Source organism: Bufo bufo, chromosome 3, assembly GCF_905171765.1.
Source record: "Bufo bufo chromosome 3, aBufBuf1.1, whole genome shotgun sequence".
In the NCBI taxonomy this organism is placed as follows: domain Eukaryota; kingdom Metazoa; phylum Chordata; class Amphibia; order Anura; family Bufonidae; genus Bufo; species Bufo bufo.
This window is the reverse complement of record NC_053391.1, coordinates 7,052,279-7,124,367: the sequence shown is the minus strand read 5'-3', so window position 1 is coordinate 7,124,367 and position 72,089 is coordinate 7,052,279. Positions and strand designations below refer to the sequence as shown.

At 48.8% G+C, this 72,089-nt stretch overlaps 1 protein-coding gene and 1 long non-coding RNA gene across 4 annotated transcripts; both read left to right on the top strand.

The window, feature by feature from the left end:
* The first annotated feature begins 31,934 nt into the window (after positions 1-31,934).
* Positions 31,935-66,141, top strand: LOC120994352. Of its 3 annotated transcripts, XM_040422844.1 has the most exons (9): positions 31,935-31,940; positions 32,204-32,208; positions 36,408-36,418; positions 37,275-37,378; positions 39,835-40,161; positions 40,323-40,409; positions 47,370-47,452; positions 47,964-48,060; positions 65,717-66,141. In XM_040422844.1, exons 4-9 carry the CDS (start codon positions 37,351-37,353, stop codon positions 65,842-65,844), a joined length of 750 nt encoding a protein of 249 aa, XP_040278778.1. In that variant the 5' UTR covers positions 31,935-31,940; positions 32,204-32,208; positions 36,408-36,418; positions 37,275-37,350; the 3' UTR covers positions 65,845-66,141. The 3 variants fall into 3 exon arrangements, with proteins under 3 accessions (XP_040278778.1, XP_040278777.1, XP_040278779.1); XM_040422843.1 differs by lacking the exons at positions 31,935-31,940; positions 32,204-32,208; positions 36,408-36,418 and having other exon boundaries at positions 36,665-37,378; XM_040422845.1 differs by lacking the exons at positions 31,935-31,940; positions 32,204-32,208; positions 36,408-36,418; positions 40,323-40,409 and having other exon boundaries at positions 36,669-37,378.
* Positions 66,142-67,315: 1,174 nt separating this feature from the next.
* On the top strand, positions 67,316-71,492 carry LOC120994355. Its single transcript, XR_005777401.1, has 3 exons — positions 67,316-67,634; positions 68,106-68,109; positions 71,481-71,492. It is a non-coding gene; the product is annotated as an uncharacterized LOC120994355 (long non-coding RNA).
* The last annotated feature ends 597 nt before the right edge of the window (positions 71,493-72,089 follow it).

Below are 72,089 nucleotides of genomic sequence, written 5' to 3'. Positions count from 1 at the left end.
TTACTGGCACATGATGGGGGGGGGCTCTTGTTACTGGCACATGATGGGAGGGCTCTTGCTCCTGGCACATGATGGGGGGGCTCTTGTTCCTGGCACATGATTGGGGGGGCTCTTGTTACTGGCACATGATGGGGGGGGCTCTTGTTACTGGCACATGAAGGGGGGGCTCTTGTTCCTGGCACATGATTGGGGGGGCTCTTGTCACTGGCACATGATGGGGGGGGCTCTTGTTACTGGCACATGATGGGGGGGGGCTCTTGTTACTGGCACATGATGGGGGGCTCTTGTTCCTGGCACATGATGGGGGGGCTCTTGTTCCTGGCACATGATGGGAGGGCTCTTGCTCCTGGCACATGATGGGGGGGCTCTTGTTCCTGGCACATGATTGGGGGGGCTCTTGTTACTGGCACATGATGGGGGGGCTCTTGTTACTGGCACATGATGGGGGGACTCTTGTTACTGGCACATGATGGGGGGGGCTCTTGTTACTGGCACATGATGGGGAGGTTCTTGTTCTTGGCACATGATTGGGGGGGCTCTTGTTACTGGCACATGATGGGGGGGCTCTTGTTACTGGCACATGATGGGGGGCTCTTGTTACTGGCACATGATGGGGGGGCTCTTGTTACTGGCACATGATGGGGGGGGGGCTCTTGTTACTGGCACATGATTGGGGAGGTTCTTGTTCCTGGCACATGATGGGGGGCTCTTGTAACTGGCACATGATGGGGGGGCTCTTGTTACTGGCACATGATGGGGGGCTCTTGTTACTGGCACATGATGGGGGGGCTCTTGTTACTGGCACATGATGGGGGGGCTCTTGTTCCTGGCACATGATGGGGGGGCTCTTGTTCCTGGCACATGATTGGGGGGGCTCTTGTTACTGGCACATGATTGGGGGGTGCTCTTGTTCTTGGCACATGATTGGGGGGGCTCTTATTACTGGCACATGATGGGGGGGTGTTCTTGTTACTGGCACATGATGGGGGTGCTCTTGTTCCTGGCACATGATGGGGGGGGGCTCTTGTTCCTGGCACATGATTGGGGGGTGCTCTTATTACTGGCACATGATTGGGGGGTGCTCTTGTTCCTGGCACATGATTGGGGGGGTGTTCTTGTTACTGGCACATGATGGGGGGCTCGTTACTGGCACTTTATTGGGGGCAATTTTTACTGACACATTATTGGGTGGCACTATAGGGACATCTACTGAGGCCACAAAGAAGGGGTGTTTTATATGGGGGGCTCTGTACAGTAGCATTTTATACTGGGACACATTATGGTGGGTACTGTGGGGGAGAGGAGAACTATGGGGTCAACTACGGGGGGCACTAAGAAGGGGTACTCCACACTGGGGGCACTTCTTACTGGCACATTAATGGTGAGCACTATAGGGGCATCTACTGAGGCCACAAAGAACGGTTATTTTATATGGGGGCTCTGTATAGGGGCATTTTATACTGGGACACATTATGGTGGGTACTATGGGGACATCTACGGGGGCACTGACCAGGGGTATTTTATACTTACAAATTATGGGGGACACTGAGGGCATCTACTGGGGCACTATATATGGTGCATTTTATACTGGTACATTATAGGGGGCACTAGGAGGAAGGGGGAGAGGAGCACTCTAGGGGCATTTACTGGGGGCACTATATAGGGGTATTTTATACTGGTACATTATGGGGGCACTAGCAGGGAGGGGGAGAGGAGCACTATGGGGGCATTTACTGGGGGCACTATATAGGGGTATTTTATACTGGCACATTATGGGGGCACTATGGGGACATTAGCTCAACTGGGGGCATTACAAGGGGGTATGTTTTGCACATTATAAGGAGAATTATTACTACTGGGGGGGGCATTATGGTGGGCTTTATTACTCCCCCATGGTAAGAGCCCCTAGTAGCAGCACCAGCTGCTCTGCTATCCCTCTGCCCCTTCTCCATGCACACAAATTCATGTATTTTACGGTCCGCAAAACATGGATCCGCAAAAAATATAGATGACGTCTGTGTGACCTCCGTATTGCATCCAATGTAATAATGCCTGTCCTTGTCTGCAACTGGGACACAAGACTAGGACACAGCTGCGCTAAAGCTGCCTTCCTTGTGATTCTAAGTGGAATCATAATAATCCTAATCCTAGTATAATTCACTCCTCAAAAAGTGGGCGCCATCGATTAGACTCATGATCTTATCCTATGCAGTCAGCCGAGCACTAGGCTCTCACTGTCACAGCGCCATCTAGTGGATCCTGTGTGAGCTGCTGGAAATGTGGAGAAGCACAGCGCCCTCTAGTGGACACACAGAGTCACTGCTCAGTCCGGAATTACAGAACAGCATTTTGCATGCCGCACCGCGCCCACTGCTGCTCATTGAAATGAATCTGAATGTTAGGACAACGTTAAAATGAAAATTCCAATGGACTTTCTTTTTTATTTGACTTTTGGCAGGGAAAATGCTGCAAGAGATGAAATGGAAATCTCAATCCACCATTTTCAGCTTCTACTTGGTGTTTTCATTTGATTTATGATTTTGACATGAAAACCCCAATACAGGAAGAGGAGAATTAATTGGCAAAGTGGAAATTTAAAATGAAAAAGGCGATTTACTTTTACATTTATTTTTGATACTTATGAACCACACTGGACTTGGAAAAGAAAATTCAAGTGGAGGAAATGAATTTTCTTTTTACCTTTGGCATGGATTTTGCAGACACTAGATGAAATCAAAATGTTAAAAGGTTATTTTAATTATAACTTTAGGTTTTTCAATTTGATTTTAATTTTGGCAGGTTTTACCTCCCATACACACCGTCTATACCCCGTGTACTATAGATTACAGGGAACAGGAGTATTACTGGGGTATTATACACTCCTCACACCTTTCATACTCCATGTACTGGATATTAGAGGTAGGTGGGGTATTACTGGGGTATATTTTATATAACATGGACGTGTTTGTCTCCTTACAGTCTCCCGATCCTCTGATGAGATTTTACTTGCTTCGGTGCTTCCTGTGTTCGGGGTTAAGCTCGTTTTGGTCCTGTCTCTGGTCAGTGATTTTCTTCCTTTTTGACTTGTTTTCAAAGTGGCTCCTTTCTCCACAGATCTGCTCCTTGCTGTTGGTTTCCTCACTCCGAGGTCTTCTTCTTCTGATTGTCCACTGTCTGATGTTCATGTATCTACCCTGTGCCAGTCACTACTCCGATATCTGCACCATGTGCCAGTCACTACTCCGATATCTGCACCCTGTGCCAGTCACTACTCCGATATCTGCACCCTGTGTAGTATACGGGAGTTGTAATACCCGTTACTACCAAAGGTCACTTGGTGTGCTGTCGTCCCTCCTTAATTATGGGGAGTTGTTGTATGTCAGTTTTATAAAATGTAATGTAATGCATGTATTTTCCTGTTACTGAGATTTGCATGGACAGGCCTGCTAGGGGTGTCATTACCGCTTCTAGTCCATAGAGGGAGCTAGGGAGCCCTAGTTTATATAAGGCCAGACAGGGAAGTGCAAAGCAGACGGAGTCTAGTGTCTGTAATCTACAGTTGGAGATTAGATAATGTCTGAGACAAGTCCAGGCCTGAAGCCTGCTGTTCAGGAGAAGATTCCCTCCTGAATACCCATATGCAGAAGCAGGAACATCTTAGCCTAAGGGCCTGAGGAACCATTCAGAAGCTAAGAGAGACAGAGGCAAAGATCAGAGGAGCCAGAGGTACTGAGAGAAACAGAGGAGGTACTTATTTAAGCCATAATCAAGGATATAAAGCCAGTATTAGGTTAATGGGCCTTGGTGAAGAATTGCTACATTCCAGGAACAGACAGAGTTAGAGTGCTAGCTCCTTTGCTGTGAATCCTGTGTTTAACACTCTGTAATTACCCTGCTGTACTGAATTGCCTGCATCGACCGAATTGCAAAATCGACTGTATGCTGAGGAACTGCGTTTCCAATATTGTCTCTGCCTGCAAACTACTAAAGTTGAAGTTCTGTTTTAACACCACGTTTCCTCAAATTATTCCTGCATCCGCAAACGGCGTGCCACCGTTTACTTGGCACTGGCGTCACGAACTATTCCTACCTATACCTGCCCTTGCAGAGAGTCAGCTGTACCAGGTTAGTGTACATTGCACTACTACACCCAGAAACACCTACTACGCACAACTTGAGTACACTGCACCTCTCTTTTGGCGTCACGAACAGGATACGCACGCTTTATAGTGCAAGAAGCGTGAACTTTGTGCCTTATACAAGTGCCCTGTGACCAAAGTGACAATTTTCCTGTTTAATGAAAGTGGACTTTGTGGACTGAAAATCGTACCCAAAGTGTTCCAAAAACCTCTAAAAAGCGCTGTGCAAGGTTGCGCTACACAGAGGAAGAAAATCGCCGCATTGGAGTGTGGTTTTGTGGACTTTAAACATTCCTGCTTGCTGTCAGTGAATAGACAGCGTTTGTACCTAAAGATGGCCGCTGAGCTGGCTGAATTTACTGCTGCGTCACCTTCATCCCGAAAAGGCGGGAAAAATTGGCGCCTTTCTGAGGAAAAAGCGGGAAGAAGGTCAAGGGCAGGCGCCACGGCTTATCTGGACATTTGCATGTCTGCCAGCATGGACACCGCCCTCCATATACTGGAATACCTGGGGGGCGGCTCCCCAGTGCAATGGGAGGAGCTGGCTACTTTAATTGACGCGACCCTATCGCTCTCCTCAGAAGGATCGAGCATGTTGGATTGTGAGCAGAGTGTTGCTGCAGCGTCCGCACCTGTAATTGACATGATGACTGACACCGGTGTAGAGCCAGAGGAGGCTCCACCGGCCTACGCTCCGGGACCGGAGCAACCCGCCTGCCGCACCAGGGATAAAGAACCTGAGCCCTACTATGGCTCATGGAGGGACTTTTTTCAGCCAACGTTCCAATGGTCTTCCCTGATGGCGGAGATCCGAGAGGCCGCTATCAAGCGGAACACAAAGACTAAGATCGTGTATGAAGAGCTAACCAAGACCATACATGAAAGACACACGCACACTCAACCCCGCCTGGAAAGGAGAAAGGGAGTGGTGCTGTCGTTTGACAAATCCCGTGGCTACGGGTTTATTCAGGACTATCTTACTGGCAGAGACCTCTATGTTAACCGAAGGTCTGTCAAGAGAGACTACCTCCCTTCGTACCAGCACAGCCTCCGCGAGGGAGAGGAAGTGGAGTACACCCCTGCCGAGAGCCTGCGAGGCCCCTATGCGACTGCTGTGACCCGTCCGAAGCGAGGACCTGAGGATTGGGAGGCAGAAGGAGGAGAAGACTACTCTGGCTGCGAGCGAGAACCGGAACGCTCTCCAGAGCCGGCCCATCACGCCTTTCAGGAGCGGAGCTCCTTCATTGGGCCGAATGTCTTCTGGCAGCCAACCGTGTTGGAGAAATGGGTGAGTCCCTATCCTTCCCCCGAGCTGCCGCGTCGGGAGAAGACAATATCGGAGCTGGAGCAGTTAAAAGGACTTAGCGCTACCTTTGAGAACATCCGGATGGGACGGAGACCAGATGCAAGTCCAGAACCTGAAGAGGCCGAGTCCGCGTCATCGGTGACTATACCTGCGCCGGCGGCGCCAGCAGAGAACAGCGACTCCGACACAGAGAGCATCGGTGAGCAGATCGTCCGGCTGGAGGAGAAGTTGCGGGAACTGCGTAAGACCTACACCGCCAGGATCCAGACACCGCCGAGGAAGGATGAGGTAAGGGTGCCTGTCACCACCCGCCGACCGCCTTCTGTTGCCACCGCTCCGTCAGTGCCCCAGACCGGACCCGCGATTGCCGTAAACTGCTGCACCCAGAGCACCGGACCGCTTGCTGCGGCGGTGCCAAGCACGTCACATCCTGCAGTGATCATGCCGGGGCCGGCACGGTCCACCAGAGGGTTCACCCCTAGGCCTATGGGGCCAATACCTATTAGGGGCCCCTTTACCCTACAGCTGCCCCCTGATACTGTTATGTGGGCCCATCCTCCTGTAGAAGAATACTACAGACGATACTTGCCAGCGGAGCCAAGTGGATATGATATGCCACAGTGAATCAGCCTGCTAGGCCTGTGATTTATTTCCTAAGAAGTTAATGTTAACCCTTCCAGGACAGGAGTCCTATGTTGCTGGTCCTTTGTTGCGGCTGCCAGTTTGTCCACGGCTCAGTGGTAGGTGTTGACCACTGAAATTACAAAGTCAGCAGGGCCAGGCTTGTTTCCAGGATCTCCTGCCTGCTGTTGCTACCCCACGCCAAGTTGTGCCTGTTCCTTTGTTGCACCTTCTACCCTTCACCCCCTTTTCAGGTTGATCTGGGGTTTTACAGCACTTTTCCTGCTGTCATTTTATTGTGCAACCTGATACTAAGGAACCGTGCCCGGAGACAGACTCAAAAGTACCTGAGCCTCTGAGATTCTTACTGTTTTAAAAGTATTGTGCCCAGAGATGGACTCCACCGCATGAGAGCCTCTGTGATTTAATAAGAAATAACCTGGGTACGGACTCATGTTTGTTATTTGAGCCTCCAAGAACTTTTATACCGTTTTCTACTGTTTTATCATGGACTTATTCATTGTCATGGACTATCCTGGTTATAATGTTACGCTGTGCCAGGTCAGCGCCCCCGTTCCATTCACTATCCTGAGAGAAGAGAACGACGCCCCTTGTCACTACCCTGCACCTTTGCCAATTGGACCTGATGTAAATGCAGTTGAATTGCATATATGTATGCCTGCATGTCTCTTTTTCTATTTCAGGTAGAGATTCCAGTTGGGCGACCCATGATGGAGTACGAGGGCGTACTCAGCTTAAAGCAGTGGGGTATGTAGTATACGGGAGTTGTAATACCCGTTACTACCAAAGGTCACTTGGTGTGCTGTCGTCCCTCCTTAATTATGGGGAGTTGTTGTATGTCAGTTTTATAAAATGTAATGTAATGTGTGTATTTCCCTGTCATTGAAACTTGCATGTACAGGCCTGCTAGGGGTGTCATTACCGCTTCTAGTCCATAGAGGGAGCTAGGGAGCCCTAGTTTATATAAGGCCAGACAGGGAAGTGCAAGGCAGACGGAGTCTAGTGTCTGTAATCTACAGTGGGAGATTAGATAATGTCTGAGACAAGTCCAGGCCTGAAGCCTGCTGTCCAGGAGAAGATTCCCTCCTGAATACCCATATGCAGAAGCAGGAACATCTTAGCCTAAGGGCCTGAGGAACCATTCAGAAGCTAGGAGAGACTGAGGCAAAGATCAGAGGAGCCAGAGGTACTGAGAGAAACAGAGGAGGTACTTATGAAAGCCATAATCAAGGATATAAAGCCAGACTTAGGTTAATGGGCCTTGGTGAAGAATTGCTACATTCCAGGATCAGACAGAGTTAGAGTGCAAGCTCCTTTGCTGTGAATCCTGTGTTTAACACTCTGTAATTACCCTGCTGTACTGAATTGCCTGCATCGACCGAATTGCAAAATCGACTGTATGCTGAGGAACTGCGTTTCCAATATTGTCTCTGCCTGCAAACTACTAAAGTTGAAGTTCTGTTTTAACACCACGTTTCCTCAAATTATTCCTGCATCCGCAAACGGCGTGCCACCGTTTACTTGGCACTGGCGTCACGAACTATTCCTACCTATACCTGCCCTTGCAGAGAGTCAGCTGTACCAGGTTAGTGTACATTGCACTACTACACCCAGAAACACCTACTACGCACAACTTGAGTACACTGCACCTCTGCCAGTCACTACTCCGATATCTGCACCCTGTGCCAGTCACTACTCTGATGTCTGCACCCTGTGCCAGTCACTACTCCGATGTCTGCACCCTGTGCCAGTCCCTACTCCGATGTCTGCACCCTGTGCCAGTCACTGCTCTGATGTCTGCACCCTGTGACAGTCACTACTCCGATGTCTGCACCCTGTGCCAGTCACTACTCCGATGTCTGCACCCTGTGCCAGTCACTACTCCGATGTCTGCACCCTGTGCCAGTCCCTACTCCGATGTCTGCACCCTGTGCCAGTCACTACTCTGATGTCTGCACCCTGTGCCAGTCACTACTCCGATGTCTGCACCCTGTGCCAGTCCCTACTCCGATGTCTGCACCCTGTGCCAGTCACTGCTCTGATGTCTGCACCCTGTGCCAGTCACTACTCCGATGTCTGCACCCTGTGCCCAGGGCCGGACTGGGGATAAAAACCAGCCCTGGAAAAAGTTGCACACCAGCCCCACAGCATTGCGTCATTATTTACTTGTTTATAATAGGAGAAAGCATTCATTTTAAAACACGTGTGTAAACACGAATATGAACTTTGCCCCACGATAGCTCTTTTGTAGAACCCCCATAAAAACTTACAGTTACTTGACTTGGCCCTTGGGGATCTCGGACACCACTTCCACACTTGGTCGGGGGCTCGGCGGAGCTGATGTTGTGCTTTATCCTAATGAGAAAGATTTCATAATAAGGATTTGGAGAAGGGGCAGAGGAATAGCAGAGCAGGGGGAGGCTGGTGCTGCTACTAGGGGGTCATACCATGGGGGAGTAATAAAGCCCACCATAATGCCCCCCCAGTAGTAATAATTCTCCTTATAATATGCAAAACATACCCCTTTGTAATGCCCCCAGTTGAGCTAATGTTCCCATAATGTGCCAACATAAAATACCCCTTCTCAGTGCCCCCGTAGATGACCCCCATAGTGCTCCCCCCTTCCCCATAGTACCCACCATAATGTGTCCCAGTATAAAATGCCCCTATACAGAGCCCCCCATATAAAATATCTTCTTTTTAGCCTCAGTAGATGCCCCTATAGTGCCCCCCAATAATCTGCAGTAAGATGTGCCCCCATAGATGCCCCCAATCATGTGCCAGTAATAAGAGCCCCCCCACCATCATGTGCCAGTAGCCAGAGCCCCCCATATCATGTGCCAGTAGCCAGAGCCCCCCATATCATGTGCCAGTAGCCAGAGCCCCTCCCCATATCATGTGCCAGTAGCCAGAGCCCCCCCCCATATCATGTGCCAGTAGCCAGAGTGCCCCCATATCATGTGCCAGTAGCCAGAGTGCCCCCATATCATGTGCCAGTAGCCAGAGTGCCCCCATATCATGTGCCAGTAGCCCCCCTTATTGCCAATAGCCCCCTTATGGGCCAGTAGCCCCCCTTATGTGCCAATAGCCCCCCTTATGTGCCAGTAGTCCCCCTTATGTGCCAGTAGCCCCCCTTATCATGTGTCAGTAGCCCCCCTTATCATGTGCCAGTAGCCCCCCTTATCATGTGCCAGTAGCCCCCCTTATCATGTGCCAGCCCAGTAGTCCCCCCTTATCATGTGCCAGCCCAGTAGCCCCCCTTATGTGCCAGCCCAGCCCAGTAGTCCCCCCTTATGTGCCAGCCCAGTAGCCCCCCTTATCATGTGCCAGCCCAGCCCAGCCCAGTATTGTACCTATATAAATAAATAAAATAAAAAACAAACAAAAAAAAACAACTTATACTTACCTCCAGCAATGTGATGCGATGCAGGCCGCCTCTTCCGTCTGTGTCCCTCGCTATACGGCAGTCAGGCGACGCGATGACGTCATCGCGCCGCCTGCACCGGCCTCTGATAGGCTGCCAGCACTAGGCCGGCAGCCTATCAGAGGAACAGGAGGGGACACACCTCTCCCTCCTCTGCCGCAGCACAGGCATCTGTATTGCCGTCCTGAGGACGGCAATACAGATGACTATGGAGATGAGCGCTTCCGCAATGGAAGCGCTCATCTCCTGCTCTGCCCTGCCGCCGGCCGCGGCCGCCCCCACTTGTCACCAGGGCCGCGGCCTTGCGGCACTCAGGCTTGCCGGCCCACCGGGAAATTTCCCGGTATCCCGGCAGGCCAGTCCGGCCCTGCCTGTGCCAGTCACTACTCCGATGTCTGCACCCTGTGCCAGTCACTACTCCGATGTCTCCACCCTGTGCCAGTAACTGCTCCGATGTCTGCACCCTGTGCCAGTCACTGCTCTGATGTCTGCACCCTGTGCCAGTCACTACTCCGATGTCTGCACCCTGTGCCAGTCACTACTCCGATGTCTGCACCCTGTGCCAGTCACTGCTCCGATGTCTGCACCCTGTGCCAGTCACTGCTCTGATGTCTCCACCCTGTGCCAGTCACTACTCCGATGTCTGCACCCTGTGCCAGTCACTACTCCGATGTCTGCACCCTGTGCCAGTCACTACTCCGATGTCTCCACCCTGTGCCAGTAACTGCTCCGATGTCTGCACCCTGTGCCAGTCACTGCTCTGATGTCTGCACCCTGTGCCAGTCACTACTCCGATGTCTGCACCCTGTGCCAGTCACTACTCCGATGTCTGCACCCTGTGCCAGTCACTGCTCCGATGTCTGCACCCTGTGCCAGTCACTGCTCTGATGTCTGCACCCTGTGCCAGTCACTACTCCGATGTCTGCACCCTGTGCCAGTCACTACTCCGATGTCTGCACCCTGTGCCAGTCACTGCTCCGATGTCTGCACCCTGTGCCAGTCACTGCTCTGATGTCTGCACCCTGTGCCAGTCACTACTCCGATGTCTGCACCCTGTGCCAGTCACTACTCCGATGTCTGCACCCTGTGCCAGTCACTACTCCGATGTCTGCACCCTGTGCCAGTCACTACTCCGATATCTGCACCCTGTGCCAGTCACTACTCCGATGTCTGCACCCTGTGCCAGTCACTGCTCTGATGTCTGCACCCTGTGCCAGTCACTGCTCTGATGTCTGCACCCTGTGCCAGTCACTACTCCGATGTCTGCACCCTGTGCCAGTCACTACTCCGATATCTGCACCCTGTGCCAGTCACTACTCCGATGTCTCCACCCTGTGCCAGTCACTGCTCTGATGTCTGCACCCTGTGCCAGTAACTGCTCCGATGTCTGCACCCTGTGCCAGTCACTGCTCTGATGTCTGCACCCTGTGCCAGTCACTACTCCGATGTCTGCACCCTGTGCCAGTCACTGCTCTGATGTCTGCACCCTGTGCCAGTCACTGCTCTGATGTCTGCACCCTGTGCCAGTTACTACTCCGATGTCTGCACCCTGTGCCAGTCACTACTCCGATGTCTGCACCCTGTGCCAGTCACTACTCCGATATCTGCACCCTGTGCCAGTCACTACTCCGATATCTGCACCATGTGCCAGTCACTACTCCGATGTCTGCACCCTGTGCCAGTCACTACTCCGATGTCTGCACCCTGTGCCAGTCACTACTCCGATGTCTGCACCCTGTGCCAGTCACTGCTCTGATGTCTGCACCCTGTGCCAGTCACTGCTTTGATGTCTGCACCCTGTGCCAGTTACTACTCCGATGTCTGCACCCTGTGCCAGTCACTACTCCGATGTCTGCACCCTGTGCCAGTCACTACTCCGATGTCTGCACCATGTGCCAGTCACTACTCCGATGTCTGCACCCTGTGCCAGTCACTACTCCGATGTCTGCACCCTGTGCCAGTCACTGCTCTGATGTCTGCACCCTGTGCCAGTCACTGCTCTGATGTCTGCACCCTGTGCCAGTCACTACTCCGATGTCTGCACCCTGTGCCAGTCACTACTCCAATGTCTGCACCCTGTGCCAGTCACTACTCCGATGTCTGCACCCTGTGCCAGTAACTGCTCTGATGCCAAGTACGCTCCGCGGTTCTGCAGGTCGCGCCCCCTGACAATGGAGGACATTTACTAATCGTGTTCTGCCGCTGGACTGATGTGAAAAAGTCCCCGATTATGGCACATGACATGTGTGTACCATAATTTGCAACTTTTTGTCAGCTTCTTGGAGTCACTGCTCCGATGTCTGCACCCTGTGCCAGTCACTGCTCCGATGTCTGCACCCTGTGCCAGTCACTGCTCTGATGTCTGCACCCTGTGCCAGTCACTGCTCTGATGTCTCCATCCTGTGCCAGTCACTACTCCGATGTCTGCACCCTGTGCCAGTCACTGCTCTGATGTCTGCACCCTGTGCCAGTCACTACTCTGATGTCTGCACCCTGTGCCAGTCACTGCTCTGATGTCTGCACCCCGTGCCAGTCACTGCACCGATGTCTGCACCCTGTGCCAGTCACTGCTCTGATGTCTGCACCCTGTGCCAGTCACTGCTCCGATGTCTGCACCCTGTGCCAGTCACTGCTCTGATGTCTCCATCCTGTGCCAGTCACTACTCCGATATCTGCACCCTGTGCCAGTCACTACTCCGATGTCTGCACCCTGTGCCAGTCACTGCTCTGATGTCTGCACCCTGTGCCAGTCACTACTCTGATGTCTGCACCCTGTGCCAGTCACTGCTCTGATGTCTGCACCCCGTGCCAGTCACTGCACCGATGCTTCCATCCTGTGCCAGTTACTGCACCTATCTCCTCCCTGTGCTAGTCACTACTCCAATAGCCTCCACCCTGTGCCAGTCACTGCACTGATGCCTCCACCATATGCCAGTGACTACTCCAGTGCCTCCACCCGATGTCCGTGAATGCACTGGTGTCACGGACCAGAGTGGGGGAAACCCTCATCCGTGCGATGTTAAGGATAAGGAAGCTGCTAGGCCTGGACAACAGAATTAGGGAGCAGGTAACCTCCTAAAGCGTCCCTAACTCTGACCCTGAGGGAGGGCTCATACTCAGGAACCTCGAGTCCCTACTAGCCCTCAAGAGATCCCTGGACTAGGAGCTGGGTAAGACCAGTGGCGTACCGCCCATAGAGGCAGACCACGCCATTTCTATGGGGCCCGTGGCACTGGGGGGCCCGGAGCGCAGAGAAGGCCCCGCCCACACTATTTGGCCCCGCCCACTCATGTCAGCCTATAGCGCTATGCGGCTGCTCTGCTTTTATGAGCCAACTATTCTTCCGCAATCGGCCCTGGAGCGCATGAAAGGCCCCGCCCCCTACTATTTTTATGTACACCCCTGCCCCGGGCCACTTCCCTGCTCCCTCCAGTATCTGACCGCTGTCTATTTCCGGCCTGAGCGCGGTGAGTCGCTGTCACGATGAGCCGCATCCATCATGACAGTGCCTTGCAGAATAAGCCTGTATATGATGAGCAGGTGTCAGGAGACTGACAGCTGGGCTGTTCTAGAGGTATGGCTGTGTGCTGGGCTTATAGGAGGAAGTGTTGTCTGGGCGAGGGGGCTGTACACAGGGGAGAACTGGCCCTGCCCTGTTGACTGGGCACATATAGCTATGAAAGCCTTTGGGCACATCTCTGGGATATTGCATGCCGTATTTGAACAGAAACTAGTATATCTGGCCGGCCCTTGTTCACACTAAGCGTTGTCACTACCTCAGGGATGTCGCTGTGTACAGAAGGAAGCATCCAGCCATACACTGTAGTGTAACCATAGTCTTCTGTAGTGCAGACCTGTGCCAAAGATGTGTGTTTGCCCACTGGCATTGTGTTACACGGACACCTGCAGTCCACCACCCTCCAGTCTGTATGCTTATGCTTCAGATGCATGGCCCAGAGGTTTGCTGAACTTAAAGGGGTATTCCAGTAATAAATTGTCTCGGATGTGGGTCCTGGTGACTTTGAATTTAGCTGCAGGGTACATGCTAATCCCTCACCCCATTCTGGTGATCAGTGACCACACCATTCCCAGCAGTTATCGCCTGTCCAATGAATAGGTTATAATTTATCACTGGAATACCCCTTTAAGCCCCTTACACGCCATGTTTCATGATGTGTGTGAGTATAGGAAAGTGTTTTTTTTGTACATTTTTCAGAAAAAAATGTTGTTAAGTCCAGCTTCCCATAAAAGAAGTTCTTTATTGATAAGGAATAAAATCCAGACATCAATTACATGTACAGTGTGTACAGTCTACGCGTCTCGGACCCCAAACATTTGGATCCTTCTTCATGTCATGAGGAAGGATCCAAATGTTTGGGGTCCGAAACGCGTAGACTGTACACACTGTACATGTAATTGATGTCTGGATTTTATTCCTTATCAATAAAGAACTTCTTTTATGGGAAGCTGGACTTAACAACATTTTTTTGGAAACTTTGGTATGACCGTGTCCGGGTCTTTTGTCCGTGCTACGCGAGAAGCTTCATAGGTGCAGTTTTTACATCTATTCACAAATTTTTCAGAAAAAGGAATTAAATGGAAATTAAGTGTATGCTGTGTTAGATTTTGTCCATTCCTCTAGACCCCCCCCCCCCCCCTCTCCCTCCACTAACACGTTGCTCAGATAAGTGAGACCTAGAGCCAGTTTTTCCACATTTGAAAACAGGCAAATTACTACCGCATAATGTGACTGAATATTACAGCCATACTAAGGCCTCATGCCCACCACCGTATTTTGTATCCGTGTCGTATCCCCCCTTTACCCCCCTTCCCCCCCCCCGTACTCCTTAGTCCTCTATGAGCCTACAGGGCCCCCCCATCACATCAGTTACCTTGCAGGAAGGGGGGGGATATGATTGGTGGCATCAGCAGCAAGGCGTTTAAGGTGGTTATCCAACACCTATAATGCCCCCCAAAATGCCCGGGCACCTTACATACCCGCATCACTTCTGTTGCCCGCCTAGCTGCCACTGCATCCAAAATGTCGCATGGATGAAAACATCCAGCGACGTGGGGGGCAGTCAATAGCAGGCCACGATGGGAACGAGCCTCCCATAGCGGGTGACGCTAGGGATGCTAATTTCCGACACTACCTACTATTGGCTGCACCCCCCCCACTAGGCATAAGTATTATCTCTATGTGGTGCCCGGGCATTTTGGGAGGCATAATAGGGGTTAGATAACCCCTTTAACCCTTAGGATACCGGAGGTTTTTTCCTTTTTTTCATTTTCATTTTTCTTCCCTATCTTCCTTGAGCCATAATTTTTTTTATTTTTCCATTCACATAGCTGTATGAGGGCTTATTTTTTGCAGAACAAGTTGTACTTTAATATGGCATACAATGTAGTGGTAAGCGGGCAAACAATTCCAAATGGGGTGGAATTGGCAAATGGGGGTGTGGTGGGGGAGTGGCCAGGGCAGGAGGTGGGAGGGACCAGGTGTGGGTGGAGTTAGGGGGCCCAATTCAGATTTTTGCTATGGGGCCCAATGATTTCTATGTATGCCCCTGGGTAAGACGACCTGTTCCTCCTAGACACGGAGGAACAGGAGTCTCCCTGGCCAAGCTGCAAGGAAAGCGGAACATCAACAGCATATGGATATGGCAGGCGAGTGAAACCACTTCCACACCTACCTGCCACAGACACACTGACTGGAACCCGTGCTCAATAGCTGTTATCCACACAAAACACAAAAGGACACAGCACACAACATAACCAGATCCATAACTGCAATAAGGTGAGACTCCACACAAACATAAGCATAACATCAGTTTTATGACCACAAGGGTGACCCTCACTGGATAGATGGCATCAGGATACCAGGAGGATGACTCCAGCATACACCATGGCTGGAGTACCCCTCAGCTACTGGCATGCAGCAGAGGCTAAATAGCCCAAGTAGCCGCACCCCCACACACAAACTAGGAAAGGAATTAACCCTTCCAACACCAAAGAAGGTGTCACTTAAAGGGGAAATGCACACATAACTAAAATCCCGTGCACACCAAACATACAAAGTGCACACCTACAAAGACAGGTTGCCAGGTGCAACCGCATGCACGTGACAGAAAGCTGCCTAGCAACCAGCTCAGGCTGCTATACTGCCAAATAACATCATGTTGCCAGCGGCAACCACACGTGAGGCATCATACTAACAGCCCTCACCTGTGATTGACCACAAGACCAGACCGCGGGCAACTGCATGCGGCTCAAGGAGTCACGACCATGACCATGGTCGTGACAACTGGTCAGCCATCCATTATGGAATACAATCCAAGTTCCCTATCATTAGGTCTTTGGAAGAAAACGGAGAACTCAGAGGAAACCCAGGCAAACGTGAGGAGAACATACAAACTCCATGCAGATGTCGTCCTTGGTCAGATTCCAACCTAGGACACCAGCGCTGCATGGCACCAGTATTAGTCATTGAGCCACCACTAACCACTGAGCCACCACTAACCACTGAGCCACCACTAACCACTGGGCCACCACTAACCACTGAGCCACAACTAACCACTGAGCCACCGTGCTGCTCACATCAGTCATTCAGAGTGCTCTGCTATAATACTGACCACCATAAATGATGTCAAGAGGTCGGTCTGAGGAGAGAGGAGGGTCAATTGCTAAGGCAACAGGCTATCGACAGTCAGTGTTTGATGAGACAGACGGCAGTGTGACGGACGACTGTAGAGACGCGCGACGGAGGACTGAAGAGACACGTGAAGGAGGACTGAAGAGAAAGCGACGGAGGACTGAAGAGACAAGTGATGGACTGGGTGATTGGAGCACATCCCATGCCCCTGGCAGGCACGATGAGGTCACACAGGTGGATTCCCGGGCCGGCACGCTCCTCCTACATACAGCCCAGAATGCATGGTGCCTGCTGGGGAGTGACTGCAGTTGACTGGTGAAGCAAGGGGTGGACGTCTCCGTCCTTCATCATTGCAATTAACTGTCTCTGCATCCTAAGTACAAAGAGACAGCTGAGAGCGGACACTCCCTTGGCCCTCCCAGGACCATGGGACAGCTACCGAAATCCGGGACTGTCCTGCCAGATCTGCGACCGTTGGGAGGTAGTAATATAATATCCAGGGAGGGTTTTATACGGTACTTAGCAAAATTACCCAGCTTCACACAGGTCTAGGTCATTAGTTGTTTTTGTGTGTAGTTAAAGACATCCATAGTGCCCCATAACAGTGACATCCACAGCGCCCCCATAACAGTGACATCCACAGTGCCCCATAACAGTGACATCCACAGCGCCCCCATAACAGTGACATCCACAGTGCCCCCATAACAGTGACATCCACAGCGCCCCCATAACACTGACATCCACAGTGCCCCCATAACAGTGACATCCACAGTGCCTTCATAACAGTGACATCCCCAGTGCCCTCATAACAGTGACATCCACAGTGCCCCCATAACAGTGACATCCCCAGTGCCCCCATAACCGTGACATCCACAGTGCCCCCATAACCGTGACATCCACAGTGCCCCTATAACAGTGTCATCCACAGTGCCCCCATAACAGTGACATCCACAGTGCCCCATAACAGTGACATCCACAGTGCCCCCATAACAGTGACCTCCACAGTGCCCCCATAACAGTGACATCCACAGTGCCCCCATAACAGTGACATCCACAGTGCCCTCATAACAGTGACATTCACAGTGCCCCCATAAGTGACATCCTCAGTGCCCCCATAACAGTGACATCCTCAGTGCCCTCATAACAGTGACCTCCACAGTGCCCCCATAACAGTGACATCCACAGTGCCCCCATAACAGTGACATCCACAGTGCCCCCATAACAGTGACATCCACAGTGCCCTCATAACAGTGACATCCACAGTGCCCTCATAACAGTGACCTCCACAGTGCCCCCATAACAGTGACCTCCACAGTGCCCCCATAACAGTGACATCCACAGTGCCCCCATAACAGTGACATCCACAGTGCCCTCATAACAGTGACATCCACAGTGCCCCCATAACAGTGACATCCACAGTGCCCTCATAACAGTGACATCCACAGTGCCCCCATAACAGTGACATCCACAGTGCCCCCATAACAGTGACATCCACAGTGCCCCATAACAGTGACATCCACAGTGCCCCCATAACCGTGACATCCACAGTGCCCCTATAACAGTGTCATCCACAGTGCCCCCATAACAGTGACATCCACAGTGCCCTCATAACAGTGACCTCCACAGTGCCCCCATAACAGTGACATCCACAGTGCCCCCATAACAGTGACATCCACAGTGCCCTCATAACAGTGACATTCACAGTGCCCCCATAAGTGACATCCTTAGTGCCGCCATAACAGTGACATCCTCAGTGCCCCCATAACATTGACATCCACAGTGCCCTCATAACAGTGACCTCCACAGTGCCCCCATAACAGTGACATCCACAGTGCCCCATAACAGTGACATCCACAGTGCCCCCATAACAGTGACATCCACAGTGCCCTCATAACAGTGACCTCCACAGTGCCCCCATAACAGTGACATCCACAGTGCCCCCATAACAGTGACATCCACAGTGCCCCCATAACAGTGACATCCACAGTGCCCCCATAACAGTGACATCCACAGTGCCCTCATAACAGTGACATTCACAGTGCCCCCATAAGTGACATCCTTAGTGCCGCCATAACAGTGACATCCTCAGTGCCCCCATAACATTGACATCCACAGTGCCCTCATAACAGTGACCTCCACAGTGCCCCCATAACAGTGACATCCACAGTGCCCCATAACAGTGACATCCACAGTGCCCCCATAACAGTGACATCCACAGTGCCCTCATAACAGTGACCTCCACAGTGCCCCCATAACAGTGACATCCACAGTGCCCCCATAACAGTGACATCCACAGTGCCCCCATAACAGTGACATCCACAGTGCCCCCATAACAGTGACATCCACAGTGCCCCCATAACAGTGACATCCACAGTGCCCCCATAACAGTGACATCCACAGTGCCCCCATTACAGTGACATCCACAGTGCCCCCATAACAGTGACATCCACAGTGCCTCCATAGCAGTGACATTCACAGTGCCCCCATAACAGTGACATCCACAGTGTCCTCATAACAGTGACATCCACAGTGCCCCCATAAGTGACATCCTCAGTGCCCCCATAACAGTGACATCCACAGTGCCCCCATAACAGTGGCAGGCAGAGACAGGGATGTAATGAAGGGGCCGCCTATGTCTGAATACGAAACTGAGGGAGATGCTTGTGCTTGTCGGTGGAGCAAACAATCCTCTCTACTGGTGTCTGTCTGGGCTGGCCAGAGCCTGTGTCCACCATATTTGTCCTCATGTAACCACTGCTCCCAACATCTTCTAAATGTGAGGTCAGAACAGTCTAGATCGCGGCAATTAATTTGAAACAACCATCGTGCTCCTCTCAGTCCAGTGATGTGCCCCCTCTCAAGGTCTGTCAACTGGGCAAAATGTCTAGCAGTCAACGATTTCTCACCAAGAGGTGCACTACCCGAAAGTGGCCTCTGAAAGACTTTTTATAGAGCAGAAGGGGAAGCACTTTTACACCCTCTTGTAGCAAGACCCAGTGTCTTAGCAGACCACACCTGTAATCACTTACATATCTGCCTGAGACAGAGCTGCAGCAATCCGACATTTCTATCTGGGTGCGGTATTTGTTTTGTCACCTTTCAGCCTAAAACGTTAATATGTTTAGTCCTTGTCTGCACTGAGAATCCATGGCCTTTTATACAGTGTTTTACCTGTTTGATGCCTGAGAGCAGTGTGTGCCTTTGTGTACTTGTGTGTTAGCAGAGTGGCATCTTGTTGGCCGTAATGACAGGTGGTTGCAGCTGTAGCGTGGGGTGTGTGGACTGTGTTTTCAGTGCGATTTATACTCCATTTGCAGCCTTCTCCTTGGTCTAGATCAGACATGCTCAACCTGCGGCCCTCCAGCTGTTGCAAAACTACAGCTCCCATCATTCCCAGACAGCCTACAGCTATCACCCTGCAGAAGGGCATGGTGGGAGTTGTAGTTTTACAACAGCTGGAGGGCCGCAGGTTGAGCATGCATGGTCTAGATCTTCCTCCAACTTTCTGTGGGTTCCTCAACAACGTTTCTCCTTTGAAGTGATTTCATGTTTCTTCTGTTTTAGTTTCTCGTTTGTTATGTCAAGAATTTGAGCTGATGGCCATAAATGATGTGATGAATGGAGAAGGCACGGAGGAGATCATGTCTCCTGCACGTCCAGCTGCCGGGTCACCGCTTCAAATATGATTGTGAAGTCATTTGTAAGGCTTGATCTACTAAAATATGCCTTTAATAAAAGCTTCCGCAACTTGCACCCACAAAAAATGTGATTTATGAGATGGTAAAAATTATTAAGTGTTCTTGCATGGTAAGACCACTTACTGTTATCTCACATATATATTCTTATTATTATAGCTAAATTTACCACCCTAACTCCTCCCATAGTTTTTACACTACATATACAATAATATACCGAAACGTGCGGATTGTTCCCGATTAGTGTGCTATTACTTTGTGGAATGTTTCGCCGAATAATTCACGAAATATCTTTTTTGTGGCGAAATATCTTTTTTGTGGCGAAATTGGTCCCATAGGAATGAATGGCGGAATGTTCAAAACCAGAGTGGGAGCTGACAAAAGCTAGAGTGTGAGCTGAAAAATCAGGACATGATTTCTAAACTGCCACTACTCCCTCATTTTCAAGCCCACCTACACAGATCTTATATCAAAACCTTCAGCTATCCCTGCTGCCACTAAAAATGTCCACGGCTAAGCCATAGTCCTGATAGTTTTCACAATATGACCATTTGTTTGCAACTCACGCCGCCCATTGATATTCATTGAAACTCCACTCTAGCCACCTCAAATTTGAAGGGCAATTTCTAAACTGCGACTGTGTCTTCATTTTTAATATTTCAGAGACATACTATGCATCAATAGTAGGTCTGGGTCTTGTGATTCTCACAATATAAAGCTCTTCGCTGTAGGATTTATAATTTTTAAACTACAACCGTTCGAAGATGGCAAATGCCAGTGAAGTGAGCAAGTTGGAGCAGTTTGTTTTTAACCGCTCTTCTCTGCCCTTGTTGTAGAGCGAGTTGCCATAGGAACCCAGGTGTGTGAGCAGCCAGCCAGTGACAAAAGCTAGAGTGTGAGCTGAAAAATCAGGACATGATTTCTAAACTGCCACCACTCCCTCATTGTCAAGCCCACCTACACAAATCGGCTGCTAATTTTTTTTATAAATGTATGTTTTAATGTAACTGTGAAGCACTTTGGGCAACAACATTGCAATTAAATGTGCTATATAAAAAAAAAATATTGAAATGCATTTCTCACTCTATCAAGCTTGCCATGTGCACTTTTTAAATTTGATCAATCAATTGGTTAGTGTAATGTTTACTATCTTTACTCACTCCAAACAGTTACTCTGCTCCCTCCATAAAGTTACTCTGCCCAGTCCAACCTTTCCACTGTTGAGGTCCATTCACACATCTGTATGTGTTTTGTGGATCCGCAAAACACGGACACCGGCAATGTGCGGTCCGCATTTCCGGATCCGGGCAGCACATCATGTGGCCCCATAGAAATGAATAGGTCCGCAATTCCGTTCTGCAAAATGCGGAACAGAATTGCGGAAGTGTGAATGGACCCTTACTCCAGCCACTCCAACCACACAACAGTTACTCCGCCCACTCCAGTTGTAGACTACTGGTGGAGGCAAGAACACTTTCCCCAGAAATTGTAGCTTTTCTAGTTAAGATAGTTCTTCTCTCATAAATCTTCATATCTGAACGTTCTCCTGAACCATCTAGAAGGCCCACACATATAGGAGAACCCACCCAGATTCAGCAACAGAAAATACAAAGGACGCATTCATAGGAGATCATGCAAAAGAAGCGATAACCTGATCTCTGTACACCATATACATGAACCCAGCTCCTCGAAGCCTCACGTTCCTGTATGAAGAGTCGATGATGCACATTTTAACCCATGGAAAGAGAGGACAGGGACTCTCATCCTCCTGTTGGGGTGTTTAGAGCCGTTGCAACACATTGATACCGGGAATGGACAGTTGGATCTAAGGCCTCTTGCACACGACCGTATGGCCTTTTCAGTATTTTTCTGTACGCAAAATATGGATCCGCAAAAAATACTGTGTGCATTCAGTTTTTTTGCGGAACGGAACAGCTGGCCCCTAATAGAACAGTACTATCCTTGTCCGTTATGCGGACAATAGGACATGTTCTATCTTTGAACGGAAATATGGAAACGGAAGGCATACGGAGCACCTTCAGTTTTTTTGGGCGGATCCATTCAAATGAATGGTCCCATATACGGAACGCAAAAAACGTAACGTAAACAGGAAAAAAAGAGGCCTAAGGCTCCTCAGGGCTGTCTTTCGCGCTTGCCTCTTTAATGGCCAACATTGCGGGAGCACCCACAGGTACATGCTCAGTAGTTTCCGTCCCTTCTGATATGCTGGGTAATAATGTGTTGAACATATTGCAGCCTTGGATCTGTTCAACACAAGAAAAGGTATCACAGGGACTAAAGTATTACAGGTCCAGGTCTCGTTGAGGTGTCATCACATGTTGTTGCTCTGCAGAAGTGATGATAAGGTGTGGTAATAAGTGTGAAATAAGTCCAGAGAGTCAGTAGCAGTAACCAGTGAGCTTCTTTACTGGAGGAATTCAGGTGCAAAACAATACAGGCGAGGCATAGGTCTTCTCCAGTCTCCTCCCTGGCAGAAGAACGTTTGGTCCTGAGAAAAGGCCTGAGCTAGCTGTCCCTCTCTCTCTCTTCTGAAGGCTGGTACCCTGGTCAAAGGCTGGTGATCCAGGGTCTGTGGCAGAGTATCCCTGTCTCAGCGTCTTCTTCTGGTCACTCATGCAGTCTGGCAGAGTCTCTTTCTCTAAGAACCGATCCCTAACTGCAGAACACTAGGGGCTCTGACTGCTCTCCTTAGACACAGGGGTGGGGTGGAGAATCTCAGCCCAAACAGAAACAATGTTACAATTTCTGTCCATCATAGACTTGTACAGAGCTTTAATGCAAATCTATTGGGATGATTAAGCAGTTTTTCTAGACATAAACACCCCAGGGGCTATTCCACATCCCGGATACAACAGTGTCACGCCGTCTTGGGGTTGACTTGCCTGAAAGCAGAGAGTCACACCGGACCAGCACTCCTGTCCGCCCTGAACGCACAGGTGGATCAGTGGCTGACTCCGCACCAACTGGAGATCGGCAAAGTGGTGTGTGACAACGGAAGCAATTTGTTGGCGGCATTGAATTTGGGTAAGTTGACCCATGTGCTGTGCATGGCACATGTGTTGAATCTGATCGTACAACGCTTTGTGCATAAGTACCCAGGCTTACAGGACGTCCTCAAGCAGGCCAGGAAGGTGTGTGGCCATTTCAGGCGTTCCTACACGGCCATGACGCACTTTTCCGATATTCAGCGGCGAAACATGCCAGTGAGGCGCTTGATTTGCGACAGCCCGAAACATTGGAATTCAACACTCCTTATGTTTGACCGCCTGCTCCAACAAGAAAAAGCCGTCAACGAGTATTTGTATGACCGGGGTGCTAGGACAGCCTCTGTGGAGCTGTGAGTTTTTTTGCCACGTTACTGGACGCTCATGCGCAATGCCTGTAGGCTCATGCGTCTTTTTGAGGAGGTGACAAACCTAGTCAGTCGCACCGAAGGCACCATCAGCGACATCATTCCATTTGTTTTCTTCCTGGAGCGTGCCCTGCGAAGAGTGCTGGATCAGGCCGTAGATGAGCGTGAAGAGGAAGAGTTGTGGTCACCATCACCACCAGAAACAGCCTTATCAGCATCGCTTGCTGGACCTGCGGCAACGCTGGAAGAGGAGTCTGAGGAAGAGGAGTCAGAGGAGGAATGTGGCTTTGAGGAGGAGAAAGACCAACCACAGCAGGCATCCCAGGGTGCTCGTTGTCACCTATCTGGTACCCGTGGTGTTGGGGGAAAGAACAGACCTTCAATGAGATCAGTGAGGACGAGGAACGGGACATGAGTAGCTCAGCATCCAACCTTGTGCAAATGGGGTCTTTCATGCTGTCATGCCTTTTGAGGGACCCTCGTATAAAAAGGCTGAAGGAGAACGACCTGTACTGGGTGGCCAAGCTACTAGACCCCCGGTATTCGGGGTCCACCCTCAGAGAACGACTCGACCGACAGGTAGCAGACTACCTCGCCTTAACTGCAGATATCGACACTCTGAGGAGCGATGAACCCCTTGACTACTGGGTGTGCAGGCTTGACCTGTGGCCTGAGCTATCCCAATTTGCGATAGAACTTCTGGCCTGCCCCGCTTCAAGTGTCCTGTCAGAAAGGACCTTCAGTGCAGCAGGAGGCATTGTCACTGAGAAGTCGCCTAGGTCAAAAAAGTCTAGATTACCTCACCTTTATTAAGATGAATGAGGCGTGGATACCGAAGGGACCGACAGTGGGGGATGCATTTGACTAAAAAAAGGCCTGATGAGATGCCTTGGGCTAAAAATGGTCCACACGCTGCTGTATTTTATCTCTGCATGCCGGATGACTTGCGTGACTTATCCGCCACCAACTAGGGTTCAAGCCGCAATGTTTTAGTGCACTTTCTGCCTGGAAAACATCAATTTTTCCGGCAGCTGCTACAGCAGCGGCTGCAACAATGCCTGATTTTTCAGGCATGTGTACATGCCTAATTTTTCTGGCCTCTGGTGCTGCAGTGTGGCTGCAAAAACCAAACAAAAAAAAAGGCACATACAAGTGTCAATTCCCCTTCGTGATCGTTACCTTGTTGTGGTGAAGGGGCTTGCATATGACAATGAAGCGACCACCTCTATGAGTGTGTTGGCAATGGCCATGTTGGCACACCCCAGATGATAAGGTCGTTGCTTCATTGTGAACAGACCAAAAGCGATCGGCTGGATAATTTTGCATAGAAAAAACATTAATTTTCATTGTGATCATCTAAGGTGATCATTAAAGCCTACTAGGCCAACAATGGGCCCACACTGCAGAATCATTGTTTTCTGGGTCACTTAACTGTCACTGAACGACCTCAGTACGACCATAGGCTTTGAAAAACCGCCATCGCCTGCAATCTCCCAAACGTGCGCACGAGCACAGTCATCACTACACCAAGATTGACGCATCGCATAGAGGAATAAAATTTATGTCATGAGTGTGTCAACTATTGACAACTCTTTGCGGTTGTCTAAACTCTATTCCATACACGTCCCCTGATAGGGGATGTAACAGGGATTAAACTGATAGGAATAGTACTACTTAACACACCACTCATATAGGGTAGCACAGTACATTGCACGGCGCACGCGCAGTGCCCCAAATTGGAAGAGGACCAACCAAGCATCTTTTTCCATCTCCCGGTTCCTAAAATCTATTCCATACACTGGCCCCTGATAGGGGACGTAACAGGGATTAAACTGATAGGAATAGTACTACTTAACACACCACTCATATAGGGTGGCACAGTACATTACACGGCGCACGCGCAGTGCCCCAAATTGGAAGTAAGAGGACCGACCAACCATCTTTTCCCATCTCCCGGTTCCTAAAATCTATTCCATACATCGTCCCCTGATAGGGGACAAAACAGAGATTAAACTGGTAAGAACTGATTTTTTTAATTAAAAAAAAAAGAGGACAGCCTCTGCGGAGCTGGGTATTTTTTGGCCACGTTACTGAACGCTCATGCACAATGGCTGTAGGCTCATGCGTCCTTTTGCGGAGGTGACAAACCTGGTCAGTCAAACCCAATGCAACATCATTGACCTCATCCCATATGCGTTTTTTCTGGAGCGTGCCCTGCGAAGAGTGCTGGATCAGGCCGTAGATGAGCATGAAGAGGAAGAGTTGTGGTCACCATCACCACCAGAAGCAGCCTTGTCGTCGTCGATTGCTGGACCTGTGGCAACGCAGAGAGAGGAGTCTGAAGAAGAGGAGTCAGAGGAGGAAGGTGGTTTTGAGGAGGTGGAAGACCAGCCACAGCAGGCGTCCCAGGGGGCTTGTTGTCACCTTTCGGGGACCCTTGGTGTTGTACGTGGCTGGGTGGAGGAAGAGACCTTCAATGACGTCAGTGAGGACAAGGAACGGGACATGGCTAGCTTGGTATCCAACCTTGTGCAAATGGGGAGTTTGCGGTTGTGCAAATGGACTGTTTGCGGTTGTTTGCGGTGCGTTAAACAGGGAGTTTGGTCTGTCAGAGTTTGGGCTGTCACTGTGAAGCGGGCGTAACCCTTACACTACCTGATCGATACAACATCATACCTGATCGTATACACACACTGGATGTTTTAAAGCACGTTATTCCAAACAATTTAGGAATGTTAGGTGATTTATGCCCTTTATGGATTAAAACCTGACTCTGCGTCAACTACGTCATTTTCCATGGGAGTTTTGCCATGGATCCCCCTCCGGCATGCCACATTCCAGGTGTTAGTCCCCTTGAAACAACTTTTCCATCACTATTGTGGCCAGACAGAGTCCCTGTGGGTTTTAAAATTCGCCTGCCTATTGATGTCTATGGCGGTTCGCCCGTTCGCCAACATTTGCGTAAATCCGCGTTCGCGAACGGAAAATTTTATGTTTGCGACATCTATATGGGGGACATGGAGGGGCTGATCTGATGGCGCTGTGGGACATGGAGGGGCTGATCCGATGGCACTGGGAGACATGGAGGGGCTGATTTGATGGCACTGGGGGGACATGGAGGGGCTGATTTGATGGCACTGGGGGGACATGGAGGGGCTGATTTGATGGCACTGGGGGACATGGAGGGGCTAATCTGATGGCACTATGGGGGACATGGAGGGGCTGATGGCACTGGGGGGACATGGAGGGGCTAATCTGATGGCACTATGGGGTACATGGAGGGGCTGATGGCACTGGGGGATAGTGGAGCTGATGGCACTGGGGGAACTGATGCACTTGGGCTGATCGCACAGGGGAGCAAAGGGTGTTGGGGACTGATGGCAGGAGGTCTGATGAGTTTTTATAAAGGAAAACAGTCTTAATTCATTTTTTCTTATTAAAATACTCAATGAATCGTAAAAAATCATCGATAGAATACTCGATTACTAAAATAATCGTTTACTGGAGCCCTACACCCGAGACTACAAAAATGTGATCTGACCCGGTGCTGGTGTCATGTAAAATAATGAACCACGAACATGAGAGTCGGCTGACGGCCGCGGAACTGTAATACACCTGAGAAATCAAGATAAAAAATTACATGAAAATGGTAGTCAGGGGGTTAATCAGTGATGTCACAGAGGGGTACGGGGTCCACAGTACCGCGCAGCACAATGTCTGGCAGCGGCAGAAGTACCACAATTTCTGAAGTCCACTTATGTTTAGTCCCCCGAGAGGACTTTAACATGCCCTCGTCTGATCGCTTCTTCCATAGACTGCAATAATCTAACACTGCAGCCTATGGGGGATTCACTGTGTTCCTATGGAGCCCTGTCACAGGCAGGCGGCCTCCAAACATTCACATAGCCCGAGGCTGAGATGGCAACCAAATGGCTCCCTCAATCTTGGTTCGGGGACGTCAGTCAGGCCCAGGATTTTACCAGATGGTTGTAATTGACCATGGTTTGTGAGGGGTTAAGTGTCTGTAATCAGCGCTATCGCCGATTACAGACTCCGTCCTGGAGTGTCTGCGGTGTAACAGGGCCGACATCCTCAGCCATGGAGCCATCTTTATCGACATCCACTATATGTGTGCGGCAGATGTTAGGAAGGGGTTAAAAAATAAACATTTTCTTTTTTTCCTGTTATTTTTTCTATAAAATGCTGCGCCGGCCTCGTGTGTGAACAGAGTCGTCAGGGAGCCTTATGGAGAGAAAACCTGACGCTGCGCCTGCAGATTATGGTTGATAGATTTTATCATTTGCGGCACAATCCGGGACGCGCGGGCGACGCTTTTGAGGCATTTTATTATTATTCTTGCTTTCTGCTTATCTGGGGCTAAAATCCTTTGGTCTTTAGACAGAATTTTTAACATTTTTTACAGCGCGTGTGCAGCCGGCGGCCTCTCCTCCTCAGTGAATGGACCAAGCTAGAACCGACTGGGCCCCACAGCAAAAATTTTACAGCCCCACCCCCCCTCACTTACTTAAAATAAAACCTTTGAAAAAATACTCTCTCTCTTTGTATCGCCATTTTCTGACAGCTAAAAGTTTTTTTTTTTATATTTCTGCCTAAAGAGCTGAAGCTTTTTTTCTGGTCGATGAACTGTAGTTTTTATTGGTCCAGTTTTTGATCACTAATATTCAATTTTTGGGGGTAAACAAAAAAAAGTTTAATCGTGTTTTGATGGCTTTCAGTCCCGGCGTGCACCGTTCATGGAAATTATTAGTATTTTTTAATAGTGAAGACACTTTTGGGCACGGCAATGCTTTTTTATGTTTATTTATCTTTATTTAAAACATTGGGAAAGTGGGGTGTTTGGAACTTTCATCCCAACCTCTGCCAGCCTCGCATGCAGTACATGGCAGCCTCCACTGCTCCGCCATGTACTAGTGCGTATTATGGCACACATGTATGTATATGTAACTTAAGAGTGCCATAATAAGCACTAGCAGATGGCGGAACAGCGAGTAGAGAGGGGAGGCTGCCATGTACCGCATGCTATAGTACAGGAGGCTGGCAGAGAAAGGATTGGGCAGAGGTTGTGATCTGGCTACCTGGCAGCTGCCCATCCCAGCCTCCTATAACAGATGCACACCTTTTATCATACAGGAGGCTGGTGGGACTGGGATGGCGGCGTGTGGCTGCACACTCAGGACTTTGCCTGCTGCTGTACCTGGCCTTCCCTTCTCTCCTAGTCTGTGAAGTCCAGGAGGAAAGGGTGAACCACTCGGACTCTGCCCTCCTTCTATCTCATGCCCAGAGAGGCCCCAGAACCACTGTGCACTAGAGCAGCAGTAGGCAAGGCAAAGGGGGGCCCAGGCACATACCTGAAAAACAAGTGCTGTGCCTCCCTCTGCCGTGCTGCTGCTCCTCCTGCTTGCTTGACCCCTTGAGGAGGACTTCACTTGGTGGGCGGGATGCAACTGCGCTACCTGATGAGATTCATTTACATAGCGTGCCGCCAGCTTGTTCTCTGAAGGCAGAGGCAGCTCAACTCGTCATCATCATGTATGGGGGCGGGCACCCTTTTAATGAATGTGATCCAGAGTGGCTGGGCATGGCAAGGCACCTGGGGGCGGGAAGGAGCATCAGGGGCAGCGAGGCACCTGGGGGTGGGAAGGAGCATCAGGGGCAGCGAGGCACCTGGGGCGGGAAGGAGCATCAGGGGCAGTGAGGCACCTGGGGCGGGAAGGAGCATCAGGGGCATCGAGGCACCTGGGGCGGGAAGGAGCATCAGGGGCATCGAGGCACCTGGGGCGGGAAGGAGCATCAGAGGCAGCGAGGCACCTGGGGGCGGGAAGGAGCATCAGAGGCAGCGAGGCACCTGGGGGCGGGAAGGAGCATCAGAGGCAGCGAGGCACCTGGGGGCGGGAAGGAGCATCAGAGGCAGCGAGGCACCTGGAGGTGGGAAGGAGCAGAGGCAAGCAGTGAGGCACCTGGTGGCAGGAAGGAGCATAAGGGGCAGTGAGGCACCTGGGGGCAGAGGGGAGTATAAGGGGCATGAGGAAACTAGTGCAGGGGGAGGAAGGACTCCAATCAGCGCAGCCCTTTTTATCCAGGTGCTGACTGGTTAGCCTGCTGATTGGTTCCCTGCTGCTGCCATTTCCAGCACTGCTTCTGGCTGCCCTGGATCCTCTCAGCGATGGGGAATCGATCTGCTAGGAGCTGGGGCTAAGATCGCCACACGGACCGGGGAGGGGAAGGCAGCCTTGCAAAATAAACGTAATAGTGCTGCTGTCATTTGCCTACTGTTTGTCCCCAGCCCTGTGCTCCCGGGCCCCGAAGCAGCCGCTTCCCTGGTAGCTACGCCACTGCCTGTGGCTCTTATCCCTTCACTCCTGACCGCTTGGAAACAGATTAAACCGATCACAACTGTCCAAGCGCTCATCACTGACAACTAGAGTTGAGCGAACACCTGGATGTTCGGGTTCGAGAAGTTCGGCCGAACTTCCCGGAAATGTTCGGGTTCGGGATCCGAACCCGAACCGAACTTCGTCCCGAACCCCATTGAAGTCAATGGGGACCCGAACTTTTGGGCACTAAAAAGGCTGTAAAACAGCCCAGGAAAGAGCTAGAGGGCTGCAAAAGGCAGCAACATGTAGGTAAATCCCCTGCAAACAAATGTGGATAGGGAAATGAATTAAAATAAAAATAAAAAAAATAAAAATGAACCAATATCATTTGGACAGAGGTCCCATAGCAGAGAATCTAGCTTCACGTCAGCAGAGAATCAGTCTTTTCATGCCATAGCAAAGAATCTGGCTTCATGTCAGCAGAGAATCAGTCTCTTCATGCCATAGCAGAGAATCTGGCTTCATGTCACCCACCACTGGAAGAGGCCACTGTCACATATTTAGGCCCCGGCACCCAGACAGAGGAGAGAGGTCCCGTAACAGAGAATCTGGCCTTATGTCAGCACAGAATCTGTCTTCATGTCATAGATGAGAATCAGGCTTCACGTCACCCACCACTGGAACAGGCCACTGTCACACATTTAGGCCCAGGCAGAGGAGAGAGGTCCCGTAACAGAGAATATGGCCTTATGTCAGCGCAGAATCAGTCTTCATGTCATAGCAGAGAATCAGGCTTCACGTCACCCACCACTGGAACAGGCCACTGTCACATATTTAGGCACAGGCAGAGGAGAGAGGTCCCGTAACAGAGAATCTGGCCTTATGTCAGCACAGAATCTGTCTTCATGTCATAGCAGAGAATCAGGCTTCATGTCACCCACCACTGGAACAGGCCACTGTCACACATTTAGGCCCCGGCACCCAGACAGAGGAGAGAGGTCCCGTAACAGAGAATCTGGTCTTATGTCAGCACAGAATCTGTCTTCATGTCATAGCAGAGAATCAGGCTTCACGTCACCCACCACTGGAACAGGCCACTGTCACACATTTAGGCCCAGGCACCCAGGCAGAGGAGAGAGGTCCCGTAACAGAGAATCTGGCCTTATGTCAGCACAGAATCTGTCTTCATGTCATAGCAGAGAATCAGGCTTCACGTCACCCACCACTGGAACAGGCCACTGTCACACATTTAGGCCCCGGCACCCAGACAGAGGAGAGAGGTCCCGTAACAGAGAATCTGGCCTTATGTCAGCACAGAATCTGTCTTCATGTCATAGCAGAGAATCAGGCTTCACGTCACCCACCACTGGAACAGGCCACTGTCACACATTTTGGCCCAGGCACCCAGGCAGAGGAGAGAGGTCCCGTAACAGAGAATCTGGCCTTATGTCAGCGCAGAATCAGTCTTCATGTCATAGCAGAGAATCAGGCTTCACGTCACCCACCACTGGAACAGGCCACTGTCACACATTTAGGCCCCGGCACCCAGACAGAGGAGAGAGGTCCCGTAACAGAGAATCTGGCCTTATGTCAGCGCAGAATCTGTCTTCATGTCATAGCAGAGAATCAGGCTTCACGTCACCCACCACTGGAACAGGCCACTGTCACACATTTAGGCCCAGGCACCCAGGCAGAGGAGAGAGGTCCCGTAACAGAGAATCTGGCCTTATGTCAGCACAGAATCAGTCTTCATGTCATAGCAGAGAATCAGGCTTCATGTCACCCACCACTGGAACAGGCCACTGTCACACATTTAGGCCCCGGCACCCAGACAGAGGAGAGGTTCATTCAACTTTGGGTTGCCCCGCAATATAATGGTAAAATAAAATTAAAAATAGTATTGAATGAGGAAGTGCCCTGGAGTAGAATACTATATTGTTAAGGGGAGGTAGTTAATATCTAATCTGCACAAGGGATGGACAGGTCCTGTGGGATCCATGCCTGGTTCATTTTTATGAACGTCAGCTTGTCCACATTGGCTGTAGACAGGCGGCTGCGTTTGTCTGTAATGACGCCCCCTGCCGTGCTGAATACACGTTCAGACAAAACGCTGGCCGCCGGGCAGGCCAGCACCTCCAAGGCATAAAAGGCTAGCTCTGGCCACGTGGACAATTTGGAGACCCAGAAGTTGAATGGGGCCGAACCATCAGTCAGTACGTGGAGGGGTGTGCACAGGTACTGTTCCACCATGTTAGTGAAATGTTGCCTCCTGCTAACACGTTCCGTATCAGGTGGTGGTGCAGTTAGCTGTGGCGTGGTGACAAAAATTTTCCACATCTCTGCCATGATAACCCTGCCCTCAGAGGAGCTGGCCGTGACACAGCTGCGTTGGCGACCTCTTGCTCCTCCTCTGCCTTCGCTTTGGGCTTCCACTGGTTCCCCTGTGACATTTGGGAATGCTCTCAGTAGCGCGTCTACCAACGTGCGCTTGTACTCGCGCATCTTCCTATCACGCTCCAGTGTAGGAAGTAAGGTGGGCACATTGTCTTTGTACCGGGGATCCAGCAGAGTGGCAACCCAGTAGTCCTCACACGTTAAAATGTGGGCAACTCTGCTGTCGTTGCGCAGGCACTGCAGCATGTAGTCGCTCATGTGTGCCAGGCTGCCCAGAGGTAAGGACAAGCTGTCCTCTGTGGGAGGCGTATCGTCATCGTCCTGTGTTTCCCCCCAGCCACGCACCAGTGATGGGCCCGAGCTGCTTTGGGTGCCACCCCGCTGTGAACATGCTTCATCCTCATCCTCCTCGTCCTCCAGTAGTGGGCCCTGTCTGGCCACATTTGTACCTGGCCTCTGGTGTTGCAAAAAACCTCCCTCTGAGTCACTTCAAAGAGACTAGCCTGAAAGTGCTAAAAATGACCCCTCTTCCTCCTGGGCCACCTCCTCTTCCATCATCGCCCTAAGTGTTTTCTCAAGGAGACATAGAAGTGGTATTGTAACGCTGATAACGGCGTCATCGCCACTGGCCATGTTGGTGGAGTACTCGAAACAACGCAACAGGGCACACAGGTCTCGCATGGAGGCCCAGTCATTGGTGGTGAAGTGTGTCTGATCCGCAGTGCGACTGACCCGTGCGTGCTGCAGCTGAAACTCCACTATGGCCTGCTGCTGCTCGCACAGTCTGTCCAGCATGTGCAAGGTGGAGTTCCACCTGGTGGGCACGTCGCATATGAGGCGGTGAGCGGGAAGGCTGAAGTTACGCTGTAGCGCAGACAGGCGAGCAGCGGCAGGGTGTGAACGCCGGAAGCGCGAACAGACGGCCCGCACTTTATGCAGCAGCTCTGACATGTCGGGGTAGTTGCGAATGAACTTCTGCACCACCAAATTCAGCACATGCGCCAGGCAAGTGATGTGCGTCAAACCGGCTAGTCCCAGAGCTGCAACGAGATTTCGCCCATTATCGCACACCACCAGGCCGGGCTTGAGGCTCACCGGCAGCAACCACTCGTCGGTCTGTTGTTCTATACCCCGCCACAACTCCTGTGCGGTGTGGGGCCTGTCCCCCAAACATATAAGTTTCAGAATGGCCTGCTGACGTTTACCCCGGGCTGTGCTGAAGTTGGTGGTGAAGGTGTGTGGCTGACTGGATGAGCAGGTGGAAGAAGAGGAGGAGGAAGCTGAGTAGGAGGAGGAGGAGACTGGAGGCAAAGAATGTTGCCCTGCGATCCTTGGCGGCGGAAGGACGTGCGCCAAACAGCTCTCCGCCTGGGGCCCAGCCGCCACTACATTTATCCAGTGTGCAGTTAGGGAGATATAGCGTCCCTGGCCGTGCTTACTGGTCCACGTATCTGTGGTTAGGTGGACCTTGCCACAGATGGCGTTGCGCAGTGCACACTTGATTTTATCGGACACTTGTTTGTGCAGGGAAGGCACGGCTCTCTTGGAGAAGTAGTGCCGGCTGGGAACAACATACTGTGGGACAGCAAGCGACATGAGCTGTTTGAAGCTGTGTGTGTCCACCAGCCTAAATGACAGCATTTCATAGGCCAGTAGTTTAGAAATGCTGGCATTCAGGGCCAGGGATCGAGGGTGGCTAGGTGGGAATTTACGCTTTCTCTCAAATGTTTGTGAGATGGAGAGCTGAACGCTGCCGTGTGACATGGTTGAGATGCTTGGTGACGCAGGTGGTGGTGTTGGTGGTACATCCCATGTTTGCTGGGCGGCAGGTGCCAACGTTCCTCCAGAGGCAGAGGCCGAGGCGACGGCAGCAGCAGAAGAGGCCGAGGCGGCAGCAGCAGAAGAGGTAGCAGGGGGAGCCTGAGTGAGTTCCTTGTTTTTAAGGTGTTTACTCCACTGCAGTTCATGCTTTGCATGCAGGTGCCTGGTCATGCAGGTTGTGCTAAGGTTCAGAACGTTAATGCCTCGCTTCAGGCTCTGATGGCACAGCGTGCAAACCACTCGGGTCTTGTCGTCAGCACATTGTTTGAAGAAGTGCCATGCCTGGGAACTCCTTGAAGCTGCCTTTGGGGGGCTCGTCCCAGATGGCGGCGGTCAGTAGCAGGCGGAGTCTCTTGGCGGCGGGTGTTCTGATTTTGCCCACTGCTCCCTCTTTTGCTACGCTGTTGGCTCGGTCTCACCACTGCCTCTTCCTCCGAACTCTGAAAGTCAGTGGCACGACCTTCATTCCATGTGGGGTCTAGGACCTCATCGTCCCCTGCATCGTCTTCCACCCAGTCTTGATCCCTGACCTCCTGTTCAGTCTGCACACTGCAGAAAGACGCAGCAGTTGGCACCTGTGTTTCGTCATCATCAGGGACTTGCTGAGGTGGTATTCCCATGTCCTCATCATCAGGAAAAATAAGTGGTTGTGCGTTAGCGCATTCTATCTCTTCCACCCCTGGGGAAGGGCTAGGTGGATGCCCTTGGGAAACCCTGGCAGCAGAGTCTTCAAACAGCATAAGAGACTGCTGCATACTTGAGGCTCAGACAGTTTCCCTGATATGCATGGGGGTGATGTGACAGACCGATGGGCTTGGTTTTCATGCGCCATCTGTGCGCTTTCTGCAGAAGACTGGGTGGGAGATAATGTGAACGTGCTGGATCCACTGTCGGCCACCCAATTGACTAATGCCTGTACCTGCTCAGGCCTTACCATCCTTAGAACGGCATTGGGCCCCACCAAATATCCCTGTAAATTCTGCTGGCTACTGGGACCTGAGGTAGTTGGTTCACTAGGACGTGTGGCTGTGGCAGAACGGCCACGTCCTCTCCCAGCACCAGAGGGTCCACTAACACCACGACCATGTCCACGTCCCTTATTAGATGTTTTCCTCATTGTTCCCGTTCACCACAATTTTGAGAATGGCAAATTTGGGAATAGTTTTTCAACCCAGAACAAAAAGTCTGCTTTTACGGTCACTACAAATAACTTGACCAGCTAAAACAGTACAGATTTGGTTGAATAGAAATGTGAGGCCTGTTTTTTTTTGCGCTGTGTGACAGGTTAAGGTTTAATCACAGAATCAGACTTCTATCTGCACGGTAGCGTGTGTCTTAGGTTTTTCTGAATGACACTATCAGCACCTTCAATGTAAGATATCCTTTTTGGGATAGATTTCAAGTAGGCCTCAAATACCAGAAACTAGTTATTTTGAGAATGGCAAATTTGGGAATAGTTTTTCAACCCAGAACAAAAAGTGTGCTTTTACGGTCACTACAAATAACTTGACCAGCTAAAACTGTGCAGATTTGGTTGAATAGAAATGTCAGGTCTATTTTTTAGGCGCTGGGTGACAGGATCAACTTGCCCCTGATGTAATATATGGCCAAAAAATAACCAGACTGTTGATGGTTAAATGCACTTCGGTGACACAGGCTCAGCCTGCACCAGATGTAGTATATGGCCAAAAAATAACCAGACTGTTGATGGTTAAATGCACTTCGGTGACACAGGCTCAGCCTGCACCAGATGTAGTATATGGCCAAAAAATAACCAGACTGTTGATGGTTAAATGCACTTCGGTGACACAGGCTCAGCCTGCAGCTGATGTAGTATACGGCCAAAAAATAACCAGACTGTTGATGGTTAAATGCACTTCGGTGACACAGGCTCAGCCTGCAGCTGATGTAGGATATAGCACAAAATAACCACACTATCGATGGTTAAATACACTTGGTGATAGCTCGTGCTGGCGCACCACAAGTCACAAAATGGCCGCCGATCACACCAGAAAAAAAGTGATCTAAAAACGCTCTGGGCAGCCTCAAAAAATTGAGCAAGTCAATAATAGCACTTCAATGATCCACAGCTGCAGATCGATCACAGAATGAAGTCTTTTGGAGGAGTTAATCTGCCTAATCTCGCCCTAACGTCGCAGCTGCAACCTCTCCCTACACTGATCATAGCAGAGTGACGTGCGGCGCTACGTGACCCAAGCTTATATAGAGGCTGGGTCACATGGTGCACTGGCCAATCACAGCCATGCCAATAGTAGGCAAGGCTGTGGTGGCCTCTTGGGGCAAGTAGTATGACGCTTGTTGATTGGCTGCTTTGGAGCCTTTCAAAAAGCGCCAAGAAAGCGCCGAACACCGAACCCGGACTTTTACGAAAATGTTCGGGTTCGGGTCCGTGTCACGGACACCCCAAAATTCGGTACGAACCCGAACTATACAGTTCGGGTTCGCTCATCCCTACTGACGACCCCTCAGTATCTGACCGGAGGGGGGTCTGACTCCTGGGATCCCCGGTTATCCGCGGCCTCTTCCTCTGTCCTATCCCAGTGTATGAGGCCCGAGCTGCACTGCCACTACACAGTGGGGACGCTGTGCCCCTTATAAACAGCTGGTGGGCGGAGTCAGACCCCGGATACAGACCACCCCACCATTACAGCAGTCCTGGAGAACCCCCTGTAAGCGAATGAGCGGTCGGAGAAGTCGCATCTCACCAAACACGTCATATTTACCGCGCGGCCGCTTTATCGTACTAATCCGTTTTCTAACTTTTAAGAATTTATCAATTTAGGAACAATTTCTCCAAATGTTGTTTTTGTTACAAACCAAATTGTGTCTATCACGGCTCCGGGAGGGGGGCAATGTAATGACGCCCCCTCCCCAATATCAATACCAGGAGGGAACATTTACATGTTTCGGCACCAGGCCGCCGATACATGGGGATAACTCCCCGAGTTCAGTCCCGGGACTCCGCAGCAGACGTGGCCCTAGAGAAGGCGGAGCTGGGGGCCCCACGGTACTCCCGTCATAGGAGGAAGACGAGGCCTGCCCTGTTCTCCGCGCCAATGTCCCCCCACCCCTCGTACACTGCAGACCCCGAGCTGTGCAGCGCCTGGAGATTCAGGACTTCCGCTTTCCTAGGCCGCGCTCTCCAGTCTCCATGGTAACGGACCATCTCCCCGCCCACTGACGTGCTACGTAATCCGTCGTCCAGACGTCACTTCCGTCTTCCTTCTAGAAGCTAGGCGGCGGCCGTCTCGGCGCTTCGCTCTCCGCGATACGATGCCGCCGTCCGCTCTGAACCGGTTTCCCCGGATTCCCCTCCGCACTGGAGGCGGCGCCCTGTACCAGCCCTGCCCCAATAGGGCGGGATGGGAGTGCCGGGGGGACGGGCCGGTGAGAAGAGGGAGCCGAGTATACTGCCGCCATAGGACGGAAAGAGGCCGCCTGCGGAGAGTGATGGAGGAGGAGGAGGAGGGGCTAGTGTGTGTGTGGGCGGAGCTAGTAGCTTCAGGCGATTCGGAAGAAATTTTCTTTCGAGTTCCTTCCCGACGAAGATGGCGGCGCTGAACCCCGTTACAGCAGGTGGGTGCCCGGTACCGATAGCTGCCGGTTCTAGGTGGGATCTGCCCCGGGGCAGACAGGAAGTGCCGGAGGGGTGCGATATATACCGGGGTGGAATGAGATGGGGGGAGGGAGAGAATGGGGGTGCACGGTATATATAGGGGGGGAGGGAGAGAATGGGGGTGCGCGGTGTATATAGGGGGGGGGGAATGGGGGTGTGCGGTGTATATAGGGGGGGAGGGAGAGAATGGGGGTGTGCGGTGTATATAGGGGGGGGGGAGAATGGGGGTGTGTGGTGTATATAGGGGGGAGGGAGAGAATGGGGGTGTGCGGTGTATATAGGGGGGGGGAGAATGGGGGTGTGCGGTGTATATAGGGGGGGGAGGGAGAGAATGGGGGTGCGCGGTGTATATAGGGGGGGGAGAATGGGGGTGTGCGGTGTATATAGGGGGGGAGGGAGAGAATGGGGGTGTGCGGTGTATATAGGGGGGGGGGAGAATGGGGGTGCACGGTAGTATATATAGGGGGGGGAGAATGGGGGTGTGCGGTGTATATAGGGGGGAGGGAGAGAATGGGGGTGTGCGGTGTATATAGGGGGGGAGGGAGAGAATGGGGGTGCACGGTATATATAGGGGGGGGAGAATGGGGGTGTGCGGTGTATATAGGGGGGGGGGAGAATGGGGGTGTGCGGTGTATATAGGGGGGGGAGGGAGAGAATGGGGGTGTGCGGTGTATATAGGGGGGAGGGAGAGAATGGGGGTGTGCGGTGTATATAGGGGGGAGGGAGAGAATGGGGGTGCGCGGTGTATATAGGGGGGAGGGAGAGAATGGGGGTGCGTGGTGTATATAGGGGGGAGGGAGAGAATGGGGGTGCACGGTGTATATAGGGGGGGAGAATGGGGGTGCGCGGTGTATATAGGGGGGAGGGAGAGAATGGGGGTGCGCGGTGTATATAGGGGGGAGGGAGAGAATGGGGGTGCGCGGTGTATATAGGGGGGAGGGAGAGAATGGGGGTGCGTGGTGTATATAGGGGGGAGGGAGAGAATGGGGGTGCGCGGGGTATATAGGGGGGAGGGAGAGAATGGGGGTGCGCGGTGTATATAGGGGGAGGGAGAGAATGGGGGTGCGCGGTGTATATAGGGGGGGAGGGAGAGAATGGGGGTGCACGGTATATATAGGGGGGGAGAATGGGGGTGCGCGGTGTATATAGGGGGGGAGGGAGAGAATGGGGGTGTGCGGTGTATATAGGGGGGAGGGAGAGAATGGGGGTGCGCGGTGTATATAGGGGGGGGAGAATGGGGGTGCGCGGTGTATATAGGGGGGGAGAATGGGGGTGCGCGGTGTATATAGGGGGGGGAGAATGGGGGTGTGCGGTGTATATAGGGGGGGGGGGGGGGAATGGGGGTGCGCGGTGTATATAGGGGGAGGGAGAGAATGGGGGTGCGTGGTGTATATAGGGGGGAGGGAGAGAATGGGGGTGCGCGGGGTATATAGGGGGGAGGGAGAGAATGGGGGTGCGCGGTGTATATAGGGGGAGGGAGAGAATGGGGGTGCGCGGTGTATATAGGGGGGGGAGAATGGGGGTGCGCGGTGTATATAGGGGGGGGAGAATGGGGGTGCGCGGTGTATATAGGGGGGGAGAATGGGGGTGCGCGGTGTATATAGGGGGGGGAGAATGGGGGTGTGCGGTGTATATAGGGGGGAGGGAGAGAATGGGGGTGCGCGGTGTATATAGGGGGAGGGAGAGAATGGGGGTGCACGGTGTATATAGGGGGGAGGGAGAGAATGGGGGTGCGCGGGGTATATAGGGGGGAGGGAGAGAATGGGGGTGCGCGGTGTATATAGGGGGAGGGAGAGAATGGGGGTGCGCGGTGTATATAGGGGGGAGGGAGAGAATGGGGGTGCGCGGGGTATATAGGGGGGAGGGAGAGAATGGGGGTGCGCGGGGTATATAGGGGGGAGGGAGAGAATGGGGGTGCGCGGTGTATATAGGGGGGAGGGAGAGAATGGGGGTGCGCGGTGTATATAGGGGGAGGGAGAGAATGGGGGTGCGCGGTGTATATAGGGGGAGGGAGAGAATGGGGGTGCGCGGTGTATATAGGGGGAGGGAGAGAATGGGGGTGCGCGGTGTATATAGGGGGGAGGGAGAGAATGGGGGTGCGCGGTGTATATAGGGGGGAGGAGAATGGGGGTGCGCGGTGTATATAGGGGGAGGGAGAGAATGGGGGTGCGCGGTGTATATAGAGGGGAGGAGAATGGGGGTGCGCGGTGTATATAGGGGGGAGGGAGAGAATGGGGGTGCGCGGTGTATATAGGGGGAGGGAGAGAATGGGGGTGCGCGGTGTATCAATAGGAAGAGATGCTTTGAAAATGATTTCACGGATTCGTCGCTGACCACCTTGAACTCGCACATGGACTTGTGAATGAGACTTTGTAATGTACAAGAAGCCAATCATCCCCCTCTTCTGTCTCTACAGGTGTCATCATCATCCTGGCTGTACTACTACCCTCATCAGACGGACGCGATGTGCAGAGAGGATCAGACATCACTAGCTGCAGCATGAAATGCCCTGATGAGAAAGCCCGCCTGAGTCTGTACAAAGACTGTGGCGGTGATGAGACGTTTCTCGTGGAGCTGCGGTGTGATGACAAGTCCATCGGTAATGTCACTGAGCCCAGATTCCACCTGGACACAAGCAGCGGGTGCTGGACTCTGACAGGTGCCGGGGAGGAGGACTCCTGTGTGTACTCAGCTGTGGATCTCCATGGAACATACCAGAGAGATCTAACCATCAATGTCACAGGTAAGAGCTCATGGGTCGGGTCACACCGGCCGTTCCTCTGCTCTCCGGTAACATAGGTGGGGAGGGGGCCGGTAGTAGGACTGATGAAGGCAGCGCAGCTAGCACTCTACACCCAGCACCTAGATACATGCCTGATGGTGACCTTCTTCTGATCCCTCCAGATCCTGTTCTCATCACCAACAACACCAGTAACTCCAGCCGGCTGGGTGAGGACATTGCTGTGAGCGTCAACTTCTCTGAGATTACAGGTAAGAGGAGTATTACTGGGGTATTATACTCTCCTCATACCTTCTATACCCCGTATACTGGAGATTACAGGTAAGAGGAGTATTACTGGGGTATTATACTCTCCTCATACCTTCTATACCCCGTATACTGGAGATTACAGGTAAGAGGAGTATTACTGGGGTATTATACTCTCCTCACACCTTCTATACCCCGTATACTGGAGATTACAGGTAAGAGGAGTATTACTGGGGTATTATACACTCCTCACACCTTCTATACCCCGTGTACTGGAGATTACAGGTAAGAGGAGTATTACTGGGGTATTATACTCTCCTCACACCTTCTATACCCCGTATACTGGAGATTACAGGTAAGAGGAGTATTACTGGGGTATTATACTCTCCTCACACCTTCTATACCCCGTATACTGGAGATTACAGGTAAGAGGAGTATTACTGGGGTATTATACACTCCTCACACCTTCTATACCCCGTGTACTGGAGATTACAGGTAATCGGGGTATTACTGGGGTATTATACACTCCTCACACCTTCTATACCCCGTGTACTGGAGATTACAGGTAAGAGGAGTATTACTGGGGTATTATACTCTCCTCACACCTGCTAGACCCCGTGTAATGGAGATTACAGGTAATCGGGGTATTACTGGGGTATTATACACACCTCACACCTTCTATACCCCGTGTACTGGAGATTACAGGTAAGATGAGTATTACTCACTTCGGAAAACTCAGATCCGACAGTATATTCTAAACACAGAAGCGTTCCCATGGTGATGGGGACGCTTCAAGTTAGAATATACTGAGAACTGTGTACATGACTGCTGCCTGGCAGATGCTGCCAGGCAGCAGGGGGCAGACCACCCCCCCCCCTCCTGTATTTAACTTATTGGTGGCCAGTGCGGCCCCCCCTCCCTCCCCAGTATTAATTGTAACCAGTGCGGCCCCCCTCCCTCTATATTCATCGGTGGCCAGTGCGGATTCCCAGTAATATGACCAGTGCGGCCTCCCCCTCCCTCCGTCCCCAGTATTAAATATGACCAGTGCGGCCTCCCCCTCCCTCTATATTCATTGGTGGCCAGTGCGGATTCCAAGTATTGTGACCAGTGCGGCCTCCCCTCTCCCCCCCCCCCCCCCTTAATTAAAATCACCCCCCCATCATTGGTGGCAGCGGAGAGTACCGATCGGAGTCCCAGTTTAAATCGCTGTGGCTCCGATCGGTAACCATGGCAGCCAAGACGCTATTGCAGTCTTGGCTGCCATGGTTACTTAGCAACAAATAGAAGCATTATACTTACCTGAAGAGCTGCGCTGTCTGTGACCGGCCGGGAGCTCCTCCTACTGGTAAGTGACAGGTCTGTGCGGCGCATTGCTTAATGATCTGTCACTTACCAGTAGGAGGAGCGCCCGGCCGGACACAGACATCGCAGCTCTTCAGGTAAGTATAATGCTTCTGCTGAGTTTTTGCAGTGATTTTCTATATAGTTCTGGCAATGTGCGGATCCGCAAAACACATACGAACGTCTGAATGGAGCCTTACAGGGGTGTGATCAGGGGTTAATAAGTGACGGGGGGGGGGGGGGGGGGGGTGTAGTGTGTTGCTTGGTTCTACTTATTACAGAGCTGCCTGTGTCGGTGGTCGATCTAAGCAAAAGGGACCAGAGGACCAGGTAGCAGGTATATTAGACGCTGTTAACAAAACAGCGTCTGATATACCTTTCAGGAGTTAAAAATCGCATCTACATAGGAGCGCGCGTTCACAGGAAATCTTGCCTCTCGCGAGATGACGCGCCGGCGCGTCTAGGAGGAATAACAGGGCCGCCGCCAGGACGCAATCCTGCATGCGGTGGTCCTGGGATGGTTAAATATGCTGATGAGCTTGGGCGGGATAGTAAACTGGGAGAAATCGTGTCTGAGGCAGAGTTACCATTGCACCTTCCTGGGAATTCTGCTGGATTCCTTATCCCAAAAGTCCTCCCTCCCGGTGGGGAAGCGCCTTTCATTACAGCAGAAGATGAGGGAATTCAGCAAAACCAGAATCACCCCTCTAAGGAATTCTATCCTCTCAACCTGGGGGATCAGGCCCAAGGGATAGATGCGCTGTTTCAACCTTGGGGCAGAGACCTGGTTTACGCTTTTCCACCTCTCCCAGAGTAATCCAGACAATAAGGAGGGAGGAGGGAACGGTAATCCTAATAGCCCCTATTGGCCGAAAAGAGTATGGCCTACTTGGTTAAGGAAGCGGTCTCTTTCACATTGTCGGGGGGTAATAATTCAATTAAGAATTATTAATTATGGTCATAAAAATAATTAATCATAAAAAAATAAAATTTATAAAATTTGTCATAAATTCTTAAAATCATGACCTGGTGAATTGTCGACAACCTAATTGATACAATTCACATCTGAGTCCGACTATTTCCTCAGATAAATAAGTTATTTTTGACGTGAGATGACGTTAATGATAAAATGTAGTTCTACATTATACAATAATACACAGGTATTATAAAAATATGCAGATTTATTGGTTACAAGGTTATAAACATATATAAGTAAATAAACACAATGATACATGCAAATGAATATATTCAGCGTTAATATAAAGCATTACAAGCTTAACAATACATGTGAGTGGAAATAACTTGTCACATTATAACAAAGCTATTATTAGGGTAGGATATCATAGTATGAACATAAGTTATATACATCACTTCTGTTCAGAGGAAACCTCATGATATCAGGATGGGCATGTCTAATCGTAAACATCATTATAGAATGCTAAATACATTCTGCCCCCCCCCCCCCCCCCCCCGAACCAACTGCACATCACATGGCTTCAAGATGGGCAAATCCATTGAAGGATATAACTTAGAAGAGATAACTGTATCCTTCCGCCCCATCCTGGACTATTTTCACATATATAACTTTGGTAAGACTATTAAGACAAATAACAGGGATCTAGGATCTTAAATGGGAAGGACTTGACGTCTTTCCTGTGGGAATCCATCACTTAGCTTGGCGAAGAATGTTCTATCAATATATATATATATAAAAGCAATTATTTAATGCTCTGATAAATTATGAGTCTTGATTCTTCTGCAGGTAGAATGAAGCCTCACAATATCCTAAGACTACATCTCAATATGGAGATGATCGATTAATTTATTTATTTATTCGCCAATCTAGATGGTATAATTTTACCCACATGATCAAATTAGTCTTAATAAAATGAAATATCATTTTCTGTGTCTCTTACCAAGTCCTAGTAGGAATCTCACTTCTGCTCCTAGGAAAGCTGGGTGGTCCATCATAGTGCATCTCACCATGGCTTTCATCTTGATAGACCCTTCTAGAGAGCTCAACTTCTCTTCTTCTCTCTTTCTCCTTTCTTTCTTTTTCTTTCTCCTTTCTTTCTTCTCCTTCCTTTGTATGGCTTATGATCCCAAACTTATCAGTTAGACACACCTTCCTAGTTTGGAACTTTCCAATCATTGTCGGATGGGCGTGACCATTGATAAAATGTGACATCATAACCTTACCCAGAATGCATTTTTGCTACTATTGTAATGTCACCTACTGATACCTAGGTGGCACTGCTGTATAAGCTATCTGCATCATAGTATAAAGGGTTAACTTATGTAAGTCTGAATATACATTTTGACCTTAGAAGCTTTAATTCAAAGCCATAGAGATTAATTCTGACACTTGTAGCAATTAGAGACAGACCTCTAGGCGTCTCTTTAAACGTTTCTCACACTGCTAATTTATGGATCGTAAATGGCCTTGTTTTCTCAGAGATATCAGTACCTCCTCTGTCATACCAAAGATGTGATTAATTGTTACAAAACACACATCTTCACAGACACTCTTCTAATGAGAAATATATACAATATACTGGATACATGTTGTCTTCGTAACATATAACAATATAAACAAATATATGTATATGTCCTACTGATTGTCTTATGCTAAGGACTAACTAAGGCTCATTAAATGAATACATACATATTATATATTTTGCTTCATTAATAAATGCCTAATTGTATAGGTAATTATCACCAGCTGCATAGAGCTCATCTTTATCTCCCGTCATAAATTTACGGTTCAATCATTATTTTATTAAAGCGTATAAATGTGTAATGTATAAATATATCCAATATGTATACATAAACATGAAAATTACAAAAGTCGAAAACTGGTCATACAAATAAGTCAGTCATAAATTTAAAAGTAGACAAGGAGGCCTCTTCTCAGACTGGTACATTCATGAGGAAAAAAAATAACACTAAAGAGTATAAACCTTTGTGTGACCTTAATTTGGCCTACAGAGGGCACCCTTAAGCACCCAGCCAAACATAGAGAGAACCTGAGACGGGGAACCGCGTTAACAGCAACCCCGCCCCAAATTAACGAGGGATCTCCTCATCACATAGAAACGCACCACATACCCAGGAGACTGGACATAACGTAATTGCACCACGGACCAATATGGGACATGTTATATATTTTTTGCAACACGGAAACGGAATGCATACGGAGTAACCTCCGTGTTTTTTTTTTTTTTAAACTGAAAGAAAATGCGTTTGTGTGCATGAGCCCTTTCTGTGACTCTTCCCGTCTCTGTATCTCTGATACAACCTGCTGAGGACACTATAGGCTCAGGGGCCACTTCCGTCTGAGAACATCCTGCGCTTTTTTTTTTTTTTTTTTTGTAAATTCTTTATTTACGATTTTCCATTTTCAATTACAAAGAATCAAAATAGTCAAGAATCAGAGATTGAACAGAGTTCACAGAATAAGGCGATAATATAACAAATGACAATTTTTAGGCAAAAAAAAAAAGTACAGTACCCAATAGGATACCCCACAGTAATATGTGGAGCAATTTGAAAAAACTGTATCACAGGCAGACGAATAAAGGAAAAGAAAGAAAGGGAAGGGATGAAATTATTAAAGAGAAAAGGAAGGGGGAGAGGGGAAGGAAGGAGAGGAAAGATAACAGACCTCGCTCTCACGTCTGGAATAAAAGTATTCTGCGGAATCATAGAATACCAACCAATGACTCCAAGTTTTAGTAAACCTCTTCTCAGTGTGCCTTAAAGAGGACCTTTCACCAGAGGAAAGCCTCTAAACTAACTACAGAGCCTGGCTATGAGCTGAGCGCTGTGATTGGCCAGCACTACAGCATAGGAGAAGAAGACGCCGGCAGGATCAAGTGGGTGGAGCCTAACTTCTTACATACCGGAGGCTATACCGGCGGAACGGAGCGGCGCCCGGGGATAACAGTAAGTGCAGGGGGATCCCTGGGCGCCGCTCTACACTTCTGTATAGTTAGTTTAGAGGCTTTCCTCTGGTGAAAGGTCCTCTTTAATGACGAGGTGAGATCTTCCATTCTCATGGTTTCCTGGATTTTGTTGATCCACATGGAAACAGAGGGAACAGATGGTTGCCTCCAGAGACACTGGATACAAGCTCCTGCAGCGTTCACTAGATGTCTTACCACAGACCTTTTATAGGAGGAGAGAGGAATCTCGCACTGATGGAGCAGGAAGAAAGCAGGCGTCTTAGGGAGGGTATATGAGGTGAATTTAGATGTAATTGACCACACCGAATCCCAAAAAACCGAAAGATGAGGACAGCTCCAGAATGTGTGTAGGATAGTGCCTCTCTCGGAGCCACAGCGCCAACATAAAGGCGAGATTTGCGGAAAGATGGAGTGAAGTCTAGTAGGGACCCTATACCAACGGGACATAAGTTGAAATCCAGCTTCCTGGACATTGCTAGCAATAGATGTTTTGTGAATGCATGTATACAATCTTAGTCTTTGTTCCGATGAAAGTGTAGTATCTAGATCAGTTTCCCATTGAGTGATATAGTTGGGAGGAGGTTGATTGGTCGGATTGAGTAGTAGGTTGTACATTCGTGAAAGGGTGCGTCTTGACACACCTGATTGGTCACATAAAAACTCAGTCTGTCTTGTCACGGACATAAGACTCTGCTGGAGGAAGAGTGGCCATGAAATGTTTAAGTTGACGAGACTGCCAGGGATTAATATTAGGGGTACCAGACATCTCTGAGATTTGTTGGGGGGTGAGCCACAAATTTGAGGCGATCAGATGATGGGCCCTGAATTTGTTGCAATTCACCAGAACACGAAAAGGTCCGCGTAACATCCTGCTTTTGAAGCCTCACGATGGCGAGGTCCTGCTCATCAATTGTTAGGTGTCGTCTTGGTCTCATGATGTCACAGTGTGAGCAGCATGATGAGGAGGACTGTTTAATGCCAATTCTAATGGAACCAGGACATTTATTGGGCGATTCATGGATCAAACGCCTGGTGTGAATTTTGCTGTTACGCTCCTTGTTAGAGAACAGCAAGTTGTGCAAAAAGTCCTGAAACACTGAGCAGTTGGACAGGAGCATTCAGAAGGTTAGAGGAGGTCACATTAAGTTCTCCTGTAAAGCCTCAGTCACACGTCAGTGATTGTGAGCCAAAACCAGGATTGGAGCCTCCACAGACATGAAGTACAAGAGAAAGATCTGCTCCTGTTCTGTGTTTTAAAGCTGCCCCTGGTTTTTGCTCAAAATCACAGATGGAAATCACTGACCGAACACTGACGTGTGAATGAGTCATAAAGATTAGAATTTTAGGCTCATCCTGAAATTTCACCCACAAGCCATATATCCCAGACGCCCGGAGATCCGGGGTTGGTGGTTTGTGTTGGATATTCTCTTGACTCCTATGGAGAAGCCGATCATGGTCCTAGGAGTCCCATAGAAGCGTTTTGCTCCTTGACATTTGATATTCGCTATAGCCGTACTTGTGCAGTATTGGGCATCTCCATGTCATGTATGTAGCAGTACATGTGTTGTCTATGTGAGCACCGTAATCTCTGTAATGTGAACCGTCCTCTGTGGCTGTCTTGGCGCTGATTATAACCTCGGTGTCTTCTCTCCCCAGATCCCGGACCCTCTTGGATTCTTATTTTTGGTGTTTCTGCTGGGATTGGTTTCCTGATATTTCCCATCGGTTGTCTAGTGCAGGTGAGTGTCTGTATTTCTCGATCAGTGCAGGGGTCCCCGGGTAGTAGTCACACAGGACCCCCCATCATTCGGTGCTGACCTCTCTGATCACTACACATCACCCATCATCCCCGTTTTAGTATTAACCCCTTCCTGCTCTATGCTGAGTACTGTCCCTCCATGTCACATACAATGGGGGTCACTTACATACGTTTTTAACAGGTATAAAAGAGGGGCGACTAATTTATGACAAGGACTGAACCCCGTCATAAATCAGGCGAAACCACCAGCAGTGGGGGGGGAAGGGACAAAGGCCGGAGTGAAAAGCTCCTCGGCAGCTGCGCTGGTGCAGGACGGTGGACGTCAGCCGCACACCTCTGGGTGATAACTGCAGGATTGGAGGTGACGGACATGTAGCCTCTATGTGCACAGAGGCTGCTAATGACGGGACTTCAGATGTAGAGACCTAACACGTGTGAGCTCTGCGTGTTCTGTGCAGTCACATGACCTGTAGCATGTCTTATATCCCCAGCGTCATAAGAGGATGAAGCTCAGGGATTTGGAGAATGATGGGGGTAATGATCATTCAGAAGAACATGGACGACTGAGCAGCAGCTCCCCAGATGCAGGTACTGATCGTGTCTGTGTGTAATGAAGGTGAAGGGCTTATTAGGATATGATGATGTCCCAGAGACTTCTCTCCCGGCCAGGACCTGGTTGTAGAAGGTGGAGCTGAACCCAAGGACGATGTCAGGGCGGCCATAGACGTATCCACCAAAATACAAAAGGGGGAATCTGTGGACCATGTGCAGCAAAATCTTCATGTATCATCTCTGCAACGTGGACCTGGGTGGTCTGTGCCCGTCATAGCCCCCTACATACTGACTATAGGGTATATGTGCCCGTCATAGCCCTCTACATACTGATTATACTGTATATGTGCCCGTCATAGCCTCCTACATACTGATTATAGGGTATGAGTGTCCGTCATAGCCCCCTACATACTGATTATAGTGTATATGTGCCCGTCATAGCCCCCTACATACTGGCACATATACACTATAATCAGTATGTAGGGGGCTATGATGGGCACATATACACTATAATCAGTATGTAGAGGGCTATGACGGGCACATATACACTATAATCAGTATGTAGGGGGCTATGACGGGCACATATACAGTATAATCAGTATGTAGGGGGCTATGACGGGCACATATACAGTATAATCAGTATGTAGGGGGCTATGACGGGCACATATACAGTATAATCAGTATGTAGAGGGCTATGACGGGCACATATACAGTATAATCAGTATGTAGGGGGCTATGACGGGCACATATACACTATAATCAGTATGTAGGGGGCTATGACGGGCACATATACACTATAATCAGTATGTAGGGGCTATGACGGGCACATATACAGTATAATCAGTATGTAGGGGGCTATAACGGGCACATATACAGTATAATCAGTATGTAGGGGGCTATGACGGGCACATATACACTATAATCAGTATGTAGGGGCTATGACGGGCACATATACAGTATAATCAGTATGTAGAGGGCTATGACGGGCACATATACAGTATAATCAGTATGTAGGGGGCTATGACGGCACATATACAGTATAATCAGTATGTAGAGGGCTATGATGGGCACATATACAGTATAATCAGTATGTAGGGGGCTATGACGGGCACATATACCCTATAATCAGTATGTAGAGGGCTATGACGGGCACATATACACTATAATCAGTATGTAGAGGGCTATGACGGGCACATATACACTATAATCAGTATGTAGAGGGCTATGACGGGCACATATACAGTATAATCAGTATGTAGGGGGCTATGACGGCACATATACAGTATAATCAGTATGTAGGGGGCTATAACGGGCACATATACAGTATAATCAGTATGTAGGGGGCTATGACGGGCACATATACACTATAATCAGTATGTAGGGGCTATGACGGGCACATATACAGTATAATCAGTATGTAGAGGGCTATGACGGGCACATATACAGTATAATCAGTATGTAGGGGGCTATGACGGGCACATATACAGTATAATCAGTATGTAGAGGGCTATGACGGGCACATATACAGTATAATCAGTATGTAGAGGGCTATGACGGGCACATATACAGTATAATCAGTATGTAGGGGCTATGACGGCACATATACAGTATAATCAGTATGTAGAGGGCTATGATGGGCACATATACAGTATAATCAGTATGTAGGGGGCTATGACGGGCACATATACCCTATAATCAGTATGTAGAGGGCTATGACGGGCACATATACACTATAATCAGTATGTAGGGGGCTATGACGGGCACATATACAGTATAATCAGTATGTAGGGGGCTATGACGGGCACATATACACTATAATCAGTATGTAGGGGGCTATGACGGGCACATATACATTATAATCAGTATGTAGAGGGCTATGACGGGCACATATACAGTATAATCAGTATGTAGAGGGCTATGACGGGCACATATACAGTATAATCAGTATGTAGGGGGCTATGACGGGCACATATACAGTATAATCAGTATGTAGGGGGCTATGACGGGCACATATACACTATAATCAGTATGTAGGGGCTATGACGGGCACATATACAGTATAATCAGTATGTAGAGGGCTATGACGGGCACATATACAGTATAATCAGTATGTAGGGGGCTATGACGGGCACATATACAGTATAATCAGTATGTAGAGGGCTATGACGGGCACATATACAGTATAATCAGTATGTAGAGGGCTATGACGGGCACATATACAGTATAATCAGTATGTAGGGGCTATGACGGCACATATACAGTATAATCAGTATGTAGAGGGCTATGATGGGCACATATACAGTATAATCAGTATGTAGGGGGCTATGACGGGCACATATACCCTATAATCAGTATGTAGAGGGCTATGACGGGCACATATACACTATAATCAGTATGTAGAGGGCTATGACGGGCACATATACACTATAATCAGTATGTAGGGGGCTATGACGGGCACATATACAGTATAATCAGTATGTAGGGGGCTATGACGGGCACATATACACTATAATCAGTATGTAGGGGGCTATGACGGGCACATATACATTATAATCAGTATGTAGAGGGCTATGACGGCACATATACACTATAATCAGTATGTAGGGGGCTATGACGGCACATATACACTATAATCAGTATGTAGGGGGCTATGACGGGCACATATACAGTATAATCAGTATGTAGGGGGCTATGACGGGCACATATACAGTATAATCAGTATGTAGGGGGCTATGACGGGCACATATACAGTATAATCAGTATGTAGAGGGCTATGACGGGCACATATACACTATAATCAGTATGTAGGGGGCTATGACGGGCACATATACACTATAATCAGTATGTAGGGGCTATGACGGGCACATATACAGTATAATCAGTATGTAGAGGGCTATGACGGGCACATATACAGTATAATCAGTATGTAGGGGGCTATGACGGGCACATATACACTATAATCAGTATGTAGGGGGCTATGACGGGCACATATACACTATAATCAGTATGTAGGGGCTATGACGGGCACATATACAGTATAATCAGTATGTAGAGGGCTATGACGGGCACATATACAGTATAATCAGTATGTAGGGGGCTATGACGGGCACATATACAGTATAATCAGTATGTAGAGGGCTATGACGGGCACATATACAGTATAATCAGTATGTAGAGGGCTATGACGGGCACATATACAGTATAATCAGTATGTAGGGGCTATGACGGCACATATACAGTATAATCAGTATGTAGAGGGCTATGATGGGCACATATACAGTATAATCAGTATGTAGGGGGCTATGACGGGCACATATACCCTATAATCAGTATGTAGAGGGCTATGACGGGCACATATACACTATAATCAGTATGTAGAGGGCTATGACGGGCACATATACACTATAATCAGTATGTAGGGGGCTATGACGGGCACATATACAGTATAATCAGTATGTAGGGGGCTATGACGGGCACATATACACTATAATCAGTATGTAGGGGGCTATGACGGGCACATATACATTATAATCAGTATGTAGAGGGCTATGACGGCACATATACACTATAATCAGTATGTAGGGGGCTATGACGGCACATATACACTATAATCAGTATGTAGGGGGCTATGACGGGCACATATACAGTATAATCAGTATGTAGGGGGCTATGACGGGCACATATACAGTATAATCAGTATGTAGGGGGCTATGACGGGCACATATACAGTATAATCAGTATGTAGAGGGCTATGACGGGCACATATACAGTATAATCAGTATGTAGGGGGCTATGACGGGCACATATACACTATAATCAGTATGTAGGGGCTATGACGGGCACATATACACTATAATCAGTATGTAGAGGGCTATGACGGGCACATATACACTATAATCAGTATGTAGGGGCTATGACGGGCACATATACACTATAATCAGTATGTAGGGGGCTATGACGGGCACATATACAGTATAATCAGTATGTAGGGGCTATGACGGGCACATATACACTATAATCAGTATGTAGAGGGCTATGACGGGCACATATACACTATAATCAGTATGTAGAGGGCTATGACGGGCACATATACAGTATAATCAGTATGTAGGGGGCTATGACGGGCACATATACAGTATAATCAGTATGTAGGGGGCTATGACGGGCACATATACAGTATAATCAGTATGTAGGGGGCTATGACGGGCACATATACAGTATAATCAGTATGTAGGGGGCTATGACGGGCACATATACAGTATAATCAGTATGTAGGGGGCTATGACGGGCTCATATACAGTATAATCAGTATGTAGGGGGCTATGACGGGCACATATACAGTATAATCAGTATGTAGGGGGCTATGACGGGCACATATACAGTATAATCAGTATGTAGGGGGCTATGACGGGCACATATACAGTATAATCAGTATGTAGGGGGCTATGACGGGCACATATACAGTATAATCAGTATGTAGGGGGCTATGACGGGCTCATATACAGTATAATCAGTATGTAGGGGGCTATGACGGGCACATATACAGTATAATCAGTATGTAGGGGGCTATGACGGGCTCATATACAGTATAATCAGTATGTAGAGGGCTATGACGGGCACATATACAGTATAATCAGTATGTAGGGGGCTATGACGGGCACATATACAGTATAATTGTGGGATTTTACTAGTTTATGACGTAAAGTCATGATTTTATGAAAGACACGGAGGCGAGTATTGCATCATCTCTCTTTACTGACAACCACAGCAGCAAAGAAAAAGTTAAACCAAATTAACATATTGCCATAGCAACCGTCCCTCCCACCATAGTCCCCTATATAATGTCCACTAGTCCGTAGCACATCCTCTTTCTTGGCAATGCCACTCCTACCGGACCGGACCTCAGAAATTCCAACCGAACTGCAACAAACCGGAACCATCCGAACGGGAAACACTCAGAAACCGGAGAACAGGAGAGCCATCATCCGGAACCTCTGTCAAGAGGGGAACTCCTCGAAACTGCAACTGCAGAACTGTAACAGGAAACCGCCAGTCCAGTGGAACCAGCGAGAACCACCTCAGGAAAGTCAACCTGCGAAAAGAATGAAAATGCATGAAAGGAAAATGTTCCATCCGCCTGACACGTGCAAGCACGAAGAACCATCAAAATTCCACAATAATACAGATCATCATGAGTAAAGAACATCACATTCCAGCAAGCAATAACCCAAGGGAGGGGAATTAAAGGGCGGGCAATACTCGCCTCCGTGTCTTTCATAAAATCATGATTTTACGTCATAAACTAGTAAAATCCCACAATTTTATTTCAAGACACGGAGGCTCATATTGCAAGTTTAAAGCTGTAACACAACCGAAGAGAAGGCATGTAAAGAAGGGCGAAAGTAGAATTCTTTAAAAGTCGAAGCCCGCGACCAATCCGCAATCCTCATGATATCCTCCAAACGAGCTCCAGAGACCAGCATGGAAGTGGAGGCAGCACTCCTAGTAGAGTGGGCCGTGAACACAGAGGTGTCCACACCCGCTAAAGACATACTCCACTTAACCCAACGCGCCAGAGTAGGAGTGGAAACCGGGGCAAACGGACGGCGATAAGAGAGAAACAGCTGCAGGCTTCCAGGAGGTCTAAGCGTGGAAGTCCTAGCCTCATACTCCTGGAGACAAGCAACCGGGCACAGGTTCGGGATATCAGGAAAACTGGGGTAAGAGACAGAACGAATATGCGTTTTAGTTCGGCGGGAGATATTGAAAGTGACTCCCTCCGGAGAAAAAGATCGTGCATCAAAATCCAAAGCCCTGACGTCCGAAACTCTCTTGCAAGAGATTAGGCAAAAGAGGGTAACCAACTTGGCCGAAAGCTGGCGCAGAGAAAGCTGAGAATTAGATGGCCATGTAGAGAAAAGGTCCAAAACCAAGGAAACGTCCCAGGTAGAGGAAAAACGCGGACGAGGAGGCCGAGACATCCGAGATCCCTTGAGGAGGCGGCATACTAGGGGATGTTGACCCGCAGGACGTCCGTCGAACCCCTGGTGAAAGGATGAAATGGCCGATCGGAAGAGATTGAGAGTACGATACGCCTTACCCTCCTCAAATAAGGACGTCAAAAATTCTAGGATGTCCGAGACAGGTGCTGAAAAGGGATCCAGACTCCGAGCCACGCACCAACTAGTCCATGATCCCCAGGCTGCTCTATAGGCCCTTCTGGTGCCCGGAGCCCACGACTGATCCAGGAGTCTTCGAGCTGCGTCCGAAAGATCCTCGCCCTGGCTGGGGTGCCCGATACTCTGCAGGCCAGCAAACGGAGAGATCCCCCCACCAGGAGCGGGTGTCGCGCGCCTCCGGAGTCTAGAAGAAGTTCTGGGAAGTCCGGAAGAAGAAACGGTGGTAGGATGAGTAGATCCAGCAGGTGGGGAAACCACGACTGGGAAGTCCAAAACGGGACAATCAGCACCAATTCCGCCTGTTGACGCCGCACCTGAGCCAAAACCCGAGGCAGCATCGCGAACGGTGGGAATGCATAGAGGAGTGATCCGCGCCAGTCTTGTAGGAATGCGTCCACCGCCTCTGCGTCTGGATCCGGTCGCCAACTGAAAAAACGCGGTAACTGAGCATTCAACCGAGAGGCAAACAGGTCGATATAGAATGGACCCCAGATGGACGAGATGTCGGAGAACACCGTCCCATCTAACTTCCAATCGCTGTAATCCTTGAGGTGTCGAGAGTTCCAGTCCGCCTGAATGTTCTGTAGACCAGGTAGATACTCCGCCACCACCGTAATCTCCTGATTGAGACAGAAAGACCAAAACTCCTTGGCCAAATGAGACAACATGCTGGAACGGGTACCTCCCATGAAGTTTACGTAACGGACAGCAGACACATTGTCCATGCGAAGGCGAATGCAGGCACTGGCGATGTCCTTGGCAAAGCTGCGGATGGCAAACGAGCCGGCCAACAGTTCCAGGGCGTTGATATGGAGCGAAGCTTCCTCCCGAGACCAACGTCCTCCTGTAGAGACTCCGTCGCAGTGGGCCCCCCACCCCAGCAGACTGGCGTCCGAGTCTATGGTGAGGTCCGGACACGGTCCGCAAATGGCTTTCCCATTCCAAGCCTGAAGGTTCGAGATCCACCACTCCAACTCGTCCCGAGTCTCCGAATCCAGCGAAATCGTATCTCCGTAAGAGGCGCCGGTCTGAAGGTGCGCATGTTTCAGGCGTTGAAGAGCTCGGTAGTGGAGGGGGGCCGGAAAAACTGCTTGAATCGAGGAGGAGAGAAGCCCTATGATCCGAGCTAAATGGCGGAGAGTAATCCGAGGGGTCACCAGCGTCTTGCGCAGCTCCTTGCGGATGGACCGGATCTTCGACAGCGGAAGGCTGAGAGTCTCCGAGACGGAATCCACCGAGAAGCCGAGGAATTCCACAATCCTGGAGGGTGTCAACGACGACTTCTCGTGGTTGATGAGGAAACCCAGTCGAGACAGAAGGTCCATCGCCACCTGTAATTGCGAGAGAAGGACGGAAGGGTCTTGCGCCAGAAGAAGTAAGTCGTCTAGGTAAATAATCAACCGGATCCCGCGACCGCGGAGCCAAGCCACCACCGGACGCATGAGCTTGGTGAAGCACCAAGGGGCCGACGACAGACCGAAGGGCAGGCAAGAGAAACGCCATACCTGTCCCCTCCACAGAAAACGGAGAAGGTCCCTGGAGGGAACAGCAACCGGAACGGTGAGGTAAGCGTCTTTCAAGTCCAGTTTCACCATCCAATCGCCTGACAGAAGAAGATCTCTGAGGAGGTGAATACCCTCCATCTTGAAGTGCCTGTAGCGCACAAATCTGTTTAGGGGCTTGAGATTTATTACGGGGCGCATCTGTCCCCCTTTCTTCCGCACGAGGAAGATGCTGCTGAGCAGGCCCTCTGAAGGGGACGTGACCAATTCGATGGCCCTTTTGTGAAAAAGATCTGTCAATTCTTTGTCTATGGCCCGAGATGCGGGACCTGCGGATGGGATGGGAGGAGGAAAAGGAATATGAACCGGAGACTGCACTAGTTCTATTTGAAATCCCCGAATAGTGGATAGCACCCAACTGTCTGACGTAATTGTCTCCCAGGCCTGGGAAAAATGTTGGAGTCTGCCCCCTACATAAATTGGAGAAAAAGGAGGACGATGAACACTTACCGAGGGGACGACGAAATCCGGAACCACCTCTGAAGGGTCTGCGGCTGGGAGCACCACGGGATGGGAAGAAACCCTGCGATTGCCTGGTGTCCTGGGGTGAGTATCGCTGAGAGAAGGATCTTTGACCGTAGGAACCTCTGCCCGAACCCCGGGCGTGGAATGACGAACGGCCGGCAGAACGGCCCCTGTAATTGCCGGCCCTATCGGAAAAACGGCCCTGGAACACTCTCCTCATGGATGATTGTGCCTTATCCAGGGCGGTGAAGGCACCCACGAACTTGCCCATGTCCTTAATGAAGGACTCTCCAAAGAGCAGTCCCTGTGCCTCTCCTCCGGCCTCAGTGAGAGCTAAATTGACCAGTTTTGGTTCAATCTTGAACAAAATAGCTTTCCGTCGTTCTATTGACAGGGAAGTATTCACATTTCCTGCTATACATATGGCCCTTTGGACCCAACCTCGGAGATCCTCCGGATCAACGGGTGTATCTGTCTCTCTGGCGATTTCCGCCAACTCAAAGATCTTTGTCAACGGGCCGAAAAGGTCCAGGAGCTTGTCCTGGGTCGCCTTAAGGGCCGACTCCAGCCCCCTTCTAGGGTTCCACCCAGACTTTGCCAAAAACTGGACCATTTTGGGGTCCACGGATGGGGTGTCACAGACCTTATTAGCAACAATGGGTCTAGGGCATTCGGCTTTCAGCTTGTTGCGAGCCTCCTTAGTCAGAGGGCAACGAACACGCGCTGCTAGGTATTGAGCAACGTGATCAAGCGGGAGCCATTCTGCGGATCTGGGGTGGTGGAGACTGTCGGGATCGAAAAGGGGGTCCCCTAGGGGATCCGTCAAAACCCCAGAAGGTCCCTGGAAGACATCAGCAGACGAAACGCCAGGAGGCGCCGGGGTAGGTTCCGGAGTAGGATCGGCATGGGCAGAATCAGACAGACCTTCATCGGGGTAGTCAAGATCCTCACATCTAACCTCCTCGTCAGAGTCGATCTCTAAATCAGTCTGTGCTCTAGCGCACTTCCATTTCCTCGCCCGTTCTGCCTGGCGGGATGAGGCTCTTTTGCGCGAGGTCGCGCTCTCTGGGGTGGCATTAGACTCACCAATCAACTGTGTTCTGGAGGCGTGAGGTACTGTTAAATCGGGCTGTGCCGTGTCACTGGAGACACCAGGGTGAGTAGAGAGGGCATCTGATATAGACTTGGTGAGGGAGTGAGTGACAGAGCCCATAGCGGCCATAATGGCCTCAGACACAGAGCGCTGGAAAGCCTCCGCTGAGAAAACGGATCCACCAGGTGCAGGCATAGGAGAGAGGGTAGAATCCCTGCCTGTCTCCATAGATTGTGATGGAGTATGGCCCGTGGGTTGAGACATAGCCACGTTTGTGTAATAATGCCCCACTGAGTAAATAATAATCAGGGGCAGTACAGGGCAATCAATGCCAACGGCTCTGAAACTACCTAAAGGTCTACACCTATTATGGCAAGCTAACCTGTGGAGAGAAAAAGCGATTGCTCACAGTGGGTAGTTACCCAGCGGTGAGCCGGAGCAGGGAGACACAGGCGCAACGGAAAAGGCGCAGGAAACGGAAGGAGCCGGCGGCGCTAGAGGGAAAGAGCAGGGGAAAGCATGCAAGAAAAAAGCCACCCCAAAATGGCCGCCGAAATCCCGCGGCCTGCCGAAATCACGCGAGATGACGGGATCAGCGCAGCCGGACGGCGGGAAGATGGGGAGAGAGACGGGAGGCCGCAACTGCGAGCGCGCCCACAGTCTCCGCCAAGTAAGTGAGGGGGAAGAAAGAAGGGGGACCAATAAGTTAACTCCTGCAGAAATCCCCCCCTCTCCCCGTCCCCAGCAGGGGAAGGGGAAGCAAGTCACCCCCAAGGGAAGCCTATCAGGGGAAATAAATAACAGGGAAAGAAAAAGGCAACCAATAAGATAAAACCAATAAGGCAGTGGTGAACAGGGAAAAAACACAATCCTAATAAGGGGTTAATAAGCAATTTCGCACAGATAACACCATCAGATATGAGCTGCTAAACAAGAGGTACTTATCTTCTGTGGCAGCAGCAAAGAAAGAGGATGTGCTACGGACTAGTGGACATTATATAGGGGACTATGGTGGGAGGGACGGTTGCTATGGCAATATGTTAATTTGGTTTAACTTTTTCTTTGCTGCTGTGGTTGTCAGTAAAGAGAGATGATGCAATATGAGCCTCCGTGTCTTGAAATAAAATCAGTATGTAGGGGGCTATGACGGGCACATATACAGTATAATCAGTATGTAGGGGGCTATGACGGGCACATATACAGTATAATCAGTATGTAGGGGCTATGACGGGCACATATACACTATAATCAGTATGTAGGGGGCTATGACGGGCACATATACAGTATAATCAGTATGTAGGGGGCTATGACGGGCACATATACAGTATAATCAGTATGTAGGGGCTATGACGGGCACATATACACTATAATCAGTATGTAGGGGGCTATGACGGGCACATATACACTATAATCAGTATGTAGGGGGCTATGACGGGCACATATACAGTATAATCAGTATGTAGAGGGCTATGACGGGCACATATACAGTATAATCAGTATGTAGGGGGCTATGACGGGCACATATACACTATAATCAGTATGTAGGGGGCTATGACGGGCACATATACAGTATAATCAGTATGTAGGGGGCTATGACGGGCACATATACAGTATAATCAGTATGTAGGGGCTATGACGGGCACATATACAGTATAATCAGTATGTAGGGGGCTATGACGGGCACATATACACTATAATCAGTATGTAGGGGGCTATGACGGGCACATATACAGTATAATCAGTATGTAGGGGGCTATGACGGGCACATATACAGTATAATCAGTATGTAGAGGGCTATGACGGGCACATATACACTATAATCAGTATGTAGGGGGCTATGACGGGCACATATACAGTATAATCAGTATGTAGGGGCTATGACGGGCACATATACAGTATAATCAGTATGTAGAGGGCTATGACGGGCACATATACAGTATAATCAGTATGTAGAGGGCTATGACGGGCACATATACAGTATAATCAGTATGTAGGGGGCTATGACGGGCACATATACAGTATAATCAGTATGTAGGGGGCTATGACGGGCACATCTACAGTATAATCAGTATGTAGGGGGCTATGACGGGCACATATACCCTATAATCAGTATGTAGGGGGCTATGACGGGCACATATACACTATAATCAGTATGTAGGGGGCTATGACGGGCACATATACACTATAATCAGTATGTAGGGGGCTATGACGGGCACATATACACTATAATCAGTATGTAGGGGGCTATGACGGGCACATATACAGTATAATCAGTATGTAGGGGCTATGACGGGCACATATACAGTATAATCAGTATGTAGGGGCTATGACGGGCACATATACAGTATAATCAGTATGTAGGGGCTATGACGGGCACATATACAGTATAATCAGTATGTAGGGGGCTATGACGGGCACATATACAGTATAATCAGTATGTAGGGGGCTATGACGGGCACATATACACTATAATCAGTATGTAGGGGGCTATGACTGGCACATATACACTATAATCAGTATGTAGGGGGCTATGACGGGCACATATACACTATAATCAGTATGTAGGGGGCTATGACGGGCACATATACACTATAATCAGTATGTAGGGGGCTATGACGGGCACATATACACTATAATCAGTATGTAGGGGGCTATGACTGGCACATATACACTATAATCAGTATGTAGGGGCTATGACTGGCACATATACAGTATAATCAGTATGTAGGGGGCTATGACGGGCACATATACAGTATAATCAGTATGTAGGGGGCTATGACGGGCACATATACAGTATAATCAGTATGTAGGGGGCTATGACAGGCACATATACAGTATAATCAGTATGTAGGGGGCTATGACGGGCACATATACAGTATAATCAGTATGTAGTGGCTATGACGGGCACATATACACTATAATCAGTATGTAGGGGGCTATGACGGGCACATATACACTATAATCAGTATGTAGGGGGCTATGACGGGCACATATACACTATAATCAGTATGTAGGGGGCTATGACGGGCACATATACACTATAATCAGTATGTAGGGGGCTATGACGGGCACATATACACTATAATCAGTATGTAGGGGGCTATGACGGGCACATACAGTATAATCAGTATGTAGGGGGCTATGACGGGCACATACAGTATAATCAGTATGTAGGGGCTATGACGGGCACATATACACTATAATCAGTATGTAGGGGCTATGACGGGCACATATACAGTATAATCAGTATGTAGGGGGCTATGACGGGCACATACAGTATAATCAGTATGTAGGGGCTATGACGGGCACATATACAGTATAATCAGTATGTAGGGGCTATGACGGGCACATATACAGTATAATCAGTATGTAGGGGGCTATGACGGGCACATATACAGTATAATCAGTATGTAGGGGGCTATGACGGGCACATATACCCTATAATCAGTATGTAGGGGCTATGACTGGCACATATACAGTATAATCAGTATGTAGAGGGCTATGACGGGCACATATACAGTATAATCAGTATGTAGGGGGCTATGACGGGCACATATACAGTATAATCAGTATGTAGGGGGCTATGACTGGCACATATACACTATAATCAGTATGTAGGGGGCTATGACGGGCACATATACACTATAATCAGTATGTAGGGGGCTATGACGGGCACATATACAGTATAATCAGTATGTAGGGGGCTATGACGGGCACATATACACTATAATCAGTATGTAGGGGGCTATGACGGGCACATATACAGTATAATCAGTATGTAGGGGGCTATGACGGGCACATATACACTATAATCAGTATGTAGGGGCTATGACGGGCACATATACAGTATAATCAGTATGTAGGGGCTATGACGGGCACATATACAGTATAATCAGTATGTAGGGGGCTATGACGGGCTCATATACAGTATAATCAGTATGTAGGGGGCTATGACGGGCTCATATACAGTATAATCAGTATGTAGGGGGCTATGACGGGCACATATACCCTATAATCAGTATGTAGGGGGCTATGACGGGCACATATACAGTATAATCAGTATGTAGGGGGCTATGACGGGCACATATACCCTATAATCAGTATGTAGAGGGCTATGACGGGCACATATACACTATAATCAGTATGTAGGGGGCTATGACGGGCACATAATATATAATCAGTATGTAGGGGGCTATGACGGGCACATATACACTATAATCAGTATGTAGGGGGCTATGACGGGCACATATACAGTATAATCAGTATGTAGGGGCTATGACGGGCACATATACAGTATAATCAGTATGTAGGGGGCTATGACGGGCACATATACAGTATAATCAGTATGTAGGGGCTATGACGGGCACATATACACTATAATCAGTATGTAGAGGGCTATGACGGGCACATATACAGTATAATCAGTATGTAGGGGGCTATGACGGGCACATATACCCTATAATCAGTATGTAGAGGCTATGACGGGCACATAATATATAATCAGTATGTAGGGGCTATGACGGGCACATATACACTATAATCAGTATGTAGGGGCTATGACGGGCACATATACACTATAATCAGTATGTAGGGGCTATGACGGGCACATATACAGTATAATCAGTATGTAGGAGGCTATGACGGGCACATATACAGTATAATCAGTATGTAGGGGCTATGACGGGCACATATACAGTATAATCAGTATGTAGGGGCTATGACGGGCACATATACAGTATAATCAGTATGTAGGGGCTATGACGGGCTCATATACAGTATAATCAGTATGTAGGGGGCTATGACGGGCACATATACAGTATAATCAGTATGTAGGGGGCTATGACGGGCACATATACAGTATAATCAGTATGTAGGGGGCTATGACGGGCACATATACAGTATAATCAGTATGTAGGGGGCTATGACGGGCACATATACAGTATAATCAGTATGTAGGGGCTATGACGGGCACATATACAGTATAATCAGTATGTAGGGGGCTATGACGGGCACATATACAGTATAATCAGTATGTAGAGGGCTATGACGGGCACATATACAGTATAATCAGTATGTAGGGGGCTATGACGGGCACATATACTATAATCAGTATGTAGGGGCTATGACGGGCACATATACAGTATAATCAGTATGTAGAGGGCTATGACGGGCTCATATACACTATAATCAGTATGTAGGGGGCTATGACGGGCACATATACAGTATAATCAGTATGTAGAGGGCTATGACGGCACATATACACTATAATCAGTATGTAGGGGGCTATGACGGCACATATACACTATAATCAGTATGTAGGGGGCTATGACGGGCACATATACAGTATAATCAGTATGTAGGGGGCTATGACGGGCACATATACAGTATAATCAGTATGTAGGGGGCTATGACGGGCACATATACACTATAATCAGTATGTAGGGGCTATGACGGGCACATATACAGTATAATCAGTATGTAGGGGGCTATGACGGGCACATAATATATAATCAGTATGTAGGGGGCTATGACGGGCACATATACAGTATAATCAGTATGTAGGGGGCTATGACGGGCACATATACACTATAAACAGTATGTAGGGGGCTATGATGGGCACATATACACTATAATCAGTATGTAGGGGGCTATGACGGGCACATATACTATAATCAGTATGTAGGGGGCTATGACGGGCACATATACAGTATAATCAGTATGTAGAGGGCTATGACGGGCACATATACTATAATCAGTATGTAGAGGGCTATGATGGGCACATATACACTATAATCAGTATGTAGGGGGCTATGACGGGCACATATACAGTATAATCAGTATGTAGGGGGCTATGACGGGCACATATACAGTATAATCAGTATGTAGAGGGCTATGACGGGCACATATACACTATAATCAGTATGTAGAGGGCTATGACGGGCACATATACACTATAATCAGTATGTAGGGGGCTATGACGGGCACATATCCACTATAATCAGTATGTAGGGGGCTATGACGGGCACATATACAGTATAATCAGTATGTAGGGGGCTATGACGGGCACATATACCCTATAATCAGTATGTAGGGGCTATGACGGGCACATATACAGTATAATCAGTATGTAGGGGCTATGACGGGCACATATACAGTATAATCAGTATGTAGGGGCTATGACGGGCACATATACAGTATAATCAGTATGTAGGGGGCTATGACGGGCTCATATACAGTATAATCAGTATGTAGGGGGCTATGACGGGCACATATACAGTATAATCAGTATGTAGGGGGCTATGACGGGCACATATACAGTATAATCAGTATGTAGAGGGCTATGACGGGCACATATACACTATAATCAGTATGTAGGGGGCTATGACGGGCACATATCCACTATAATCAGTATGTAGGGGCTATGACGGGCACATATACAGTATAATCAGTATGTAGGGGCTATGACGGGCACATATACAGTATAATCAGTATGTAGGGGCTATGACGGGCACATATACAGTATAATCAGTATGTAGGGGGCTTTGACGGGCACATATACACTATAATCAGTATGTAGGGGCTATGACGGGCACATATACACTATAATCAGTATGTAGGGGGCTATGACGGGCACATATACAGTATAATCAGTATGTAGAGGGCTATGACGGGCACATATACCCTATAATCAGTATGTAGAGGGCTATGACGGGCACATATACACTATAATCAGTATGTAGGGGCTATGACGGGCACATATACAGTATAATCAGTATGTAGGGGCTATGACGGGCACATATACAGTATAATCAGTATGTAGGGGGCTTTGACGGGCACATATACACTATAATCAGTATGTAGGGGCTATGACGGGCACATATACACTATAATCAGTATGTAGGGGCTATGACGGGCACATATACAGTATAATCAGTATGTAGAGGGCTATGACGGGCACATATACACTATAATCAGTATGTAGGGGGCTATGACGGGCACATATACACTATAATCAGTATGTAGGGGCTATGACGGGCACATATACAGTATAATCAGTATGTAGGGGGCTATGACGGGCACATATACAGTATAATCAGTATGTAGGGGGCTATGACGGGCACATATCCACTATACATATATACATACCGGGGGGGGTGACTCTTCCAGAGGCGTCCGCTGCCCAGGACATGGCATTTTTTAGTTCTCTGAGGGTAGGGTGGCCGCCTGTACACGGTATGGAGTGGGTGCGCTGATCTCAGTAAATCCTCTATGGGAATCCCTCCATTTTCTTATAAGCGCAGTACATAATAACACATAATGGTGCATAAATATATGTAAACTTAAAACGGATTTATAAAAACTAAATGCTAAAAATAGCCATTAAATCCACAAGAACGGTAATGAGAAGGACACAATTATTATTCAGTAAATGAAGACAGATCCCGAGAGATCCCTGGAACCCATTAAATATTCCCGATGTACTGTATCTTGCATGATAACGGTTCATATCTTGGGTATCTCTCCGTTTATATAGTCCTCAGCCGTATCTCTCGCCTCGGGGCACTGCCACCGCTTTATGTTGTCGGGTATCGCCCGTTATGTTCTTCTTATGCCGCTTAATGTCCGGTTATTGTGCGCACAAATACTGTCTGTTTTATTTCTGGATAGGTGATGTGTCTATTGAATAGAGGTCAGTTATACGTAGGTTGTATCCGCTGAGAGTATCGGGATCCCTGATCCCATATTGAGAATTATTCACACATAATATTCGGATATGTGTCCATTCACAGGTTCAGTGATCTGTACAGGAATGTGTGCAGAGATTAGACTGGCCGTACTGGCTGCTTCCCCACGGCACGCACACCGGATAGCCTAATGTCTTCACTCACCGTTCTGTAGTTCAGGGATCGGGGTCTAGTGCCTGCCGTGGCGTCCCACGTGGTCTTAGGCACTGCGGTCTTACCGCCGAATCTCCCCACCTGTAAGTCCATATGCGATAGACTCCGCTCGTGTGTTTAAGGGGAGCACAGTCGGCGCGCCACGCGGTATCTGGAAGCCCGCAGTCCGTCTTTCAGCTTCAAATCATGACGGTCTCGGAGCGCTCCATATGTAGATAAATGTGAACGCAGGTGGAGATCCATCTTCTAACATCCATACATGGGGGGGGGGGGGGGGGGGGCGGCAATGTAATTCCAGACGCGTTTCGGAACACTTACACTGTTCCTTCCTCAGTGTGTGTTTTTTTTTTAAATTATATTTCGGAATGTTTTTATTTGTTTAATGGCCTTTATTTAATACAATTGGTGATGGGTTCTCTTTAACCGTTTCATCCCCAGTTCTATGTGAAAACGCTCCGCAGTCAAATGTCTCCTATAACAGATATTTTCTTACAGATGAAGAGAAGAAGACTGGGTGGAGGCATCTCATGAACGTGATCGGCAGACTATGCAGGAACCGCCAATGTGAAGAACCTCCGCAGATAGAGATGGAGGAGAAGAAAAGACTGACGACACCCCCATAAGTCGCACAGAAGCCGTTAATTTATGAATGTGCAAAAAAGACACTAAATTCATTTTTAAAACTTCTCCTTTTTAAAAATAGTTATAAAAAGTAAAAAAAAGAAGAAGCACTTTTCTTGGACACCTGGATCTCTCAATTACGGAGCTGTGCTGGACGCGGTTACAAGTCGCTGACCTCTGAGAGGCCGAGAGTCCTGTCTAAGGGCTCTTTCACACGAGCGGATGCCGTGCGTGTCTTCCGCAGCCAAGCCCTGTACCGGACAGCAGAGACTCGGAGCAGTCACATGACTGATAACGCTCCGCGCCTCTCTGTGACCTTTTTACTACAAAATCACAGTGAGATAAAGTTGTCACCGTGATTTCGTGAGACTATTACTGCGTTTACGGGAGGACTCCGCCCACTTCTCACCACTGCTTGGACATTTCTCTCCAAAATGTAAATATTTTGTACTATTTTAAGAGTTTTTAACCTAATAAATGTTGGACTTGGCACCAGCGGCTCTACAGGCCCTACCCCTCCTGTGACTGCAGGTTTTATGCCTCTGGCTACAAATATCCGTTTTTTTTTTTACTTTTTACAGTAATATTTTATTCTGTTTATCAGGGGGAGGGGGGTGAGAGGCTGTTGTGCTTTTTCATAAGTTTAAACAGTTATATTTTAGTTATAATGGGTATTCACTGCCTTTAAGAGCAATGTTGATTTATATTCACTGTTTTGTATGGATTTTCATGTCGGCCAAAGTAAGTCCATGGAAAGATTACTGTGCCGTTCAAAAGCTCGTGTTATAGTAACAATATATTATACATTTAGAAAGTTAGAAGATACACCGCACCTGCAGATTCTGAGGCTTCATTGTTTTTCCTATCTGAACATGAATTCCACAGTGTGAGAATTGTCTAGATGTTCCTCAAAGTATATATTCATATATCAAAGTTTGTCCCTCGGCCCTGAGACAAGGCCTCCAGATGTCAGAGTTGTGAAGTATTGAAAATATCAGGCATGTATGAGTTAACCCTTAATGGTATGATGCTTATTGCTTATACAACAGTGCCACCTAGATATGAGCAGTTAATACTACATCAGTAGCAAAAGTGCATTCTGGGTAGTATTATGACGTCATGCTCCTCATCAATGCACACACCCATCCAACAATGATTGGAAAGTTCCAAATTCAGAGGGCGTGTTCAATCTGAAGTTTTGGGTTAAGAAACCAGTTACCAAAAAAAGAGGGAGAAAAAAGAAAAAAATTAGAAACAAACATTTGGATTATAGATCTCTGGAGAATCATTTGGATTATCGGGGAAAAACTCTGGAGAGCTGGCTGCCCCAAGACTCTGCACATCACTTGACCCTTGGGTAATGTATATTTTTTATGTAGTATTGATCTAAATTAATTCGCTTGATACTTAGTCAGATACCCGCTCATTTGCGGACGTGTAACGTTAGTTGCTACATCAGTATTCTCTCTGATTTCAGTTACGATGCATATCACTGAATAAAGGTGATAATATTAGAGAAACTCTCTGTTGGGAATCTTAGTATTCCCTAGTTTGACATCAAGCCAATAATTTATAAGTTTTGTTGCAATACTACAATTATCTGAAGATTGGTCATCATTTTTGGGCGGAGCAAGGACTCGTATCTGTCATCTTATTGATTGAGTTTTCCGCATAATCCATTGATTGTATATCTCTCACAAATTTAAAGCCGTATTGCATCATATTCTTGTATTGGTTGAGTAGTGTTTTGTTGGTTGAGTATAGTGGTGAATTCTGGGTGCTGCATATCATTGTATATTATTGAAATTTATGTTGATTCATTTTTTATTGTATTTTAAACTATTGTATAATAAACCATTTATATTTTTGCATAGACGCTTGTACCCTGTTTTACTGATTGCACAAAATAATCAGGTTCTCGATTGAACTCTTGTTGAGATGTTTATGTCCATCTCACGGGTCAATATAGTTTGCATAATTTTTCTTTTGACCCGATTATACACTGCTCAAAAAAATAAAGGGAACACACAAATAACACATCCTAGATCTGAATTAATTAAATATTCTTCTGAAATACTTTGTTCTTTACATAGTTGAATGTGCTGACAACAAAATCACACAAAAATAAAAAAATGGAAATCAAATTTTTCAACCCATGGAGGTCTGGATTTGGAGTCACACACAAAATTAAAGTGGAAAAACACACTCCAGGCTGATCCAACTTTGATGTAATGTCCTTAAAACAAGTCAAAATGAGGCTCAGTAGTGTGTGTGGCCTCCACGTGCCTGTATGACCTCCCTACAACGCCTGTGCATGCTCCTGATGAGGTGGCGGACGGTCTCCTGAGGGATCTCCTCCCAGACCTGGACTAAAGCATCTGCCAACTCCTGGACAGTCTGTGGTGCAACGTGACGTTGGTGGATAGAGCGAGACATGATGTCCCAGATGTGCTCAATTAGATTCAGGTCTGGGGAACGGGCGGGCCAGTCCATAGCATCAATGCCTTCGTCTTGCAGGAACTGCTGACACACTCCAGCCACATGAGGTCTAGCATTGTCTTGCATTAGGAGGAACCCAGGGCCAACCGCACCAGCATATGGTCTCACAAGGGCTCTGAGGATCTCATCTCGGTACCTAATGGCAGTCAGGCTACCTTTGGCGAGCACATGGAGGGCTGTGCGGCCCTCCAAAGAAATGCCACAACACACCATTACTGACCCAATGCCAAACCGGTCATGCTGGAGGATGTTGCAGGCAGCAGAACGTTCTCCACGGCGTCTCCACATGTGCTCAGTGTGAACCTGCTTTCATCTGTGAAGAACACAGGGCGCCAGTGGCGAATTTGCCAATCTTGGTGTTCTCTGGCAAATGCCAAACGTCCTGCACGGTGTTGGGCTGTAAGCACAACCCCCACCTGTGGACGTCGGGCCCTCATATCACCCTCATGGAGTCTGTTTCTGACCGTTTGAGCAGACACATGCACATTTGTGGCCTGCTGGAGGTCATTTTGCAGGGCTCTGGCAGTGCTCCTCCTGTTCCTCCTTGCACAAAGGCGGAGGTAGCGGTCCTGCTGCTGGGTTGTTGCCCTCCTACGGCCTCCTCCACGTCTCCTGATGTACTGGCCTGTCTCCTGGTAGCGCCTCCATGCTCTGGACACTACGCTGACAGACACAGCAAACCTTCTTGCCACAGCTCGCATTGATGTGCCATCCTGGATAAGCTGCACTACCTGAGCCACTTGTGTGGGTTGTAGACTCCGTCTCATGCTACCACTAGAGTGAAAGCACCGCCAGCATTCAAAAGTGACCAAAACATCAGCCAGGAAGCATAGGAACTGAGAAGTGGTCTGTGGTCACCACCTGCAGAACCACTCCTTTATTGGGGGTGTCTTGCTAATTGCCTATAATTTCCACCTGTTGTCTATCCCATTTGCACAACAGCATGTGAAATTGATTGTCCCTCAGTGTTGCTTCCTAAGTGGACAGTTTGATTTCACAGAAGTGTGATTGACTTGGAGTTACATTGTGTTGTTTAAGTGTTCCCTTTATTTTTTTGAGCAGTGTGTGTGTGTATATGTGTATATATGTATATGTATGTATGTATATATATATATATATATATATGTGTGTATATATATATATATATATATATATATATATATATATATATATATATATATAAATGAACTCCGCAGCACATCCGAGTAGTGAAGAAGTAAAAGAAGCTTTAATCACCAAGCATGCGACGTTTCAATCCTCTCAATGGGATTTTTCTCAAGCAGTGAAAAATCCCATTGAGAGGATTGAAACGTCGCATGCTTGGTGATTAAAGCTTCTTTTACTTCTTCACTACTCGGATGTGCTGCGGAGTTCATTTATATATATATATTGTTTGGAGGTGGATCGCCGACTCAGCCGCTGGCACTCCGTCTGTACCTTTCAGACAGTGGTGCTGCCCACATTCCTTGGTCTATATATATATATATATATATATATATATATATATATATATATATATATATATATATATATATATATATATATATATATATATATAATTATATAAGCATTTGCTTTGTATACCCGACAAGGCATAATTTCTTCCAGTCTCAATACTCAAAACTTTCTTGAAATGCATGGACCCAATCTATGTACTGCAGTGGCAGTTGTGAAGAGGACTTGGAAGGGTTCGTCAAATTGGGGGTGGAGGCCTTTCCTGACATGTCTCCTCAGGACCACCCTGTCTCCGAGTGTCTCCCTTCTGGACCATTGGGATCTGGAATAGATGCAAACACCGGTTTATGTACCTTATGTATTGTGCCTGTAGGGCCTGCACATACTCTGACAAGGAACGGTTTAATAGCCAGTACTTGTGGGACATCCAGGCCAGTACGAGGGGCAGCCCCAAAGAAGATTTCATAAGGGGGCAATCCAGTTTTTCTACTCGGAGTGTACCCGATTGAGAACAAGGCTACATGTAAGCTGTCAACCCAATTCTTCCCTGTTCCCGTCGTGCCGTTTTGTTCTTTCGGCTTTTCCCGAGCTTTGTGGGTGATATGAAACCTGGAATGCTTGTTAGATGCCTAAGGTCTCGGTCACTGCTTTTATGATTTCCCCAGTCACTTTCTGTTACTTCTGGGACCCCATATCTCCACACTACTTCCTTGATCAGTTTCTGAGCGGTGGCTTTTGGAATAGCATGTGCCACTGGCCAGGCTTCAGGCCATCCAGAGAACAAGTCTACTGAGACCAAGACCTATTCGGAATTACCCACCTTAGGTAGCTGTATGTAATCCACCTGCAGTCTCCGGAACGGGTAATCCGGTCTCTGGGTGCTCGTCCTGGGTACTCGGGTAAGCTTACCGGGGTTATTTCTTGCACATGTAAGGCATAATAATAATTTTTTTTTCTATAGTGCTGCCATATTCTGCAGCGCTTTACAGTTTCATAGGGTTCATGTACAAAACAAAAGTAACTGGCTAATATACAACTGAAACACTAGGAGTCAGGGCCCTGCTCGCAAGAGCTTACAATCTACGAGGAATTGGGGGTGACACAAAGTAGTTGATTGTGATCAGTAGGATTCAAGCCGTTATTAAACTGAAAGCAGTGGTGCCGGCCGATCTGCTTCGGGTTTGGGACTGTTAGAGGATTGAGTTTAGGCAAGAGGAGTTGGTGGGGAGAGGTTTACTCTGAGAATAGTCATTCTAGGAAGCTTGATAAGCCTGCCTGAAAAGATGTGTTTTTAAGGCACGTTTGAAGGTGGAGAAGTTGTGGATTGACCTAGTATTCCGGGCAGAGTATTCCAGAGAGTAGGTGCAGCTCGAGAAAAGTCCTGAAGACGGGAGTGAGAGGAACGAGTTATGGAGGATGCGGTGCAGCACTGTGGAGAGCTTTGTGGGTGAGGAGTGTGTACTGTATTCTGTGGTGGACGGGCAACCAGTGAAGTGACTGGCACAGGCTAGTGGCATCAGTGTAGCGGGTGGTGGATAGATGAGCCTGGCTGCAGCATTTAGGACGGACTGAAGGGGGGAGAGTTTAGTGAGAGGGAGACCGATTAGTAATGCCTTGCAGTAGTCAAGACGAGAATGAATCAAGGCAACAACAAGAGTTCTTTCTGTTTCCACCGTAAGAAAAGGGCGGATTCTGGCGATATTCTTGAGGTGCAGATGACAAGAACGTGTAAGTGATTGAATATGGGAACAAAGGAGAGATTGGAGTCAAACGTGGCCCCAAGACAGCGGGCGTGTTACACAGGAGATATGATAGTGCTGCAGACCGAAATTTAAATATCAAGTTTAGGTGAGTTAGTAGATTGGGGGGGGAGACAAGACGGGTGATGTGAGTGTATAGTGGGGTGTCGTCAGGATGGTACCGAAAGCCAAATCTACTGATAGTCTGTCCAATGGCAGCTGTGTAGAAAGAGAAGCCTAGAGGACCTAGTACCTAGTACTGAGCCCTGAGGAACACCAACATCAAGAGGAAGAGAAGAAGAAGAGACAGCGAATGACAGAGCGGCCAGAGAGATAGGAAGAGAACCAAGAGCATGGTGAGGAGGAGTTTATGGTCTACGGTATCAAACGCTGCAGAGAGATCCAGAAGAATCAGTACAGAATAGTCACCATTTCTTTTTGCTGTCAGATCGTTAGACACTTTAGTACGGGCAGTTGCTGTAGAGAGAAGAGGGCGAAAGGCAGATTGTAAGGGGTCAAGAAGAGAGTTTGCAGAGAGATAACTTAATAAGCGA

Bases quoted from the DNA above. Each gene is read 5' to 3' on its own strand.
- LOC120994352 (XM_040422844.1), top strand. From the start codon at position 37,351: ATGGCGGCGCTGAACCCCGTTACAGCAG. The intron at 37,379-39,834 runs GTGGGTGCCCGG...CTGTCTCTACAG, and splicing joins GCTGAACCCCGTTACAGCAG to GTGTCATCATCATCCTGGCT. The intron at 40,162-40,322 runs GTAAGAGCTCAT...TGATCCCTCCAG, and splicing joins TCTAACCATCAATGTCACAG to ATCCTGTTCTCATCACCAAC.